The sequence below is a fragment of the Telmatherina bonti genome (assembly GCF_933228915.1).
Source record: "Telmatherina bonti genome assembly, chromosome: 7".
Lineage (NCBI taxonomy): Eukaryota > Metazoa > Chordata > Actinopteri > Atheriniformes > Telmatherinidae > Telmatherina > Telmatherina bonti.
This window is the reverse complement of record NC_136625.1, coordinates 34793980-34866068: the sequence shown is the minus strand read 5'-3', so window position 1 is coordinate 34866068 and position 72089 is coordinate 34793980. Positions and strand designations below refer to the sequence as shown.

Here is a 72089-nt window from a genome sequence, read left to right as displayed (position 1 = left end):
ACTGGTGAAGAAATCTCAGTAAATCTGCCTCTCAGAATAATGGAAAAGCCTCAGAAAGTCTGCCAGCACCCTGTAGAACTTCTGCATCTTTGAAGCTTTACTCAAATCTCACTACCCAATGAGAAAAGACTTCTCCAAAGATCCTCCAAGCTGAGTTTGGTGCCAGAGGTGCAAACAAAAAGTATATAGTGCAAACACTATCGCTGTCAGTATAACTACAAAGACAAAAGTCTTTAATAATTGAGAATATACAAAAAAAGTGATAATAAGGAATATATAATCAAACATATAAAGGATCAATTCTTTATTTAATTACATAAATATTTTATTGGCACTGTGAGTGCCAATAAAATATTGGGGGAGTTTGCTCTATGTCCTTGTGTGTGTGTGTGTGTGTGTGTGTGTGAGTGTGTGGAAAGAGCTTGTGTCTATTGTTTTAAAATGTCTTGTTATCTACTGTTTGATTTCATTCTTATGACTTGATTTTATCTTGTAAAGCACTTTGTGTTGCACATGGCATGAAAAGTGCTCATGAAATAAAGTTTGATTTGATTTAATTAGAGAAAATTAATTAAAGCATGAATTATTGAAAATATTTTATCACAAGTTTCTCTTTTAAAAGATGTTGTTCAATCTTACTCTTTATCTGGTATCAGTTTTCATTGCTATGCGGATGACACTCAGATCTACCTCTCCATGAAGCCAGATGAAACCAATCAGTTTCTTAGATTACAAAGATGTCTTATATCAAGACCTGCATGACTCTGAATTTTCTCCTTTTAAACTCAGACAAGACAGAGGTCGTTATCTTTGGGCCTAAAAAACTTAGAACAAAATTTCTGGGTTCTGCCGGAGGTTTTCTTCCTGTTAAAGGGGAGTTTTTTCCTTCCCACTGTCGCCGTGTGCAGCTCAGGATGGAGGATTGGATCCAAGTCATGACTCGATGCAGTCAGTTGGTTTCTATGATAGGATATGTATGAATTGGCTCTAAATGATGTGCATATAAAGTTCCCTGTGACAACATTGTTGTGAAGTAGTGCTGTACAAATAAAGTTGGATTTAATTGAATTACAGGTACAGAGGTGATTTCATAGTGAAGAGAAGGACAAATCCAACATCCTAGTGCACTGAATGACCATTTGATGCCCTGATGAGAAGACACGTTATTCTAACTGCATAATCCATATTTCTGCCAGCTCTGCACTGTAAAGTTGTACGTCAATAACATCAGTGAATCTGCGCACCGCAAAAGTCCTGCCAAATCAGAACATCTAAACATGTATGACATGCATCAGCAAAACTGACCACTGTGTCACAGGATCTGTGCACGTCAGCCAAAAAGCAACCTGTGCAGTGCTAAGCCTTCGCTGAACTATTGAAAAGTCAGTGTGTGTGCTTGAGCACATGCTCGTGGTGAACCTTGCTGCAGGCTGTCACACACCAAGCAGTCAGAAAAGAAAAAGGCTATTGTTCCAATTACGTCTCTCAGGCCAGATAGCAGATAGTAACAAGTTACAGCACTGGCGAGCTTCTTGCAGGCCACATATGGTCCAGATGTCACCTGTTGACTTGGACAAGTGGTCCAAATATTTCACTCATGGCTGCAAAGACAATCATGTCTTTTGCTATGAAATATGAAACTGCTGCTTCCATCTCAACAAATATCAGATGATGTCCTGCAAGAGCTGCATCACAAAGTCCCATCAGCCATTTCCATGCTTTCTGCGTGGACACTGGGCTGATAAACTGTAACATATGTGAAATAACACATTGGCTTTACATATATATATATATATATATATATATATATATATATATATATATATATATATATATAAAGCCAAGTATACAAGTAAATAAGTAAAATAGTATAAAAGTAAAATAAGTATTTGGTGCAATATAAACAATATAAAGGTAATAAATTGTTGTGCATTTTAACCCTTTCATGCATTAATAAAAACCAATGCCACATTTTTTTAAATACCTCTACAGACATAGGCAATGATAAATTTGTTTAGAAATGATATTTTGAATTTATTTGATATATTGATTTATTTTAATGTATTTTATATAAAATTTATAAAAATGAAATAAAATTATAAGCATATGATGTAAATATTCTATAAAGTATAGCTGTACCATTCTCCTATTTATCACAAAAGCAAACTTGTGTAATTACAATCTATGGATTTATGTTCAGTCCTATAATATATATTTATTTATTCTTCAGTGAGTGGCAATGTATTGGATGACTCGCTAGCATACATTGAAGTGGTTTATTAACAAATATATCATCCTCATTCATAAATATGCAAGAAAAAGATTGTAAATAGGTGTTTACAGTGTTGACCACAATGCATGAAAGGGTTAAAATGAATTGACCTGAATCCTCCAACTTCCATGTGACTGCCAGGACTTTGAACGTTGTTATTATCCTGACAGATGCAGCGATTCTGAAAGTGGCAGCAGCAGCGTGGGACGTCTGCATCGCTCCAAATGCTCTCCGCCGTCTACCGTGTCATGCAAAGCACTCTCAGACAGGGGGCTGAGGAAGCAGAGGACTCACCGACGTCACTCTGCTGCGCCGCTTTGGTTTGCAAATTCCAACTGAATTCTACAACATTTTGTGTGGGTGTGGGCATGAAAATGAAAAAAAAGCAATGTCCTTTTCATTTCCCCGTCCAAAGTCTGGAGGTGAAAATGAAATGCATTTTGGATGATTTGTCTTTAATTTTATTTATCAGTCCAATAATGCAGCTTTGACCTTGAAATGTAAAATCGTTTCTGCTAAAGCATTTTAATTTTCAGATGTGATGTTACAAATTGAGTTTTGGTACATACTTGCTGGACATGATTTGAAAATTAAATCTTAAATGTAATTTTTTTTTCATCATTTTAATTAAGCTACAAAATGAGTAGTCTTGGAGAAAAAATAAAAATGCAGTTTGGATTATTAAGATTCTTGAGTAAAAAGTTGCAGCTATCATCTGAAAATTAAAAGCATTTCTGTTAATCCCTCTTCATGTGAATTATGGAACAGAATTGCCTCCATACTGGAGCAGGGAAACACTGAATATCTGCACGACTGTGGCTCTACAGGACTGAATTGATTAGCCCTGTTTTATATGTTTCCCGTTCCAAACCCCCAGAATTCCCTGGATAGGTCATGTCAGCAGGCTCTCAGCTTCTGCAGCAGCCAGCTAATGATCCATTGATATGAGCCAGGTGTGCAGAAAGAGGCACCGAGCCCCCAGGAGCAGGACTGGGAACCACTGCTGTCAGTTTTTCATTAGTTGTTGAACGGCGTCAGGCTCTTTCAGTAACTCTGGCCATATTGTGCCCCAGCGAGTTCCTGAGATTTTCTTCTGAGCTGTTTTCCATGAAAACAGATGTTTCAAAGAGTTTCCTGGCTGGCTTGGATGGCGTGCTGCTTCAGGGATTTCTGATGGTGATTCTGGCACTTTTTGAGCATCTGTTATGAGAAACTATCCTCACAGGAAAGTTGTTTACATGTGGGAACAAATGATGTTAAATGAATGCCTGGAATAAGTCCCTGGATCCAGAAGAGTTGAAGGAGAGATGTCTGGGAAGTCAGGATCTGTCTCTTCCTTTAGTCACCATGGCAGATAAAATAGAGCTTGGAAGAACTTGAAGGAGGATAATCTGCACTATGATACATCTGCAGACTATACAGGAGGAGGATGGAGCAGCAGGAGTAAAAGAGGAGAGACTGAAAAGCTGGTTACCAGCAAATGAACTTAAACTGGATGCACCAGTGAGAGAATCGGAATGTCGGATGTTAACGTTCATTCTGCTCTGCTTCACCACCAACTTTCCAGCAGATCTTCACGTTTAGTTTCATCTGCTTTGATTTCTTTTCTCAATAATTTAAACTGTAATAATATGGTTTCCCTTCAGGGGACTGATAAATTATTAAATGAAATATCGAAGTCCCAGCAGTCGTGTAGATATGGCCGTTTCTTTCTTGGTAGTGTAGGTTTTAAGGTTCGGTTACAAAGCTTGATGGGTCAGAAAGACTTCAGTATCACTTTCATTTAGAAAGGTCAAAGTGTGACAATATGCAAACACTTCCAATTGTTTTATTATTTTTTATATTAATCTTTCTCATTCCAGCAAACTACACTATTAGTAGTAAATTCCATTGGAAGTTATACCAGTTGGACCCTTCATTTTTAGTGTCATAGATTAAACAAGGTGTTGGAAACATTTCACAGAGGATTTTTTTCCATATTGACATGAAGCTTCACACAGTTGCTGCACATCATGATGAGAGTCTCCCGTTCCACCTCATCACCATGAGAATCTCCCGTTCCACCTCATCACCATGAGAATCTCCCGTTCCAACTCATGACCATGAGAATCTCCCGTTCTGCCTCATCACCATGAGAATCTCCCGTTCCACATCATCACCATGAGAATCTCCCGTTCCACCTCATCACCATGAGAATCTCCCATTCCACCTCATCATGATGAGAATATCCCGTTCCACCTCATCATGATGAGAATATCCCGTTCCACCTCATCATGATGAGAATCTCCCGTTCCACCTCATCACCATGAGAATCTCCCATTCCCCCTCATCATGATGAGAATCTCCTGTTCCATCTCATCATGATGAGAATCTCCCGTTCCACCTCATCACCATGAGAATCTCCCGTTCCACCTCATCATGATTAGCATCTCCCGTTCCACCTCATCATGATGAGAATCTCCCGTTCCACCTCATGACCATGAGAATCTCCCGTTCCACCTCATCACCATGAGAATCTCCCGTTCCACCTCATCACCATGAGAATTTCCCATTCCACCTCATCACCATGACAATCTCCCGTTCCACCTCATCACCATGAGAATCTCCGGTTCCCCCTCATCATGATGAGAACATCCCGTTCCACCTCATCACCATGAGAATCTCCCGTTCCACCTCATCATGATGAGAATCTCCCGTTCCACCTCATCATGATGAGAACATCCCGTTCCACCTCATCACCATGAGAATCTCCCGTTCCACCTCATCATGATGAGAATCTCCCGTTCCACCTCATCACCATGAGAATCTCCCGTTCCATCTCGTCATGATGAGAATCTCCCGTTCCACCTCATCATGATGAGAATCTCCCGTTCCACCACATCATGATGAGAATCTCCCGTTCCACCTCATCACCATGAGAATCTCCCGTTCCACCTCATGACCATGAGAATCTCCCGTTCCACCTCATCACCATGAGAATCTCCCGTTCCACCTCATCACCATGAGAATCTCCCGTTCCAACTCATGACCATGAGAATCTCCCGTTCCACCTCATCACCATGAGAATCTCCCGTTCCACCTCATCACCATGAGAATCTCCCGTTCCCCCTCATCATGATGAGAACATCCCGTTCCACCTCATCACCATGAGAATCTCCCGTTCCACCTCATCATGATGAGAATCTCCCGTTCCACCTCATCATGTTGAGAATCTCCCGTTCCACCTCATCACCATGAGAATCTCCCGTTCCACCTCATCACCATGAGAATCTCCCGTTCCACCTCATGACCATGAGAATTTCCCGTTCCACCTCATCACCATGAGAATCTCCCGTTCCACCTCATCATGATGAGAATCTCTCGTTCCCCCTCATCACCATGAGAATCTCCCGTTCCACCTCATGACCATGAGAATCTCCCGTTCCACCTCATCACCATGAGAATCTCCCGTTCCACTTCATCACCATGAGAATCTCCCGTTCCACCTCATCACCATGAGAATTTCCTGTTCCACCTCATCACCATGACAATCTCCCGTTCCACCTCATCATGATGAGAATCTCCCGTTCCACCACATCATGATGAGAATCTCCCGTTCCACCTCATCACCATGAGAATCTCCCGTTCCACCTCATCATGATGAGAATCTCCCGTTCCACCACATCATGATGAGAATCTCCCGTTCCACCTCATCACCATGAGAATCTCCCGTTCCACCTCATCACCATGAGAATCTCCCGTTCCCCCTCATCATGATGAGCATCTCCCGTTCCACCTCATCATGATGAGAATCTCCCATTCCACCTCATCACCATGAGAATCTCCCGTTCCACCTCATCACCATGAGAATCTCCCGTTCCACCTCATCACCATGAGAATCTCCCGTTCCACCTCATGACCATGAGAATTTCCCGTTCCACCTCATCACCATGAGAATCTCCCGTTCCACCTCATCACCATGAGAATCTCCCGTTCCACCTCATCACCATGAGAATCTCCCGTTCCACCTCATCATGATTAGCATCTCCCGTTCCACCTCATCATGATGAGAATCTCCCGTTCCACCTCATCATGATTAGCATCTCCCGTTCCACCTCATCATGATGAGAATCTCCCGTTCCACCTCATCATCACGAGAATATCCCGTTCCACCTCATGACCATGAGAATCTCCCGTTCCACCTCATCACCATGAGAAATTCCCGTTCCACCTCATCATGATGAGAATCTCCCAAAGCTGCTCTGCTGGATGTAGATCTGGTGACTGTGGAGGCCGTTGGAGGACAGTGAACTCATCGTCATGGTGGAGATAATGTGAGCTTTGTGACATGATGCATCATCCTGCTGGAAGTTTCCATCAGAAGATGCTACACTGTGCTCAGAAAGGGATGGACATGGTCACAGCAGGACTCAGGTAGGCTGTGGAGGTTAAACCATGTCATGATGGTGCAAAATCCCCATTTTCACAAAGAGGCCTGTTTCAGGACGAGAGGGATTGGTCTGATCTCCTATGTGTTCTCTTACTTTGACTTTCTTGGACCCTTAGCAGTTTTTCCCTGTGGAAATATGCACCAACCTGTTCCATACTACCCCACACTTGTTCTCCCAGACTGTTACACCACTATTTATTTCTGATGTTATCAGACACTTGGTTTTGGCATAAGCCTTCCTCACATGTTTAGACGGTATAGTCTTCATCTCCATGGTCACTGGATGGAGTGTGACGTGTATAAATCTGCTGATTTTTCATTAAGGTGGTGTTGACCTGTCAATCTGACTCCTCTGTGACAAGCTGACACGGCCACAAGCGGAGATACACATCAGCTGATGATCATTGAGGCAGCGCCAACCCCCCCCAATGCGGCTCATCCGAACAACCAGTCGTCACTGCCTCCTGCTGCTGGAGGATGTTGCTCTAGGCGAGGGAAAGCAGGGAAGTCCCCTTGTCCCGGTTCATGGCTATGTGGACTCACTTTCCCAGTCCATGGACTGGGAAAGTGAGTCTCCCATGGACTGTCCCATGGACTGTCCGTCCGTGAGCCATGGACTGTCAGACCACCTGACATGTAACTACTGTCAAAACATGTCAGGTCGGCTGATGCTTAAACAACGTGAGGACATATCAACTAAATCAGCTGTAGGAACTATAGACACAATGAAACTTGTTGGATAAGCCTGAGGCGTTGATCCTGACGGCAGGATGGATCCATGTTGTCATGATGTTTCCAGCAGATTCTGATCCTACCATGTGAATGTGGAGCTGAACTGGAGACTCATCAGACCAGCAACGTTTCTCCATCTTCTATTGTCCAGTTCATGTGAGTCTGTGTGAATTGTAGCCTCAGTTTCCTGTTCTTACTGACAGGAGGGAACCCGCTGTGGTCTTCTGCTGCTGGAGACCATCTGCTTCCAGGCTGGACGTGTTGTGTGTTCAGACATGATGTTCTGCAGATCTTAACTGGAACCAACGTTTATCTGATGTCTTTCCATCATCTCCAACCAGTCTGTCCAGTCTCCTCTGACCTCTGACATCAACAAGACATTCTGGTCCAGACATCTGCTGCTTGCTGGATATTTTCTCGCTTTCAGACCATCCTAGAGATGGTTGTGTGTGAAGATCCCAGTAACAACTGGGACCAGCAACCACACCATGTTTAAAGCTACTTTAACCTCCATTCCTTCTTATTCTGATGCTCAGTTTGAACTTGTTGCTCTGTGATTGGCTGATTTGATATTTGTCAAAAGCAGAAGAAAAGGTGGACAATGTCTGAGCGTACTCCACCTCTGTAACATACTCTGGTCTACGGCGTCTTCACTTCTCTCTGCTTTCAGTCCAGCTCACAGCTTTGTCTTTTCTACAACTCACCTCTCAGGAGATCCACAATTTTGCTTTGATGCACACAATTTCCTCCTGCATCAGACTGCAGCTGTTTCTGCTCCACATTCCTACAATTCAAAGCGTTTTATTTTTCTCTGCTCTTCTACTCTGACTTGAATAATCATTTAAGATTTTGAAACAAAATGTGAGAAGAGGGATAATTGTTTTCTTTTTCTCGAGGCAACTCAACATTTATCATAGCATCCATCTGCGAAAATGCTGCATCAAACATTTTATGTGAGGATGTGATACCTTCTGAATCCAGTCCAAAAACATGATGAAACCTGTCCGCACTAATCCGTTGGGTAGGAGTTTAAATCCTCAAAGCAAAAAAAAAAAAAAAAAAAATCTGATTCTTTCCTTTTTGTCTTTTTTCCTGCGTCAGGTGCACCCTGAGGTAAGCTGGACCGCTTCCAGCACCACTGCACCACATTTCCCTCCCCAGATGCAGAATATCTGCTTGTTTTCCAAGAACTGAAAAACACAGCAAAGCCATTAAACCCAGAATTAACCCTTTACTGGGATGTGGCCCAGAATCGGCCTCTCTCTCACACAACCTGCCAAGATTTTTGACAGGTTAATTACACAAACTTTCTTTTAACTTTTTAAAAAGAGTAAATTACAGAGAAACAAAATGGGAGAAAGCTGAGTTGTTGCAAAGGTGATCCAACTGGCTGACATCCCTGTCGTGTCTGATTACAGTACAGCATGTCCACCCTGGAGGTGAAGCTTCGCCTTTAAACTGTCCAGTACTGAATAATCAATGCTTGAAGTCAAAGAAGCGGCGCTAAATAGTGAAATGAAATCAATTCCCCGAGTTTTTAAGCTTTGCCAATCGATTCAGCGCCACATAAACTGCTTTTAACTGCATGTATGTTGCTGCACGCGTCATACGAGGCTGGAGAGTGGTGGTAGCTGAAAGTTTGAGCAGCAGCTCATTTCGCTATCAGAAGCGCGTCTGCAGGCTCGTTCACATTCATTCTGAATGACAGCATCAGAGAAAATCGTGTCTGCCTTTAATCTCAGGAGAAACACGTCTGGTGAATCTTGATGAAGCTTCTTGTTTCGCTGCGAGCTTCGCTTCAGATGCCGGTCTAATCAAAGGAGCCCCACGCTGCCAGCCCCGGCTCCAGCGGCGTCCGCCTCTGGGGAATTCATGTTGATTTCCCTTTTGGCCAGAGTCACTCTTGAGAGGGTCCAGCTGGCTGTTGTGCTGGGTGAGAGCCCCATCCTTGTCGCTGATACTTTGCTGACTGTTGTTTGATGCTGGGCATGTCTCTGCAGCTCCCCACCTCATCTATCACAGTAACTGTGAATGGCGTACAGGGACAGCAAAGGAACAGAGGAAGGGTGCTCCCGGCCTTCCCTTCCCTCGCCGTATACTTGGCAGTCTGAGCCGATGCCGCTCCCTGAATGGAGAATGAAGACTTTGTCTCCTGAGATTCCAGATGGGCCGAAGCAACGCAGCTCACAGCGGCAGCTCTCCGGTGGGAGGGAGGATAAAAATAGAAGAAGATCATGTGGTTAATTTGTGTTTAGTCTCTGTAAAAAATGATGAAAATAATATTTGATAATGCCCAGATGAAGCATAAGAGTACATGTTAACCATTAAAACTCTCTTAGATGGCCTCCACTCCTGGGACCTACTGCTTCTATTTACCAGGATATAGTGTAGAATATAAAATGGCTTTGGTATCAATCCAGTACAGAGTAAATACAGAGCAAACAACACTGATAGCTTTGTAATAACTATGGTGGGATGCATGATCAAATCTGAATGGATTTTAAATGAATGATTAGTGAAAAACCCGGGATAGTAAAGACAAATAAGCAAAAAATAAAAGTACCAAAACCATTTTTTACACAGTAAGACAGAAAAGCATGTGCTGCCAATTGGCCACACGGGGCCCAGAGCGTCCCAGGGGCCCCCCTTCCCCAGCGCAACATTGTGAAAATTATGAATGATACACTTTGAAACGACATTTCCAACATCTCTCAGCCAGTGGTACCAGTAGCAATGTCCAACCTGCTGGTGTATGTGGGTCCCACTAAAGGCCGTATTATCCAATGGCTATCATTGACACATGCCGAGGGGCCCACACCCATTTGGGGCCCATGTAGGGCAAACACCAGCATTTTGGACATGAAATGAAATGTGCATAAAAGCCAGAAAGTTACACCACAGTGTCTCTGTATTGCTACTGGTACCACTGGCTGAGAGATACATGTAATTTCACAGTGTATCATTCCTACTTTTCACAATGTTGTGGGGGGGAAGGGGGCCCCTGAAACATTCAGGGCCCAGGGCCCTGTGCACTTTTAATCCGGCCCTGGTCCCACTCGTCCCCAAACGGGCCCCAAGTCATGCCTTTGTTTCAATTTCAGAAAAACATTCATTTGAATATTAAGTTTCAATGGGATAAATGTTTGAATTGTTTACAGGTTTATTTGAGCAGAAGATCTTTGAAAATAAAATGATTAAAATAAACAACTGAGATACGGATGACTGACGTAAATATCCTCTGCCATGGTCTCAGGCTCCTCCCCGACGCTTCAGGGTGTGGTCGTGATCCCCTCGCAAGCACGCACTTCATCCTTGTCGCATGATCACACGTGCACATTGACACGTGCACTCTCCATCTGCTTCCTACTAAATGTAGCTTATGCTTCTCTGTCATTGGCTATGACTACATGTATTTTAATTTGGAATTAATAATTAAATAATTCAGAATGAACATATTCTCCTACGAGGTTACATGGAAATAATAATTCTGAATGGATGTTTAGATAAAGCATGTCCTCACTTAATTCCTCTTTAGAGCGGCGGGTTGGGAAGGGTTCTGATTGGACAGAGGGTGCACGTGACGTATGACGTATACTGGAAATAAGCAAAGTTGGCTCCCTGCTTCTCGTCTTTTCAGTCGTAACTTGTAAAAACTACATAATAAGAACCAGTTCGCGGCTATTTTTTATTATAAATGTGAAGTAGCAGCTCAACACCAGCATACTACTTCACTTTCTGCAGCAACTGAGAAGGAGAAGAAAGATAGACCACCGAACACGGGAGGTAAAACAACGCGCGTCATCGGGATGGGATGAGGTAACGAGCATGGTTCAGACCAAACGCGTTTTGAGCGTGAAGAGCGGCAGGTTTCCATGTTAAGTCTATGGGGAAGCGCGGCAAGGGGGCATCGAGCTTTCTCGCGTTGCGTTTTGGGCGTCGGCGTTCCATGCGGAACGCGCTGAAAATTTAAGCCAGAGATGGGCAAAGCTGAACTTCGGCTGCTTGACGCGGGGCGTCAACCAATCAGAGCGATCAGCTCGCAGCTCCTGGAGGATTCCTGTGGTGAACCCAGACACAGGGCTGAGATGCGATTACTCCGTGTAATATCTAGGATAACCATTCCTTGCTAAAAAGCTGAATGTTACTGATTTGGCAACGTAGCAGGATACGTTGCCTAGCAACGCTTTGTTTGGGGGCGGCGGCGGCGGCGGCTCTCTGCTGAGTGCGGCTCTTGTTGCATTAACACTGACTATTACTGCCCTACGACAACGTTCTCTAGCTTTATTTATGAAATAAAACCATGTCATCTCTCTACTGAATCCGCCATCATTCAGACTGACCGGAAGGAAAGCGCCGCCTCCCTCCTCTCTTTTCCGCCGCGTTTGCCGCTCGCTCCAGACACACAAGCGGTAGACATGGCAGGAGCGCTGGGAGCGTTTTGGGCGTCGGACACAAAAATGACAGTTTAGTGACCAGCGTCGAGCGTTCAGCGCTTTGAGCGTTTTTGACGCTCAAAACGCGTTTGGTCTGAACACACCGTCAGAACGACCAAGATTAAAGTTTACATGACAGAACAATTAAATAGTTCAGAATTGAAATGCGAATACACCAGCCACTTACATCGGAATTAAGTTTAATTCCGAATAGAAATTTGCATTCGGAATTAAGTGTTTTTCATCAGTTCAAAGCGGAATTAACTTTTATTCTGAATTAATCAGGAATTAAAACTCCCATGTAAACATAGCAATGAAGTTTCTCTGCAGGTATGTTTAACTGTTTTGTTTTCATATTATTATTATTCTACTGTGTGTATCCTGTAGTACTGTAGTACTCGTTTATGTTGGTTTTGTGAATACTGTGATTTTAGCGGCTTAGACAACTTTTTCTTTCACACTTTCTTTCCACTCCTTTCTTTCTGACCTTTTTTTCCCATTGATTTATTTTTTCCTCTTCTCGTGCCAGGTTCAGTATTGCCATATCAGGACTGATGATCACATTAAAAATAACAATAAAAATGTTCAGAAAAATGGCAGCCACATATAAGACACGTGTTCCCTCGGCAGAGTAAATCTGTCTGGCTAAACATGACACACAGACTGCCGTTCTGAATGTTATGCTGCTGGACAAGACAGGGTTAAAAAAAAGAAAAAAACTCTCTGCTATCATCCACCCCATGCCACGTGGGAAGGCTTAATCTCAGTGAGGAAGAGCGGTTTTCTCTCAGGGATGGTTCGATTCCAGGCTTCTGCTCTGAATACGGACCTGAACTATGTTTTTGAGCAAGACTCTGAACCCCACGTTGTCCCGCTTTATCAGTGTGTGTGTGTGTGTGTGTGAAAGTGACATATACAAACCGCTTTGAGTGGTCAACATGTCTGAAAACAAAACTCATTTGTCATATTTGCTATTTACCTTTTCCTCTGCCAGGACATAAAGGAGAGAAAATGACCAGAAGTGTTGATGTTGTTGCACTGGAAAGGACCAATGTCGACCAGAGCTTCTACGTACTTCTTTATCTTTAGAAAAAGCAGGTTATGAACTAAGATGCTGATGTGTTAAACGAGATTTTCGGCAGAAAATGCTCTGATATTATAGCAAACACATCAAATTTAATTGCACACTGTGTACACACAGCACATTCTGGAACAACAAACTACACTTGACACAATATGATCCAGCTGAGCGAGGATACAGGTCTGTCTGTGGCAAGAAACGAGTAAAAACCATGAAATAGTGGCCATTAACTACACAGTTTATTGGCCTCATACTCTGTGTGGTTTGGTTGTCTGGCACTGAAAGCCTGCAGGGCAGTGAGAATCCTGCTCACGTCTGCGCTGGACAGTTTGAGCCTGTGGCGGAGCAGACAGGCGAACAGATCCGCATGCGGAGCCCCTGGAGGCGAGAGGCGGTTCACCCTGTAGCGCAGCTCCACCAGCTGCAGCAGAGCCGAGTCCTGTGATCCCTGAGTGTACGGGTAGTCTATCTGCAGAATCAGGTCCTGGATCGCCTCCGGGTCAAAGTGCACGCTGTATCCGAACAGCTGCATGCCGTTCACTTTCATGTAGCCGATGTTGCTGGACACCTCTCTGTCCTCCTGAGGCTCGTAGTGCAGCGTCGCATTCCTGCTCCCCCCCGCTGCCGCCGCCGAGTCCCGGCTGTGACTCCTCAGGTAAAAATGGACGGTCTCAAAAAAACTCTTCCACCTGTTTCCAAGCGTCAACGTCCAGTTGTAGCAGTCCAGAGGGATGTCCAGCTTGGTGCGCTCCCAGTCGGGATACCCGTGCTGACCGACTGGCATGGTCCAGCTCTCCGAATGGCTACCTCCAAAAGGATTGACGAACAGCGACAGAGTCGGCTCCACCGTGCTGTTCCCTGTCAGGCAAAACTGCACGGTGAGTCCGAGGAGAACGTGGACGCGGTTGGATTTGACCCGGTTACTCTTGAGTGTCAGCAGCATTCTTTTTCTCCAGGAGGGATCGAACCAAGTGTTTATGTGCACGTCGTTGCTGACAAACACAGCGTGCAGGGCGATGCGCGGGTCGCACCGCTGCAGCAGGTAGCGCAACTCTAGGTCTTGCAGATCTCTGTCGCTCTCGATGCCCAGGTATGGGTCTGTTGGGTCGGGCACGGCGGGGCGGCAGGCTCCCTGAGTCAGGGTGAAGCCTGGGTTGCAGCTGGAGCATCGAGTCCGGTTCTCGGCGGAACAGGAGGCACAGCGGGGGCCGTCGCCCGCTGTGCAGGGGATGAGGCCCTGGCAAGGCGGGCGGTTGTAGGGGCAGGTGCAGCTGCGGCTTTTCTCACTGTAAACGCCAACCTGCTTGTTCTCGCTGCAGTACAACATGGAGAGAGCGTAGCTCAACCAGAAAAGAAGCGGCCTGAGGGAGAGACAACAAGGGTTTCAGCACACATCAGTTCTCAGAGACAACACACTCCTGGCTTTGCTTTCAGAGAATAAAAAATGATCTTTCCAGGCTGAATCTCGGCAATGCTTTTTCTGAGTGAACAGGAAGGTTATTCATGTAATGTATTTGTTTGATGTGTGGCACTAAGAAGTTGAATAACTCAGGTGCTGCTTCCTCTGCGGGGACACACAAACACCTGGACATAAGATTCATTTCTTCTGACTGCTGTCTTTGTTGCTCAAGGCGCATGCACACCAGGATGCTGCAGCGGTTTGATTGGGCGGGTAATTCAGATTAATATCACAACTTTATTTGTTTTGTTTTGCTTTCACTTTACTGAAGAGGACCGAACCGCCTGGACAACAGCGGCTTATTACCTGAAACAACCAAGAAGAAAAAACATAAGGGAAACAGAAATCCTTCTTCTTCCTTATTCACTGCAAGTTAACACATTTATGCAGTCTTCATCTTCATCTTCAGCCGCTTATCCGGAGTCGGGTCGCGGGGGCAGCAGTCTAAGCAGGGAAGCCCAGACTTCCCTCTCCCCAGCCACATTTGCCAACTCTGCGGGGGGATCCCGAGGCATTCCCAGGCCAGCCAAGAGATATAATCCCTCCAGTGTGTCCTGGGTCTTCCCCGGGGTCTCCTCCCAGAGGGATGTGCCTGGAACACCTCACCAGGGAGGTCCAGGAGGCATCCTGACCAGATGCCTGAGCCACCTCAACTGGTTCCTCTCAATGCGGAGGAGCAGCAGCTCTACTCTGATCTCCCGGATGACCGAGCTCCTCACCCTATCTCTAAGGGAGAGCCCGGCCACCCTGCGGAGGAAACTCATGCAAGGCCCTTCTCAGATACGAAACATGAATGATATCATCAGATTGCTCCGGCTTCAGTTATTCCAACATATTTCACATTAAGGTTGTAGCTCTTCATAGCCTCGTTCGGACCTACCCAAGCGGCAACCTCCGGTGGTTAAAAGTGAAGCCTATGCGGAGGTACATAAAAGTGCAGTTCTCCCTTCATCCACTAGGGGCTGCAAAACAGAGCAAATCCCCATAGACTCCCATGTTAAAAACGGCAACTTCACGGCAGAAATAAACATGTTTACAGCCTGGTTCAAAAATCCATTTTAGGTTTATAGGTCAGGTTTACCTTCATGACAACTGTAGGGGGAGGGAATTTTTTTCTAACTCGCCCGTTTAAAAGTAATTTAATCTGGAAGTTCGGCATAATTAGGGGCGTGTCCTTTTGATTGACAGGTACCCGATCTCCAGCTTCAAGTCAGAAGAACGTAGAACAACCGCGGTTTTAAGATGGTTAGCAACGTTACTTAGCTTTAGCCCGCTTACCTCCGTTAGTTGGTTAGCTCCTGTTATCTCTGGGTTAGCTCTGTTAGCTTTTAGCTACAGAAAGCTCAGAGTTCGTTCGATGTCAGTCATCCACCATGACGCTCACAGCCCGCCTCTCAGCTCCACCTCTTTGCCCATATTTGTATTTTCTGGGCGAGATGATATGCATGCCCCTGCCAAGATGACAATGGTAGGAACCGCCCACCGAGCTTCAATTCAGCTCTTCAGAAACCTACGGGTGACGTCACGGAGACTCCGTCCATCTTTTTATATACAGTCTATGGACCTACCCTCCACGGTGACATCATCATAAATGACACCTGCCATTCATCTAATATCAGACCATACATGAAGTGGGGAATAATGCCAAAGTCCTTTTTACGTTTTCCTAAAATAACAAGTCATCTTGTCCATATCTATTGGTATATATATTATACCAATTATACATTAATCTATTCTATCAATTTCAATTGGTTCATGTTTGAGTATTGTGGAGACAAGAGACGAGGTGGAAATGTTGGACTCACAGAGACAGATTGTTTAATTAAACAGAAAACACAACGAACTGGCAATGACTGCAGGAAAACCTGGAGTTTATGTACAGAAGGGCTGTGCAAGATGGGAAGCAGGTGTGATAAATAAGCAGAAACAACAGGAAGTAAAGCAAACAGAATACACAAGGGGAAACCTTTACAAAATACAACAGGAAACCAGGACAGCAACTTAGGCAACAGAAAAACCAATAAAACCCCAAAGTAAAACCAACAGACCGCGAGAGAAGAACGCTGAATCAGCAGTGATTTATTGCTTCTTCCACTTTGTCGGTTCCACAGATTATTAACGGAAATCTAAAAGGGAAGTTCAGAAATGTAGCTGAATGAGAAACACAAGGTTCATCCGGTTCTCATCTGATTTTAAAATGAGTTGAATACAACCTCTGATCTACAACACACAACTTCACGACTACAAGTACACTGTCATCATTTGCTTAGCAAAAACTAAGCTAAACACTGAAAAAAGCCTTATATAACAAGAATTAAGAGGGTTACTAACAGGATGAAATTATTAACTGATCATCATCAGTTTGAATTTCTATGCAAGAAAAGGTTTGTCCGTTTGCTGGAAGGAAACATTCAGGAGTTTTAACTTATTTTTAACTTATTGCCAAGGAGGAAAGACATCAGAAATGATCTTAAAGAAGCAAATATTCCTATCCATTAATCTAGAAAAGTTAAGGTATTTTCAAAACTCTTGGGAAGAAGCACCGGCACTGTATTTTATTATTTGAATGTTATTTCTGTTTTTATACAATTTTAATTTAGTTTATACATGTTTTATTGTTCTTACAGGTTTTTTTTTTTTTTTTTTTTTAAATATATATTTTTGTGTTGCTTTCTTTGCATTATGATGCAACATAATTTCATTCTGCAGTGCATCTCTGGTGTAATTCATCTGTCAAGTGGAAGTTATTCAAGCTGCCAATCTTCCTAGGAGCGGACAATAAAGCACGTTCAGGTTAAATGCTCATGACAGAACAATTAGAAAAAGCCTGAACATGTATGGCTTGTTTGGAAGGGTTGCAAAGAAAAGCCTCTACTCTCTAAAAAGAACATGACAGGATGGCTTAGGTTTGCAAAGATCCCTCTGAACAAAGAGTAAAACTTATAGAACACGAACTATTCAAACAGACAAGACTTAATTATAGGCTGGATATAAATTAACAAATGGAGCCGCCATGACATCACCTGTAGCTTTCTGAATAGCTGGAGTAAAGGTCATTGGGCGGTTTCCACAGTCACCATCTTCAAAGCGTCACGTATGTCGTCAACCATCCCATTCCAGGCTGCTTGTAGCGAAGAGCTAATCAAGCTAACATGGAGCTAACAGGAGCTAACCAGCTAACAGAGGCAGGCGGGCTAAAGCTAAGTCACGCTGTTAGCCAGCTAAAAACTCTGGTTGTGCTACACTCTGCCTTTTGAAACTTGGCAATCAAAAGGACACGCCTAATTATGCAGAATTTCAAGATTAAATAACATCTAAGTGGATGAGTTATATATTAAAAAATTAAATACTGAAGTAAAAGTATCAGACAGTCTATTGTGAGTCCATCTGTCAAGCAGCTAAAACTGAGCTAACATTAGCTCATGAAACAGGAAAAATGCAGCAGAACAGAATGACTGAAAAGCAACAAGGTTGCAACAGTTCAGTCAAAGTCTTGACCTCAACCTGGCTGAAAAGCTTTGACGGGACTTAAAGCTGGTGTAGGTAATGTTGCTCAGAGACATTTAATTTTACTCTGGGTGAAGTGGTTCCTCGCCCTGATAGTACTCTATACATTTTGTAATCATGAACAATAAGAAATATAGTAAGACCCAAAGTAGTGAAGAAGAAACTCGGAAGGCAAACATGGCTGAGAAAATGCAGGAAAGATTTCCCGATCCGGATCGGTTTATTTACCTCCTCCTGCTAAACAGCCGAGAAAGAGAAAATCGTTGATGGAAAAAGCTGCAAACTAGAATAGCACTCGGAGAGAACACACCTCCGCCCTAAAAAAGTTCCTGGATCAGTTCTCCTTTTTCACATTTCCAAAAGCTCCTGAAAACGTAATTAAAATCCGTCCATAACTTTTTTAGTTATCTTGAACACAAACAAATAAACGCTGGTAAAAACATAACCTCCTTGGCGGAGGTAAGAAAAAAGCCTTGGATCCCGCAAGGAACAAACCCTAAGGAGGAGGAGCCAAGACAGGGCGCCACTTTCACATCTTGGTAGCTCCTCAACATTACGAACCCCAGCTTTAACAGAGTAGAGGATAAATATATGCTGCAAATGTCCCTGAACTAAAGTCCTTCATAATGATGTGAGAGACTCATAAAATCCAACAGAAAACTATGCTTCTAGTTATTGATGCTAAAGACGATTCCAGAACCCACTGACTCTAGATACTAGATGTGGTTTCCACACACTGCTTTTGCATTTAGTCTTAGTTGACATTAAAATGCAGCAAGTACAACCTCAGAGGGAGAACAACACATGATAGACACATGATATACTTTGTCATCACTTTTTTAAGGCCTGATGAGGATCAGATGTATTTATATCACCTGAGATGCAAAGGCTGTACTTTCACTTTAAGCTAGTTTGCATAAACCACAACTAATGTAGGATTTCTGTGGACTTTCACATTGATGGATTGTCGTATGTAGTTCATTTTTCAGCCAGAAATGGTCATTAATATAGAGTGTTGATGAGAGGTCCATCAATCAGGCTGAGGTGGAGCATCTGGGTGAAATAGCAGCTCACCACTACCAACGTTAGCTTCAACGCCTGGATGTCTTTTTAGAAAAAAAAAAAAAAATCTAAAAACACTCGGTTTGTTTAATAAATGTAAACCTACAGACGGTTAAAAGTATTTTTTGCCAAATATGATCTACCCTGTCAATCACTGGCTGGAACAAAGAGGCAGCTTTGTTCTTGTCAGCACTTTCCACCTCAATCCACAAGTATTTTTCCTCAAGAGTCTTCTAATAAGTACCGTCTCGCTCTGCTGCGTTCTCTCTCCTTCGCTGCTTGGCGCATAAATCATTCTCATGATTATAGGTTTTTTTGGGAGTACTTTGGGTTACCACACAGCAGAACAAATATTCCTTCCTCTTGTTCCCGGCTTGCGTCTTACCTCGGCCTCGGCAGGACTATTTTGGGCTGTTTGCGGCACCTCTTGCTGAGGGTGAAGATCTTGTGAGTTGTGCGGCGAGCTTTGGTGAGAAGCTGGCTGCTGCTGGTCTCCAGATGCCTGTAGCGCTGCAGCAGACTAGCATCCATCCTCCACAAGTTCTCCACGACAGATGTGTTCACAGCGTAATGGCTTGGCAGTTTCCCAACAAAGCTTTGGAACTCCTCTGGACAAAAGAAGAAGTAAACAAGTAAAGATTTCCCCATGGCTGCAAGCTGCAGGGAAACGGTGTCTAAAAAAAAAAATCAAACAGCTAAAGAGAGAAAATAACATCTGCAAAGCTTTAATAAAACATTTCCACATTCACATTTCCGTTAGATTGATATTTAATGATCATAGAAGAATATTTACAACATTTTTCCTCCTGGAAACATACAGTATACTCACATCATGTCAGCTGTGTGCCTTTTTGAAGCAGCTATAGGCTCTAATTAGACGTAAAGTGACACTGAAAGCACAACCGTTATCCCTGCCATTAAAACTGTAAAAGCAAGACAGGTTGCCTCGGTTACAGTAATTACTTGTGTCAAACTTATGCAAAAAAAAAAAGAAGAACAGAAAAAGTGACAAGTTTTCAGGAAAGTTTTAGGGTTTTTTATAATGTCAGGAAAACTTTACTAACTGTGTCACCTCTCAGAACAAATTATTTGCAGTTCGGGCTGCACATGACAGCACAGCAGCCGCTCTCCTACCGTCTGTATGTTTATCATTTAAAAAAAAACCCAAAAAAAACCGCCCTCGCAGTTTTATGCTGCTGTCATACTGTCAGCCTGCAGTTTACCTCAATGTCTCTCCAGATACCGAAGCATTAAGGACAAATAGGTGCGAATCAGTTGCTTTCAGTTGTGAAGCTGATTCAGACTCAACTTACACTGTAAAACCAACAACCAGGGCTTGAAATTAAGACCTGCCAACCAACCAAATGCTGGTTAAAATGTAGAGATGGCTGCTTCAGGTTATTTTTAAAGTCGACTGGTCAGGCCTTTCTAAATCATTTAGTTGATTAGTCATAACATTCATTATGAAATGAAAAAATGTACAATCTTAAAAGAAAAAAAAAATATGACGCCTGTGTTCCATACATAAGGGTGTGTATGTTGATTTTCTTTGAATTATTATATATCTAGGGGTCAGGGAGACATCATGATCAAACCTGGTCTGGCTGTGTTTATGCTATGCTGTGCGACTGATGCAGGTAAGAGGATTTGATAGTTTAAATGACCCCTGTATATGCCACAGCTACAACTGAAGAAAATATAACAACATAACTAAGTCCAGATGCTCAAATGCAAAGTTGAGGGTAGCGTGGATTTTTGGTCGTGTCCTCAGTTGTAAAGGTGAGTATTCATGTTGTGTTGATGCACAGAAGGAGTAGGTAGCACATCTCTATGGGTAGTAGGAAGTGTTTGGACACAAGTAGATGAAGAATGAAGCTGGTTAAAAGGTAAGACAGGAGGAAGAGAAGAATGTTGAAGAGGAGTGAAAGTTATTGATATCTGGAAAACAGATGACTTTCCTCCATGCTGGCTAGAGTTTGTGTTCAAACCAAACAAAATGTCACATTTTCTGGTTTTCAAAAAGTTCATTTCAGCCTCATTTATGCTCTATGTTAAATACATATATGTCCATTTTCTGTGGTTTTTGAATGCATGTTTGAGTCCGTATTCAGAGAGCTTTTGTATAGTCAGGCCACAGACTGTATATAAAAAGATGGATGGAGCCACCCTGACGTCACCCGTAGATTTCTGAAGAGCTGAATTGAAGCTCGGGCGGTTCCTACCGTCGCCATCTTGGCAGGGGCATGCGTGTCGTCTCACCAGGAAAATACAAATATGGGCAAAGAGGTGGAGCTGAGAGGGGGGCTGTGGGCATCATGGTGGATGATTGACATCGAACGAACTCCGAGCTGCCTGTAGCTAAGAGCTAATCGAGCTAACCCGGAGATAACAGGAGCTAACCAGCTAACGGAGGTAAGTGGACTAAAGCTAAGTAACAACCACGGCTGTTCTATGTTCTTCTTACTTTAAGCGGGAGACTGGGTTCCTGTCAATCAAAAGGACACGCCCCTAAATATGCCGAACTTCGAGATTAAATTACTTTTAAACGGGCGAGTTAGAAAAAAATTCACTCCCCCCACAGTTGTCATGAAGGTAAACCTGACCTATTAAACTGAAAATGGATTTTTGAACCAGGCTGTAAACATGTTTATTTCTGCTGTGAAGTTGGTCTTTTTAACATGAGAGTCTATGGGGATTTGCTCTGTTTTGCAGCCCCTAGTGGATGAAGGGGGAACTGCAGTTTTATGCACTTCCGCATAGGCTTCACTTTTAACCGCCGGAGGCTCCATCTAACTTTCATACACAATCTATGATTTAGACGTATGAGACAGTGCTGTTTAGTATAGCTGACATTTTACCAGCAAAATGAGCAAAAAAGAAGCTGCCATGAATTCAATGACTTCACAGATCACCGTCGTCGACTGACTTCTTTCACGTCTCCTTCCATGAATGTGCATTACCACGACCTTGTCCTCTGTTGTTACGCTTCCTAAGGTCTTAAACTGACCTCTGAACTCTGCACTGCCCTCTAGTGGACGTACTGACTAACTACCATGCTAATGAAAAGGATGCATGGTAAAAAGTTGGCAGTGATTTTTGATGATGTTTGACATGGACAAACCTTTTAGTCTACATTAAGAAGCATAAATTATGATCACCACTAAAAGCCAGCAGACAGGGGTGTTTTTTTAAACAAATTAGTACAGTTGGCTGTAATTGTTTAAATATTAATAGTATTGCTAGAAAAGCAAGTATCACGTTTGATATCAGTGTGATAAGATTGAAATTTTTCCAACAGAAAAAGCCAAGGAATGTAAATAATTGCAAGTTTAGCTTTTGTTTAGCTAATATGGATGGTTGACATTTTCTTCAAGCAACTGTTTGGGATAAAAGCGAATAGCAGTTCATTTATTATTTTGTTACATTGTGGATGTTGTTTTGTATTGTTCACAAATTAAAATGAGCTTAAATTAAATTTTTTCGGTTCTGCCTTTCAGTTTGTTTACAGAAAGAGTTTTAATTGATAATAATCTTTGTACTGTTTAATTATGATTATAATCATGATCAACAATTTTGACAACTTAAATCAATTATTTTTAACTTTTTTTTTTAAAAATTTTTTTATTGGATGTTTAAAATTGGTTTTTAAAACCCTCATGCAGGTCCAACCACTTCTCTTGGTCTCCTCTGGTTCCCAAAAAAAGCAACTTATGCCAAATTCAGGCCACCAGAAATTTTACAGCCTGTTGAGTTATATAGGTTTTATCAGTCAGGTTAGATACAGTCCAGGTACAAATGAATGTGACACCTCCTGTCCATAGACTTTAGATCAGGGTATAGGTAGCAACATCATCTTATATCTTACATATATGCTCATATTAGCATAATTAAGGTTAAAATCATGCTGTAAAAATGTATTTTGTCTAAAGGTCAAACATAAAGAAATTTAATTTGTAGTTTGACTGTTTGGTAGTGGACGTGGAAAACAAAGTAAACATATTTCCCTAATATAGTAAATACCAGTGGCTTTGTATCCATTAATATGCAGTTAACTCAACTGATTTGTACCATCTTTTATGGCACAAATTTGTGTTAACAGTTTTGTAAATGAGGACACAAATGACTTGAACGATGCTGCTGTATGTTTATGGTAATCACAGCGATGTCTCGAAAAGAAGGCCCCCACTGCATAATAAAGCAGGACTCAGGGAATGTTTTGTATAGATGCTTTTTTTTTTTTTGTTTTAATGTGCAGCACTGAAGAAAATAAATACAGGAATTAGTGAAATACAAAATGCTTTAATGCATAAGGGGGCAGTTGCACAAAGCACCTGAAGCTTCCCATTTTATTGTAATATTTAAAGATTAAAAAGTGAAAATGCAAGGACTTAGAGTTGGAAATGCTATTGTTTTAGCTTGTGGCATCTCAAAAATGCAAAATTCCTTTGAATATTTTGATCATCAGACGTATTGGTGTTCCTGATGCCAGTCCAGTTGTTCATTTCAGGCACAACTGGGAAGCTGTGGAGGTGTGTGCTTCACTATAGTCTTTCTTTCGTGTGGACAATAGAATGACCATGATGACTAGCTGATACATGGGAGTGACTCAAACTCTAAATTATGCAACACTTTGAACAATAAAATTACTGGTAATAAAATAAAGTAATTGCATGTAAAGTTATTAGAAGAACACAACTAGAAAGTGAAGAAGGATCTCTTAATATCCAGAAGAATCTGACTTTTAAATCGACAATGAAAACCATTAATGTTGTTGCCAACATGGCTGACAGTGGTAACAAAAGAGGAGTCACACATTGGAAAAGATTTATGATCATTGTACTTTGTTTAAAGGACTTAACCAAAATAAAACTAAAGCGGGGTATGGACATTTTACATGTCAGTGGAATGGATGTTTAACAGTGTGTGCAATGTTGCAGAAAGTTGCAAACCCAAAACCCATAGTTACCATGGTAACGGCGGACCAAGAGCTTTTGACTGAGTCTGGCCAAAGCAGGCTTTAATTTGTTTAGCCACTCCCACCTCTGCAGGTGCAGCACATTCTCCACTAATCTCAAACACCCCAACAAACAAAGCCAAGATGGCGCGCCATCACAAATAACAACGTTGACTCTCCTGTGTATCAGTCATATTACACTGAAATGCCAAAGGAATATTTAAAAGGAACATTACAAGCATAACATTTTAACTTCCAGGTGTTAAAACTTAGCACTATTAATTTGTTTTGATAGCAGAGTGACATTTACTATGTACATTCCTGGAGCCATATCCTGCATTGCCAGGGTCGAGAAACGGCACTTCACATCTTTGGGAATTTGAACAAGAGGAGGTTATAAAGTACCCATTGGGTACGGTTACATTAATAATTTGGAATGAAATAATTTTGAGTTAACAGTATTCTTCTATGAGTTTACATGGAAACAAGAATTCTGAATGGAGGTTTACATGGAAACATTTCCTTGCTAAATTCAGCTTTATATCGGCGGGTTGGGAAGGGTTCTGTATGGAAAGGTAGCGGATGTGACGTACTTAGATCTACTGGAAATAAACAAAGTTTGCTTCCTGCTTGTTGCCTTTTTGGTCGTAACTTGGAAAACTGAATAATAAATTCCCTTTTCACCGTTATTTTGATTATAATTTTGAAGCACGAGCTCAACACAAACATCCTACTTCACCTTTTTTCAACAGCTGAAGAGGAGAAGGAAGATAGATTAAAGACGGAAGACAAAACAACGCGCAGAATACGAGTGGTCTGGGGACGAGACAAGGTAAGGAGCATGTGCAGAACAATCGGAATTAACTTAAAGTGGAATTAAGGTTTACATGACAGAAGAATTAATCAGTTCAAATTTAAAATGTGAATAAACCAGTCATTTACTTTGGAATTAGGTTTAATACTGAATCAACTTCATTCAGAATGAGGTATTTACATGGTCGTTTTTCACCAGTTTAAAGCGGATTTAACTTTTATTCAGAATTAAAGAGGAATTATAACTCTTATGTAAACGTGGCCAATGAGAGTATAAAAATACTTTTAAAATGAGACAAAAGCGCTTTACCTTAAAATGACTCATTGTTTTAAAGGGTGAAATAAAAATTATGCCTTTCTCAAATCAACATTACTGGGTTTGATTTTTACAGCAAGTTGATATTTTCGCTGTATTTGGAAGCAATGAAGAACAATGTGAACACGATTTGTCTAAATAGTTTCTTGTGTTTTAATAATGTGCACTTATGTAAATGTAGAGGTTACTTGAAAGGTTGTTTTATTCATATGATCATCTTCTGTGATGATGCAAAACTTTAATATTTGTTTTTCCCTCTTTTAACTTTTCTTCTTCTGCTACTCTTCAAAAAACCTTCCTCAGACTGAATGGAGCCTCTGTAACTCTCTGATACCCTCCCAAAAATAGATATATAAAAAATCAACGAGCATCTGAACTGGGGAGTCCAGCAGCAGCCAATGTTCGAAGTCATTAATACTATTATGGGGAAAAAGAATCTTCCTGCTCTTAAAGTCAGCTTTAAACTCATTTGTTACTCAGAGGAAAAGTGACCTGTGTCCCGAAATCTAGATTGGAGGAAGAATTTTTAAAAGCCAATGTTCCACTTGTATGGTTTCTCTGAAAGCACAATTGAAGCTGACATTTTCAAATTCCATTCAGAAAGGGTCCCAATTAATGTCTGACTCACCGGACTCCTCAAACTCCTGGTTGGTCAGCCTCCAGGCGTCTCGGATGTGCAGCAGGCTGCTTTCCAACGTGTCCAGATCAGAGTGAGGACAGTTACACTGCGGGAAGTCCACGCTGCACTCACACCAGCAGTCATTGTCCTGGCAAACAAACTGGCCTTCAGATTTACAGCCAATGTAGTCGAGCGCTGCCTGAATGAAGCGGCTTTTCAGATAGCCAGGTAAGACGGCTTGCAGCCCTGTGGAGCAATAAAGACAGGATATATGGAGAAAACATGTTACTTATTAAATATAACGTTTATCCAGAGCAACTATTGTTCAGACAGTGTTGTGCTATTAATCTCACACACACAAAACCAACTTGTTCGCAAGAATATATATCTTTTAAAGTATCTCCACAGAAAAAGGGATTTTGACTTTCTGAGTCCGCCGCTCTCCACATCATGTTTTTTTCTCCCAAGAAATGGAAAAGGTAAGAAAAGATGAAAGATTTATGTCTTCAGTGTGAATGCAGTCAGAGTGCCTACAAGGCAGGGGGGAAGTTGGAATTTAAAGCCGTACATGAGGTCCAGCTTGGTCAAAAAGAAAAAAATCAGACTGAGTGTCAGCTGAAGCAATACTTTTGACATTTTCAAGAGATCAGAGTTCAGAATAACTACAACAGATCTTACATGCTGTCGGCTGGTTCACAGCCAAGCTGTCAGGTACAGTAACTTTCCAACACATTCAGCTACCCTGTGTCTTCCATGTTTTTGTATTTAAATTCAGCTAAAAGCCACCGACATCATGCCAGATATGGCATAGGTTACTGATTTTGATGGGCTTTTTTACTATTTTATCAACCTCATGCAGAGCTGGAGTGAAACTGATTTCTGAGTCCGAGACTGTCCCCATCAAGACCAGCTCACTTCATGTCCATGTGGAGGAAAAAACAGGCACCCATCACATCACATCTTGTGCAAACTGTTCATCCCTTTTTCTATACATCTTATTCCAGTTTAGGGCTGCAGGGGAGTTTGAGCCAATCGAGAGGCAGGAGACTCCTGAGCAGGTTGCCAGTCTTGCTTGTGCATGCATTCTTTATTTGACATTGAAGTGATGAGTGAAATTCCAACCTGAAGCCCAGAGGTGAATGGTAGGGTGGTTGAGGGCATGAAAAAGTAGTCAGCGTATTGTGTAGAGAGCGATAGTGGAAGCAGCAGCAGTAATTATGAGGCACAGAACAAGACAGAAACTTGCAGATATGATGGGTGTCTTTGATGTGTGGCAAAGTAGGGTGTGAAGCAGATCACAAGGGAAGCAGCAGAACAGCTTGAGTTGCATGCCTGAACCAGTTTGCAGGAATCACTACATTCCTTACCACCCTGCCATTTTAATTAAAAGGCTTTATTTAGGTTTACATTAGGTCAATCATTTCACCAGCTTTGTTTGTCGCTGTCTTATTGTTACTGGACATGATGATTTCTCTCTCAGTACACATCAGCATGAAAGCTTTGACGTTCTTCTGAGCCAGTCAAATATTCGGTGAAGCTCGTACAGTACATATGTTCAGTTATTGTTCTTTCAAACTGTTGTGGTTCTTACTTAATGTCAGAAACTTTCTTTTAATTTTAAGATTTTAGAGGCCAGTTAATGTATTTTAAATATTAACGTGGACATTTTCTTGAGTGATGTTTTGGATGAAATTTAGAGTAACCTAAAACTTAAAGTGGAACTATTATGTGCATTCCAGGATAATTTATTTTTATTTCTGAGACCAGAAGGGCTGGGATTGATGGAGTTATTGTCACAAATAGCTTTATTTACTTCAGACCGACCCTCTCCATAGGCTGTCAGATCAGCCTGTGGGCAAAACGAGTGGATTGAGACTCTTCCGCATTAAGCCCCGCCTCCCGCCACTGCACTACGTCGGGAGCGCGCACCGCACCTGCTTTCGCCGTCATTGTAACATCTCATAAACAGAAGGATTAGGCTAATATGAACTCAATAAAAAAACAAAATACCATGTCAACACATAGCATCCAGCCCTACATGTTGGAACCTGAATCAGAGCCTGGAAACGAAGTGGAAAACAGCAACCCACAGCAACGAATGCAGCAGGATGTCTCTCTTTGGTAAACTCACCAGCCATCGTTGGAAATAACTTTATCCCACGTTTTCCACCCGCCTGATGTATTTGTACATGCCCTTGTTAACCAGTAGAAGGTAACCAATCACCGAACCTTATCCCCCGGGACGTCACAAGGATTTCCAAGTAGAAAAAAACTCTCTAAAATGACTCTTTCTTTGTCGCCATGGAAACCAGACAGAGAGAGTGCTGGAACTCAAACTCAAACATTGTTTAGGTGATAAAAAAAACAGTGCCGTTCACATGTCTGATGAGGATTCAACACTGTAACACTGTAGAAAGCTCAGAAAACTCCAAATACCATCATAGCACCCCTTTAAAAAAAATCCACATCAAAGTGACTACCCTCCCAGACACTAAAACAGAAAATAGGCTACTGGTTTGCTCTTGCTTTTCTACTTTAGGCTATTAACAATGAAGAAGGAAGAAGGCAGCATATGGTGAAGTGAAGTATTGGTATTTGTTGTGGCTGAAACTGCTGGAACAACCAAATCAACACCAGGTGGCCACAGTCCACGATACAATCTGCTACTTAACATAAAAGAGAATGAATTAGCTTGGCAAGTTATTCAATTAGCTTTGGTATGCTAATCGCAAAAGTAGTAGGCGATTTAATTAGTTGTTTAATTCTGTATGATTCCTAGCCTCTCAATGCAAAAGCCTAGCCTACCCATACTAAAACTGAGGCAGTGTCTAATCCAGCAGGTCACCAGCCTAGAAAAGCTAGTCATTACCTTTTTCAATGCAGCTTCTCCTTGCTAATTTATAGCAGTGGGAATGTTAGCTAGCACGTCAATCTTGCTAATGGAGACCAGAGGGAGTATCTAATCCAACAGGTCACCAATTTAGCTACAATGTAAGGTAACACTTCAATCTCGCTAATGGACAGTATGGGGACAATATAATCCAGTAGGTCACAAGCCAAGAGGAGCAAGTCATTAGCTTGTCCCGTGCTAACACTCATCTGGAATGATAAATAAAAACCGACAGCTGCATTAGAATTACTGCCCAGTTAGATTGAGATGTGAACTTTTCATTCCCCTCAGCTGGTAACACAGTTATCAGTGCAGCCTCATTGTCAATCAGCTCAGTAGTTCTTTCCAGAACAGTTATACCTGTAACATCCTAGCACAAGTATTTAGCTGCTGAAGCTGCTGCTCAGTAGTCATATTTCAGGCCCTTTTACTTTTAAGGTTTTCAGTCCTTCACTACATATTCATCCTTCATTTTTCCATCTCCAAACATTACAGGCTATTACCTGCATCATGATTGTGTCATGAAAGACAGTTTTAGTTGGCTTTTATTTTGTCATGTTTCTTTCTTTTGTTCCCTTAGTGGCCCAGACGTCCTGCTGGGTGTGGTGGCATTGGTTCTACTGGGAAATCCAACTCACCTGCTGCTGTTCGGTCTGCGGTTCACTCATCACCAGATCATTGCCCTTTTCTAGTGGGATATTTATGACCACTCATACATTTTTGTTCTTTGGTACTGGTTTCGAAGATCAATGTTTCTATTTTTGTGAACTTCCAGAAGAATTCCATTTCCAAGCCTGTTTTTGCCCCGCTGTACCACCTCTGTCACCTCTGCCTCAGCTATTTTGTTGTTACCCCCCAGGATTCTTGGTTCTCTAAATAAACATGGTTATTTTATCACTGATCCGCTGTCTGCTCCTTCCTGGGTCCGGCCTGTCTTCCTGATAGCCCTGACAGAATGTGGATTAGAAAATAACTTGTGAAGTTGAACTTCCATCACTTTTGACACTTTTAGAAAAGGGGCTCTGCTTCAAGTGGTGCCATCTATCAATTCCAATGCAATGCTGACAGCTCACAGTAATAAACTAAAATATGAACACGTTCTACACATTCATCATTACAAAAGCAGCCCTTTTTTCCCAACCAGAACATTGGCCCAACTGCTAAACAGCCAATCAGGGATGTCCCAGAACTATGCATTAGTTGCTCTGGTTATGACCTCAAGGACCATTTAAACACAACATCACCTCAAGTCACATATTCGTTGGGACAAACTTAAAGGCTGCATTAGTTTAATTTGTTTGTGATGAATGACTTGTGCAGGGGGAGTGGGTAATTCAATGAAAAGATTGATAACAGTCATATATTTGGATGTGAAATCTTAGAATACTGCCAGCAGCTGTTCATCTTAGCTGAGTCAAATTGAAACAATAAGGCACCTTCCAGCATTTCATATTCTCAAAAACACATACAATAAGTCATGGATTGCATTTACCTTGTAGTTGAACCTTATTTTCTGGACTGTGGACCAACACTGAGCTGACTGTGTCCAGGTTGTCATAGTTACTGCACCCGAGAGGCCCAGTTCTGGTTTCAGTCACCTAAAAGCATAGACACAAATAATAATAATCCTTGCGGCATTAACTTTTATGAGACAAAGCTATTTCATGTTAAGTGTTATCAATTTCATTTTATTGTTCAGTCAACGTTTATTGTTGTATTTCAGGTAAGCAACTGTTACAACACAGCAGCAACACATTTGAAATAAAAGCTGATACAGCAAAACTTTTACCTCTGTCACACTGCCATTTGTTCTCACAACATTTTAACCCTTAAAAACTTGACCCAAGAAAAAAAATGTGAAGAAAATTATCCGTTTTTAAGATCTGAAAGTCAAACAAAATGTTTATGTAAAATAACAAAAATATTTTTGTATATTTAATATTATTACTGTGTGATATGTTAAAATTATTGTGCATTATTGTATTATCATCATATTGCATAGAGGGAAGAAAACAAGTATCAGATTGTGAACAACAGAGTTTTGAGCAAAGTTTTACTATGAATTGATGCAAAAGGTCTCAGAAATTATAAAAAAAAAAAAAAAAAAGACACAATCATTAACGATCCATATCATGCAAAATTAATTTTATAAAGGTTTATCTAACAGTAACATGTGTCTCCATAGCCTGTGTATGAGGCCCCAAAAATGAGAAAACTATGTCACCTCTCACTTTCTTGCTTCACTTTTTAACAAATGTGTGGTCAAAAGGGAAAGTCTGAGATATTTCCCTTTGTGACCCAATGAAGGGAAATAACCACTCCCCTTGGTAGTGGATACTGCCATTGACCCGCCCCCCCAGAAACCTGAGCTGGCCCCCTACTAGGTGCCATTGAAAGCTTCCGCCTGTCCTAGTGAGGAGTGTGGAGTGGGCATGGACAGGCAGCACTCATGAACATTAAAGGTTCACACAAACAGCCTGTTCTCAGTAGAACTGTAGAACAGTAGAATAGAGCCACTTATGGAATGGCTGAAATTAAGGACCAAGCGTAAAACACTTTGAAAACCATATGGTTGGACCTCTGACACCCATTTAAATTGTTGAAATAATGTAGAATATGGGACCTTTAAAGGTAGAGTATGTAAGATTTTCGATATTTTCAAAATAAATTAACTAAAAAAATAACGACAATCATAATTAGATAGGTTTTTAAACATGTAGGTTCCAGTTTGTCCATATTTGATGCGTTATCAAATTACAAGTTTAATTAATGACAAAGACCCTTCTTGAATTTTTTCCGACCAGTAAAAAAAAAAAAAAAAAGTACTTTTTTTCCACCAGTAGGGGGAGTATAAGCCCATTTATTGCAGAGCGGCTCTGAGCTACAGCTCACAAGCGATTCCTGCCCTCATTGGAGCTGGCAAGGAGGAGGGGTGAGGGGTGAGTTTTGCTCATTACTGCCAACCTGTGGTTGTTTGTGGAGGTAGCAGTTCTGTGGTTTTGCTTTAAGTTGGTGGCTTTTGAACTTTGAGTTGAAAACAATCCACAAAGTTCTTCTCCTCTTTGACCTGGAGAAAACGACGTCCATGATTTCCAAAAACAATCTGAAATGTGGAATCCTCAGACCACTTTTCCACATTGCAGCAGTCCATCTGAGATGAGCTCAGGTCCAGAGAAGCCAGCGGGTGTTGGGTGTTATCTGGCTTTGACTTTGCAAAAAGAGTTTTAATTTGGACCTGTAGCTTTTGCTACATACTGTGTTAATGGTTTTCTGACATGGTAATATCCTTTACACAATGATGTTGGTTGATGATGATGATGATGATGGACTGTAGATGAAGAAATCCCTAAGATTTCTGCAACTGTACATAAAGAAATGTCGCTCTTAAACTGTTGAACTGTTTGCACATGCAGTTGTTAAAAAAAAGATAAATCTTACCCCATATTTGCCCGTGAACAACTAAAATTTTCACGGATGCTTCTTTTATACCTAATCATGACACCTACCAGTTAACCTAGCCACCTATGAAAGGCTCCAAACAGGTGTTTTTTTTTAGTGTTCCTTAACTTTTGCTGTCTTTTTGCCTCTGTAACAGGTGTTTGTAATGTGTTGCAGGCATCACATGTAAAATAAGTGAATATTAACCAAAAAATCAGTGTGAACATTGAATATCTTGTTTTTGGAGTGTATTTAATTGACTAGAGTTTGAAAAAAGCATCTCTAGTGTCTGCAATAAAACATTAGTAAATGTAAAATGCCTTGTGTTCTCTTGTTAAATTAGCATATTCTATACAATGACAACTTTGTCTGATCCAGGGTTGTGCTGCTACATTATTTAAATCAGCGTGAAAGAACATAAACCCTCATTAAAAGCATCTTATGCCTCCAAGAAATAAAAAATCTTCAGTTAGAAACACTTTTCCTCTTCAGAGTGGAATATTTTTTCTGATGGGAGATAACAAATTAACTTCCTGCCAAACTGATTCTCTTGTCTGAATAAATCATTTCAAACATGGACATATTTTAAAAGTTAGAAACACAGAAACACATAAACACATACATCACCCTTTATTAGCATAGTTTTCGCTAGAATCCTATTTCTCACTACATCCTGAGTAGCTACCATATGTGATTTTAATGAATGGTTACGAATTGTAGGTTCTGCTTTACATCCCTCATAAAATGTAGCGTTTATCTCGCTCTCGGCCTCTCATTCCCACAGATCTTCAATCTGCCTGAGCTCCACAGCCGCTGCAAAGTGGCAAATGAATGGAAGCCGGTCTGGCTGGAAATTAATGGGATGATATCTTTAATCCATCAAGCTGATGCATAACCAGACTAACGTGTTCTCATTTTAGGGAGGCACTTGTCTTCATCAGTGGCCACTCACTTTAGCATCTACGTTTGCCCCTCGAGCTGATTAATACGTACACTCTAACAGCCACTTCAGATGATAAAATGGATGATTGCTGTTATATACCACAGGACACACAACTGCTGCTCCCTTCTGCCTTTTTACGCTCCTGCTGAAGACCAGGTGATGTCTTAGAGTTCTGGTTTCCTGTTCAGCTCATTAATAATGTGCTATACATCCAGAAGATTGTGCAAAAAAAAAACAAAAAAAAAAAAAAAAACTCAAAGCCTTCCTCTTTGCAGATTTTCATTCCAATCTGTAGTTTGTGTGAGAATCAACTACACCAAAAAGAAAAATGGGAAAACCAGATTTGACAGGGCTGCTTCTTGCCTGCGGCCACATGAGGTGAATTTCCAACTGTCTGGCCAATTTTGCAAATAAGCATTTGCTCTTAATCTACCTGATTAAATAAGCTATGGGTAGAAAGTCCCAGAGCTGGTATTAAGGGATTTGCTAGTCGGAGTTGTCCCCAAGTAAAGTTACCAAACTTTCTTAAATTAAAACTTTGCTTCATATGAATGTCAGCAGAAGAAGGTACCCTTTAAAATTATTTTCTATATCATTTCCATATGCCAGTATGAAGTAGTTTCTCTCCATACCAGCATTTTACATCATTACATTTCCTCAAACCCCAGACAGGATGTTTCTCCTCATTTTAAAACCTGGCCTGAGAAAATATGGGGAGAAAATTTCTCAATTTTTTTTGGGCCCCTTTAACAAAAAATGTGTCAATATTATTGTGTCCACCAGAGGGCAGAAGACAAGAATCAGATTGTTTTCATCATGGTTTCGATCCAAGGTTTTACCATAAAGTGATGCAAAATGTCTCATAAACTCTATGTATAAAATATGTTACATATGGCATTAAGGGTATAATGTCCTCTTCACGTCAGGAATAAGGAGGAGTTAAAGTATCTCAAGGTCTTGTTGACAATTGAGAGACAGACAGAGCTGGAGCGGTGAAACATCATTTGTGTTAAATGAGGAACTGAACCAAAAGGCAAAGCTCTCGATCAACCAGTAAATCTATGATACTTCCATCACTTTAAATTACAAGCAACATCAAGTGCCACTCCTGACAGCTAAAAGCAGAAAACTTCCTGGTTTGATGAGTATCCATGTCAAAGGCCAAGGCTACAATTTACAAAGACTCACTAAAACGGGGAAATAGAAGATGGAAAAACATTGCTGGTCCATTGCAGTCCAGAGGAATGCTTCCTACAACATGTTGAATCCATGGCATGAAGAAATAAAGCAAGTCTGAAAGTAAAGGGACTGCAACCCAGTTGCAAGGGAGATGTTCATACCTTCCTAGAATAACATTAACTGGGAGTTTGCATGAGTTAATATATTTTACTTGAGATACATCCTTGAGATACATACGAATTGTACGAATTGAGTTGATTCAGATGTGTTGATTTCAGGAACTGATCAGAGACTCAATGCTCAGCTGAGGAGCTGTTTTTCTCTGTCTCTTTGTTGGAGGGTTAACACCTGACTGACACACACTTAGAAAACCAACAGCGGGTTCTGGGTCTGTTCATTACACTGGAAGGCATGAATATGTTTATTTAGCCCTACAGTCTGATGGAAATATGAGACTGGTATTACACAAGCCAGATATCTTCAGATCTCTATTTCCTGTGGGAAACTGATTAGTTTGCGTCTCAGCAAGAAACTCTCAAGACATCTGCTAACACAAATAGCTCTTTGCAAAGCTAGATATGTGGCCCCATTATGAACTAGATTCGAGCTGGCCTCAGTCCAGAGCGCCATCTTTAACAGGTATAGAATAATTCTTCATGTTTCTTATTGTTATTTTACACAGTTTTTGTGATTTGTATGAATTTATGCCTGTTTTACAATCCCTCCAACTACATAGAACACAGTTAGAGTACACAGCAGAAGTGGATATACTCTCAGTTTTTCACCATTTTAAAAAAAAACTGAAGTAGCCCAGAAAACATTGTTCTAGAAAAGTAACATGTAAGACTACTCTGTTTAGTTTACTGCAAAAATCCATCAGTATATCTGCTTATTGTCACAAAATTTCTGCTCTTCAGTTTCATGGAGGAAGAGTAATGAAAGGACTAAATAGATAATGGCACACAGACTGGTGAGAGACATGCTCATAGACATATATACATATAGCTTTATTATGTCTATGTTCAGACTGAAGTTATTGCAGCTGATGGCTAACTGCACCAGTGTAGCATAGCTAACCTTAGCCGGGCTGATGGCAACACAGCTACAAGTGTAGGGACGTTTGTAATTGTCAAAACAGCATCATAGGGGTATACACAGAAGTGTGTATACTCAATGCTGACTGAAAAAGAAGTACGTATACTAGGTCTGGGCGATTTATCGGATTTTTATCTCAATTATGATCTAATCGAGCGTCTCTGGCGTTGCAGCGCTGTGCTGTAAACTCCTCCCACAGCCGCTTTGCTTTCATTCAGACACTGTTGCCAACTTGGAGACTTTCTCGCTAAATCTGGCAACTTTTTTGGTTTAAAGCAAAAAATCTTGCAATTTTTCCTTTATTATTAGAGTTATTAGAGACTTTTCTGGTGTTTTGGCGAATGACTTGAAGACACATATTGTTCTGCAGTTACTGTAAGGAAGGAGCAGCGGGAGCCTCTCCCGTCCTAAAGCACTCCCAGGCGGCCAGTCTCAGTCGGCTCCGGCTGCAGGTCCATGTAGAATAACTGCAGTAGGTTGTGGAAGTTCACCTAAACATAGTTTATACCATTGTCAGTGACAACTGGCTGCATTAATTTAGTGTGAACGCAACACTGTAATATCCCTCCATTACGGAGCGTTACCATAGCAACTGGTTCAGATCAGCTGTCTTTTAACAGGTGAATGAGAAAAACGCGCAGCAGCCTGACAGCGGTTGTTTGGCATAAAAACCACATCCAGACCAACATGAAATAGTTCCTGGACTTCAGCAAATGTTGTAGACAAAAAATACAAATTTGTTATAAAATGTTTACTGTGTGGGACCATGGTATAAGCGGATTAAACAACTCGGAAGCGTGTGTTAGAGGGTTATAACGCCCGATGCCGAGTCAGGAACACCACGACGGGCAGCGTTGTTTAATCCTTACTTATATTTATCTATTCAGTTTACATCAGTATTTGCACTTTGTCAAGACAAAGCTTCGTGTAACTTGTTTGTTTTCTAAAATATGTGGAATCCTAAAGACATTTGTTTTTAAAAAATCACGGTTTAATGTAAAAAAAAAAAATCATGTTAAAGATAAAAGGATAATCATGGTAAATAATCAAGATCTCAATTTCAGTCAAAATAATCGTGATTATAATTTTTGCTAAAATCAAGCAGCCCTAGCGTGTACTCTGTATATCTGCGTATACCCTGCACTACACCACTGGTACACAGGATTCAGTGTGTGCTATGGTTCTGGTTTCCATATAGTATACAACTTTATCAACAGTTCATTTGTAACATCTTATGGCATTTTTAGACAGTTTAAATATTAGAAAAGTGGAAATAAACATCGGCACTTTTGGATTTAGCATGTTTAATGTGCAGGCATTCTCTTAAAATGAACTGTTATGATACTGTTGCAGCAGATTTTGCAATAGTTTCCATTCTAAACAAGTATGTATTGCTAGCAAAGTACATGGTTTTGAAAACAGCCCAAATCTTTTGATCCTTGCTGCTAGCTTCTGCAAAAATTACTGCAAAGCCTGACCCCTTAAAGCTGGGGTAGGTAATGTTGGGGAGCTAGCAAGATATGAAAGCGGCGCCCTGTCTTGGCTCCTCCCCCTCTGGTTCTGCTCCTTACGTGATCCAAGGTTTTTTTTATTCGCAGCTTTTTCCACCAACGATTTTCTCTTTCTCGGCTGTTTAGCAGGAGGAGGCAAATAAACCGAGCCGGGTCGGGAAATCCTTCCTGCATTTTCTCAGCCACGTTGTCCTTCCGAGTTTCTTCTTCACTACTTTGTATTTTCATCCTAACACGCTGTTTATATGCAGGGTGTGGCTATCAGGTTTGCAATGCTGGAGGGGGAGGAGGGGAGCCAGGAGAAGAAGCTTACAAAATATAAGAAATGAACAACTTCATTTCTGTCCGAACGTTTTGATTGGTCAGAGTTTTTACAGATTTACAGTAAACTGAGAGGTCTAACTATATTTCTTATTGTTTGTGATGACAACATGTACAGACTACTATCAGTCGGCTCTCTATTGGGTTTCCCAAGTGACTGCAAAGTGACTGACAACATGGGGTGAAGTATCATTAATATGTGGAATAATCTGAGCTGTAGGGTGCTCTGTGTTGTCTTCATGCTGTTGCTTGTTCTTTAGCTTTGTCCTGGTGTTAAATGGACAAAATTCAAACTATGTAAAGTGTTGTGGCCTACTGCTATGCGACGGATGAAATGAGGTGTACATAATGCTGTCCAGCTGACTGCCCTGTGTAGCTCTTGTTCATGCTTACTGCCCATGGTTTTAAGCTAACATACAAACGAACCAAAATGCTAACATTGTGTTATGAAGACCATTGTCCAAGAATTCAGTTGATATGTGAGTTCACACACTACCTACCATAAAAAACTTTTTCTATGTAATGACATAAATCCTTTTACATTGTCAACAAATATCTGAGCAGGATTTGAACCAGAGAAATATCAGCTCAGCGCCACATCATCACCAACCATCTGCTGCTACAGACAATCTTCTTTGTGGTCAAACAAATGAAAAATGGCTGAAGCGGTTGGGACCTTTTAATAACAAATCCTTTCTTTCTGCTCCTCACACCATTTGATTTTTTTTTTTTTTTTTTTTTTTTGTTGTTGTTATCACGTCAGCCTTTACAGAAAAGACAAGTGGATGACATGTTACACCACATGCCCAAATGTATGGAATATTTGCATGTGATCTGTATATGAAGAACTTGTGAACCACATGGACATTACATGAGGTTCACATGTGAATGACATACGACAGCCCATATTCCCACATGTGCATGACATGTCTCAAACATAAACATTCACACGTGATCTACATGTGGTTTCCATGTTCTTCATATGTGAATTACATGTAAATCACATGTAAACTACATATAGTTTGTGTGAATCAGATGTGTGAAACCTATGTGAACCCCATGTCATTTACATGTGGTTTACATGTTTGTCACATGTGACAGACATAGCAGTTTAATGTGAATCGTGTACATCAAACATGTGATTCACAAATGATTTACAAGTGATTCGCATGTGGATCGCATGAGACTGTTCCAAAAGCACATCTGGTTCGTATGTGCATGTGAATATGGAGCACATGTGGGTTGTCTGTCATGGATTCCTATGTGTGTTGTGTGTAAACCAATCAGCTCGTGTTGTTTTATCTGTGGTGACCTGCAGGAGAAGTCCAATCCATGTCATCTTCATCAAGAGGAAAAAAGAGCTCTGCGAAAAAGTGATTTATGAACCTTCAACTTTTTATCATGACTGCAAAATTCTTGACTTGCTTTATCCTTTGTGGCTTTACGAAGAACCAAAAGCTTTTCATTAATCAGGAAGCAGCAAACAATCTGTGCTGCAGGCAGAGAGGTTGACCAAGACACACATGACGATAGAAGAAACCCTGCTATAACGGCCAGTGCGTTCCACCCTGGTTGTATACTTTTCAGCCCTCTCCCACCGACCAGCAGCTTGTTGTCCATCAGGACCAAAACGTCACGCCACGGAAACAGTTTGCTGTTTGAGTAATCAATAAAGCTCTTCATAACTTATGCCTCTGCACAATAAAAACTCACATAATAACTCATCACACTGCTGTTTAACTTCATATTCTCATCTTGCTTTATATTTTATGCACGAGCTTCCCTTTGCACTACAAATAAACCTACCATCCTTTTACAATTCATGCCATGTCCATGCTGTTTATTTTCTGTCTTCGCTTTTTTTTGTTTTGTTCTCTTTTTTTCTTGTTTTTGCACCACTGCTCCAACAAACTTTGCTTGCAGGTGCAGGTTTACTTGGCAGTCATCCCATTCTGATTTTGGTTCTATTCAAACGTGAGTGGAAGGAGTGGGCTTCTGCTTGCATCATTTAATACTACTCCATCAAGGATGCACAATTTTAACTTCTTCATCACAAGAGCCCCATGGCCTGTATGAGTGTTGGGATACATCTGTGAAGTATAATTAGTTATCCAGTCTGGTATCTGAAAAAGGTCAAATGATATGAGATGCCAAATGAGCCCAAACAACACATTTGGACTTTCTTCCTGGGCACACCGGTGTTTTATCATCTACATGTCTTGTTACTAATCAGACATTGCTTTACTTATTCCTGTAGGTGAATTCTACTACTTTTCTGTTAGTCATAGATAACTTTCACTCAATGAGTGTACTTTTAATTTTTCTGATGCAAAATTTTTTACAGTGTTTAAAGGTTATTTACTCTTATCTTTACACATCATATAGATACAAACTCACGTGTCTTTACTTTATTCTGAATCCAAGATAAAGTACATGAGTACAGGTGAGTAGTTTTGGACAGAAACAAAACAGTTCATGTGATGACGAGTTTAAAAAACAATGAAACAGTCTTAATTCCACAGTCCTCTGTTTCTGGTTATGTTACACAAGTATAACTTCTTTCTATGAACATATCTGAATGTGCCTATAGAGGATCAGTAGTCTCTTCTCGTGATGCGTCATCTCAGGTTCATGGATAACACAACCTTAGGGGAAATGATCTCAACTCCAAAATGAACCTTTCCTTTCCTGTAAGAATAAACTTATTGCTAAAATAAGCAGCAACTATTACTCAGTAGGAAGGGAGGTGTTAGCATTCTCCAGGCTGGCTCGGGGGAATGATTATGGAGAGGAAGCGGCAGAGACTTTTGGAAATGAGGACAGTTAGTTGCAGGACTAATCTTTGCCTCAGTTTATAGGATTAAAAACTTGTTCTACTGTTTGACTTGAGCAAGTGAAGACTCTCCATGTTAATGTGACGACTGAACTCGGTCCCTGTACAGGAGCTGTGGGGAACAATTATTTTTCTTCTGGTGCGGTGCTTTTACGCTTCCCTCAGGCAAGCTGCTACAGCCAACGGGCCAAATCTTTCAGTCAAACAATATTATTTATATTTAGACAAAAGCTATTCTTTATTTCACTAAGTTTTAGCTTTTGGAAATGTTACGGTCATATTAGCAGATTCATTGTTTTCTGTAATAACACGAAGTCATTTTACAACCTTTCAAACAAAATAAAATATGTTCATTGCATAAAGTCAAATCTTTTCCAACACTAACATAAATGTGCACAACTGTAAAGGAAAAGAAACAATTACTTTTACAATTTTTACAGGAATAAACGATTGTTTGAATGAGACTGTGAATGAAATGAGAATCAGCTGCCTGTGCACTGTAAAAACAAGTTGAGTGAAGTTAAAAAAGTAAAGAATCCAGCCGCAAAGCTTTTATTTCAGCTCAGGTTCAGGTGCTGTGTGTAAATTAAGAAAAAAGACATTAGTTGAGCAATTTTAATGAATTGCAGCAATTGGCAAGAAAGAAATGAATGAAGTTCATCCAACTTAACTTTTTTAAGCAGGAATTTGTTCAACCTAATAATTTTATTGGAATACACTTAATTCAGTTGCTTGTTCCCAATTGAAGAAATTCATTTACATCAGATAAACTATTCTGTCTAATTTCTATACAGACTAACTCAGATAGTAGTTTTAATTTGATTAAGTTACAATAAATATTTAGGTATGAAATATCTTTAGTGAAAATATCTTTAAAAACTTGTTTTAACAGTCTGCTTCCGCTTAAAATCAGGAGTAAATCTAAACAGTTGTCTCCACTTTGTTCAGGTTATTACTTTGTGGCTGTAGCTTATAAGTGATCCTGTACCATAATTTCTATTAAAATGGATTGACAGTGGTTTTTTTTTATTTTTAGATATAGCTGCCTTTCTGAGTTTCCACTTTCAGGATAATATGTACATGTCCACTTAGCATTTTAAAAAAGAGGACAAATTGTCCTGTTGATGTTACAGGTCAGTGGAAAATGGGCATTTCAATTCAATTCAATTCAACTTAATTTATATAGCGTCAAATCACAGCAATGCCATCTCAAGACGCTTTCCAGACAGGAAAAAAAAACATAATGAAAGCCAATTCATAATAGCCTATATAAGGAAACCAACAGACTGGTTGGAGATGATAGAAAGATGACAGGAAGCCAAACAAGCACTGGCTCCAACCAAGATATGCATTACATCATCTCTAAACACACAACGAGTCCAATCTTGAAACAGATGGTCTCCAGCAGCAGAAGACCACACTGGGCACCACTCCTCTCAGCTAAGAACAGGAAACTGAGGCTCCAACGCAAAACATGAAAGCATGAATCCATCCTGCCTTGTGTCAATAGTTCAGGCTACTTCTGATGGAAACTTCCAGCAGGATGATGCACCATGTCACAAAGCTCACATCATCTCCACCATGATGATGGGTTCACTGTCCTCCAACGGCCTCCACAGTCACCAGATCTACATCCAGCAGAGCAGCTTCGGGACGTGGTGGAACGGGGGATTCTCATCATGATGAGGTGGAACGGGAGATTCTCATCATGATGAGGTGGAACGGGAGATTCTCATCATGATGTGGTGGAACGGGAGATTCTCATGGTGACGAGGTGGAACGGGAGATTCTCATCATGATGTGGTGGAACGGGGGATTCTCATCATGATGAGGTGGAACGGGAGATTCTCATCATGATGAGGTGGAACGGGGGATTCTCATCATGATGAGGTGGAACGGGGGATTCTCATCATGATGAGGTGGAACGGGAGATTCTCATCATGATGTGGTGGAACGGGAGATTCTCATCATGATGAGGTGGAACGGGAGATTCTCATCATGATGTGGTGGAACGGGAGATTCTCATGGTGACGAGGTGGAACGGGAGATTCTCATCATGATGTGGTGGAACGGGGGATTCTCATCATGATGAGGTGGAACGGGAGATTCTCATCATGATGAGGTGGAACGGGGGATTCTCATCATGATGAGGTGGAACGGGAGATTCTCATCATGATGTGGTGGAACGGGAGATTCTCATCATGATGTGGTGGAACGGGAGATTCTCATCATGATGAGGTGGAACGGGGGATTCTCATCATGATGAGGTGGAACGGGAGATTCTCATCATGATGAGGTGGAACGGGGGATTCTCATCATGATGAGGTGGAACGGGAGATTCTCATCATGATGAGGTGGAACGGGAGATTCTCATCGTGATGAGGTGGAACGGGAGATTCTCATCGTGATGAGGTGGAACGGGAGATTCTCATCATGATGAGGTGGAACGGGAGATTCTCATCATGATGAGGTGGAACGGGAAATTCTCATCATGATGAGGTGGAACGGGAGATTCTCATGGTGATGAGGTGGAACGGGAGATTCTCATGGTGATGAGGTGGAACGGGAGATTCTCATCATGATGAGGTGGAACGGGAGATTCTCATGGTGATGAGGTGGAACGGGAGATTCTCATCATGATGAGGTGGAACGGGAGATTCTCATCATGATGAGGTAGAACGGGAAATTCTCATCATGATGAGGTGGAACGGGAGATTCTCATGGTGATGAGGTGGAACGGGAGATTCTCATGGTGATGAGGTGGAACGGGAGATTCTCATCATGATGAGGTGGAACGGGAGATTCTCATGGTGATGAGGTGGAACGGGAGATTCTCATCATGATGAGGTGGAACGGGAGATTCTCATCATGATGAGGTGGAACGGGAGGTTCTCATGGTGATGAGGTGGAACGGGAGATTCTCATCATGATGTGGTGGAACGGGAGATTCTCATCATGATGAGGTGGAACGGGAAATTCTCATCATGATGAGGTGGAACGGGAGATTCTCATGGTGATGAGGTGGAACGGGAGATTCTCATCATGATGAGGTGGAACGGGAGATTCTCATCATGATGAGGTGGAACGGGAAATTCTCATCATGATGAGGTGGAACGGGAGATTCTCATGGTGATGAGGTGGAACGGGAGATTCTCATCATGATGAGGTGGAACGGGAGATGATGAGGTGGAACGGGAGATTCTCATGGTGATGAGGTGGAACGGGAGATTCTCATCATGATGAGGTGGAACGGGAGATTCTCATCATGATGAGGTGGAACAGGAGATTCTCAAGGTGATAAGGTGGAACGGGAGATTCTCATCATGATGAGGTGGAACGAGAGATTCTCATGGTGATTAGGTGGAATGGGAGATTCTCATCATGATGAGGTGGAACGGGAGATTCTCATGGTGATGAGGTGGAATGGGAAATTCTCATCATGATGAGGTGGAACAGGAGATTCTCATCATGATGAGGTGGAACGAGAGATTCTCATGGTGATTAGGTGGAATGGGAGATTCTCATCATGATGAGGTGGAACGGGAGATTCTCATGGTGATGAGGTGGAATGGGAAATTCTCATCATGATGAGGTGGAACGTGAGATTCTCATGGTGATGAGGTGGAATGGGAAATTCTCATCATGATGAGGTGGAACGGGAGATTCTCATCATGATGAGGTGGAACAGGAGATTCTCATCATGATGAGGTGGAACGGGAGATTCTCATGGTGATGAGGTGAAACGGGAGATTCTCATGGTGATGAGGTGGAACGGGAGATTCTCATGGTGATGAGGTGGAACGGGAGATTCTCATGGTGATGAGGTGGAACGGGAGATTCTCATGGTGATGAGGTGGAACGGGAGATTCTCATCATGATGAGGTGGAACGGGAGATTCTCATCATGATGAGGTGGAACAGGAGATTCTCATCATGATGAGGTGGAACGGGAGATTCTCATGGTGATGAGGTGAAACGGGAGATTCTCATCATGATGAGGTGGAACGGGAGATTCTCATGGTGACGAGGTGGAACGGGAGATTCTCATGGTGACGAGGTGGAACGGGAGATTCTCATCATGATGAGGTGGAACAGGAGATTCTCATCATGATGAGGTGGAACGGGAGATTCTCATGGTGATAAGGTGGAACGGGAGATTCTCATGGTGATGAGGTGGAACGGGAGATTCTCATCATGATGAGGTGGAACAGGAGATTCTCATCATGATGAGGTGGAACGGGAGATTCTCATGGTGATAAGGTGGAACGGGAGATTCTCATGGTGATGAGGTGGAACGGGAGATTCTCATGGTGATGAGGTGGAACGGGAGATTCTCATGGTGATGAGGTGAAACGGGAGATTCTCATGGTGATGAGGTGGAACGCGAGATTCTCATGGTGATGAGGTGGAACGGGAGATTCTCATCATGATGTGCAGCAAGTGGGTGATGCTTCATGTCAACATGGAGCAAAATCTCTGAGGAATGTTTCCAACAGCTTGTTGAATCTATGACACCCAGACTTAAAGCAGTTCTGAAGGTAAAAAATGGGTCCAACCGAGTACTAGCAAGGTGGACTTGATGAAGTGGCCGATCACTGAAGGTGCCTGTTTTGATATGAAATATTGGAGTAATCCACACTTTTAAAAATGTACCATAAATGGTTTTGAGGGACATACATGTGGAGTACTGATGGAAAATGTGTATTGAGCCTTAGAGATAGGCGTTAAAAGTATATCATGAAGTCTGATGAGTGTCCATGATTAGGTCCAAATTTCCCAGTTTGTGTACTTTACTAATTCCTGTCATGTCATGTGGATGTTGGCCTTCAGGAGGAAAAGCACAAGGGTTTTTTATCATCTCAGTTTCCAACCATGTCCCACGATAGTTTTTTATGGCAAGTGGAAAAGGGTGCCTATTTTTTCTGGTGATACTGGGCTGCGTATGAAAACAAAATGGACAAATGTCAAAACCTAAAAATCTCTCATATAGCATATCAACGCATGGTGGCATAGTGGTTAGCTAGAAGGTCCCTGGTTCAATCCTTGACTAGGGCGAGGTTTGGACAGTGGCCTCTGTGTGGAGTTTGCATGTTCTCCCCGTGTATGTGTGGGTTCTCTCCACGGACTCCGGCTTCCTCCCACCGTCCAAAGACATGCATGTTAGGTTAATAGGTTTCTCTAAATTGCCCCTAGGAGTGAGTGTGAGCAAGAGTGGTTGTTTGTCTCTGTGTGGCTCTGCGATCGATTGGCGAGCTGTCCAGGGTGTACCCTGCCTTTTGCCCAAAGACTGCCGGGATAGGCTCCAGCTTCCCCGCGACCCTTCATTGGACTAAGTGGTTCGGGTAATGAATGAATGAATGAATAACATATTAACATCTGAGTCAAAATAGCATTTATGTTATTATGCTGGTTCAGCTTATGAGGTCTAAAGTCAGATAAGCCGATGTCAGTGGAGCAACACAACTGCCTTTAAAGCAATGACTCTGCAGTGTTTCACTCAACGCTTTCACATACCCGAATGGCAGTGGATGCAATCTGGAGGTGGTGAAGCCTGCGCAGGGTGCCCTCTCTGTCCGTAAAATAAGAAGCAGCCAGCTGGTGGAGGGCTTCCAGAGTCACTGCGCCTGTAGCGTTCGACTTCCTGCTGCCACCATCGGCCCCCGCGGGCGAAGACTCCAGGCTCAGCTTCCTTTTGTCCACAAATATTGTCAGAGATTCCTCCCCTGGTGACAGTCAGGCAGAGAGGTTCATTAGCTCTGACGGAGGCGCACTAATCACCTTTCATTAGGATCTTTTCAGACAGAAAAGCGCAGCAGTGATGAAGTGCTTTGGGGGAACTGATGGTTTGGCTGATTGGAGGAAAAGGCACAAACAAGGTCTCTGCATCTATTAAACTCCTCATGAATAAAGAGAGGCTATTCAAGACAACTGATTAAGTTGTCTTAAGTATTTTAATTATCTTAATGAAAATGGGCAAAACCTGCATTAAAAACGAAGCGGCGCTCAGTGTGGCTTCTCTTAAAGTCACAGGACATTCAGCAGAGCAAAGAAAGATCTTCAGGTTTATTGTCATGGTTTTCAACATGATGGTTGAAATATACAAATAAATAACGGCTAAACTAAATGCTCCCCCCCCATCATCCCATTTTAACACCTGAGAGAAAGTGTGCAGCCCACCACAGTCACCACAGCGGGAGCTTTTTATTTTTATTGAGAGGTTTATTTGATTTTTCAGGTTTCAGTCAGAGTGAACTCAAATCCTCCCTTTTCTCAGCAAGTCAGTCTTTTGTCCAAACACATTTATCCAGTTTAATTAGCTCGAGTCTCAAACTGCTCCCTCGCTGCTAGCGATATAGCGCCGTTGCATGCAGGCTGGCATTTATTTCTGCGCCAAAACATCTGTTATGCACTGAGAGGAAAAAGTAAAGGTGTTGCATAAACACACCCATCCACAGACATGCCCATGTGGTCTGAGGATCATTTATCACCACAGGTGGCCATTTTGTTTGCCTCAGTGGGGCAAAGTTAAGCCCTGGTTGCACCATGACGTATTCGTTAGCGTGTTTGAAAATGCATTTACACAACAGCTGAATGGAAACTTCGTCAGTGCAGACGTGTGGAATAAGTACTGAAGAGGTCTTTTCCAACATTTTTTGTCTTTGATCCGTGGATCCTACTTCATTCATTTCTTTCAAATAGCTGCATGAACAAGTTGTTTTGAGCCTTCTGACCATTAAAACACTCAGTAATCCTCTGATTATTTCAAACAGAAACCTTGTGTGTGCCACAGTCCAAATGTGCTTCACTTCCCTGAAACTAACATTATGTAACCCCAACGGGGTTCAAACATGTGCAGAGAAGTTTGGAATGAGTGTCTCCATGGTAAAATTTCATTTTTAAACTTTTTCAGTCTGACCTTAAACCAGTGTTCATGGTGAAAAAATCCCTTTGCCTTTAACTGAGACCATTTGTTTGAATAACTAAAGCAGTAGCGGAGCAATTTTTTTTTTTTTTACAAATATGGAGCCAAAAAGGGTTTTATTTGTTTAAATCCTGGGTCAGTTTGACCCAAAATGAGATTTTGCTTTAAAATAAGCAACTACGGTGTTGTGTTTGTTGTCAAACAGTGGAAAAGGATAAATGTAAGCATTCCACTTCCCAACATGTCGATTCCAACCAGAATTTCCACAAGCCAAATATTCATTCAGGTTAAATCATCCGGATTATAATAACTACTGAATACATTTAATCACACCTGTTTCTTTAAATTATTTATAGTCTTTTGTTTTATTTCTAAAGCTGAACAACAACATCATTCTCTGCATATTTTCTTTTCCAGCAAGTAACTGGCTGACCAGTTACAAACCAGTCTAGTTTAACCAACCAATCCCACTTTTTTATTCGTTCTAAACTTCTGGATTTAAACCTCTCCTCTCGTTTAGCTGCACCGGACGTAGTTTGTCAACCACACAGGATAAATTCACCATGCACGCAGTGGATCTATGACCCATCATGGTAATATCAGGAACTGATTTGCTTTATTTATGACAGTGATGGGAGCTCCCCAATAGAGCCGGCTCTTCTGGATCCCAAATGGTTCCGTCACTCTGAGCTTCTGTTTAAGCATAATTTATCAATCCTGGATGGTTTGTGTGTTGGTAAAATTCTTATTCATTGTCTAGATAAACAACTTATTTTTATGCTTTTTTGATTGTTTTCATTTCAACCCTTGAAATGCAAAACTGAACACAGCTGAAATGTAAAGTCTGAACAGTGCATCACGGTGGTGACAGATGTCATTTAACCATTTCTGTATTCAGTTTTTCAGACTCAAAAAACATTTAAATTCAGCCAAATACTGTTTATTTTTCCCTTTTAGTTCTTTTCTTCCCTTATTATTATTTGCATTCAGGTCCAGCACCATTTCTCTGCTGTGAATCTGGACTGTCCAGCTCAACTGTCCTCTGACTGTCTGCCCCCTTTTCATCTTTTACTTCAGTGGCTCTTAAAAGATTTTGAGCCATAATTCCCAAGGTGCAGAAAGATTTTCATGACTTCCACCCCCACGCTACAAATGAGTGATTAATTGCGTGATATATCAAGCGGGTCGTCTTGCAGACAACCTCTGAATGTACAGCTGGAAAACTGTCAGAATCTTAAGCAGAATAACGTGCTTGTTGGTTGATTTGGTTCATCATTAAGACAAAACACCTACATATCCCAAATCAGCTTCTCTTGCAGAGGTAATGTTACATTCAGCTTTTTATTATAGCATGTGGTGTTATTATTACATGCACATAAAGGAATTGAGGTGGTAATTTTACAGATTTATCTCTGCATTAATGGTTTAATTTGGGCAGCCCAGCTAAAAGGCCCAAATGTATTAATTCTTGGCTTTATGTTATTTACAATTTACAATTATCTGGCAACCCCATGAATTCATGTGATGACCCCCGTGGGGATCCTGACCCCCAGTTTGCATAATGGTATGATCCTAGTATACGATTTGCTTCATGGTGTGCGCATCAACCTAATGTCCCGCCTCCTGAAGGACCGACCCTCCCCAATGGGAGTAGGCTCCTCTTGTTAGCTTGAAGGATGCGTCACTTACTTACATCATCTTCCAAAGTTTTACAGTTTTACTGGCAGTGAGCAGGTTGGTGGGTTTTAATTTAGAGCCTCAAATGTAAGTTTTTCTCTTTTTTTGGCATAAAATAGCCCGAACATTTCTCTGCTAGGTTGTTGTGCGGTAATCTGAGCGCTGTCTATTGTAGCTGCGGGATGTGTTCACCGTTTAAAGCCTGAACCAAGAAAACAGGCAGAAATAACCTGAATTAGGCTGTCTGACTAAATGTAAAAATAGCAATAAACAAGTTTTTATATATACCATGTGATATTTCTAAATTATTGTACTGCATTATTATATTACTATTATTGAACCCACCACCATGGGACTGTTCATAAAAACGTCTCAGAAACTGCATCAAAATGTTACACATTATAAGATTAATTACATGTTTTAAAGGTTATTAAGTGCAATTTGTCTCCAAACATACTTTGTGTTCGGATAAAAACACTGCTTCGATTAGGAAGAAGAGAGAGGATTGGAGACAAACACATGGCTATGTTTACATGACGTTTGTTATTTTAGAATGAAATAATTCTGAATGACAGTAGTCAGTCTTTCCGAATTGAGGTTTACATGTTAAACATGTTTATTTGCCTGTACTTAATTACGCATTAGATCGGTGGGCTGGAAAGCGTTCTGATTGGACGGAGAGCGGACGTGACGTACTTTCAGATCCCAGAAATAAACAAACCCTGCTTCCTGCTTCTCTTCTTTTTGGCTAGAGCAGTAAAAACATACAATAAGAATAATTTCACTTTGATTTTCATTATAATTTTGAAGCAGCAGCTCGACAGGAGCAAACTGCTTCACTTTTTCAGGAGCTGAGGAGGCGATACCGTACCGGAGACAGGAGGAGGAACACGTAATACGTGACAGGACACGATGATGACCGCGCGCAGAACGAACAACATAAACTTTGAATGGAACAAACGTTTACATGACAAAAGAATAATTTCAAATTTCCCTTTACAATCAGAATTAGGTGATTACACAGCCATTTTTTTTAATCTGTTTAAAGCGGATTTAACTTTTATTCGGGATAAATACTCTCATATAAACGTGTTAATGTGCCCTCAAAACAGTTGCAAAGATAATGGCTGTCAGCTCATGTTGTAACGTGGGACAGTTATATATCAAAGATTTTCCCAAGACAAAAAAGTGACTTTAAGGTGTAATGTCCACAAACAACATGCTGTTTGGTCCTTTTACTGACCTGACTGTTATAATCCAGCATCCCGACAACTGGCTGACGTTGTTCTGTCAGCGCTTTCTGTAATGCATACTGGTGGGAGCAGAAATGAAAACATGGACTTTCTGGGAGTGAACTGGGAGGTAAATGTAATGCTGTGTGGCCGAAGGTACACGGCCTGTTCTGGGATCTGTCTGCTTTGATTTCTGCCTTTATTTCTGTCAAGTCCTGCAACAACTCCAGACTTTTGTCAAAGTGAAGCTCAGGACAGAAGACGCAAATGGGACTCGGCTTAAAACACACACCAGTTCAGCTTTGTTGCCTCAACAGTTTTCTTCCAGAGGAGAGGTTTCACACTTTTTACTGTTCCTTTTGGTTTTTATATTTGTGCTAATAAGATGTGGGTATAGTCTCCTCCTGCTTTTACACCAAATCTCTTCCATTTGTCTCTTACAGGTTTTTTTCTTTTCAAAACACGTTTTAATTAAGAGGAATTGTGATAAAAGTTTCTAATGTAAAGAAATATAAGACATACATATATTGTTAAACGGTGACGAAACATTTATTTTCACTCCAGATTTTTTGTTGTTTGCTAAACTCGAGTGATTTGATGTGTTTTGTGAAGCGATCTAAACTCATCCAGAAAGAGGAATTATGTGCTTTGTTGCTCGGGAAGCAACAGACGGTAAAATCAGTGCCCCATATGCTGGAGAAATAGAACAAAATCACATTAGAAGCAGTGCAAATCGAGCTTGCTTTGATGCTCGCGTGCTCTCTGTACCTCCCAGAGTGGCAGACAGAAGAAGGTGGGTGCCGTATTTCTTGATTAGACTCTCTGTAATCATCTGGAGGGTTGGCCGCCTCCCCAGCTGGCGGATAGTGTGCATGAAGTCAGGGTCCAGGGGCAGAGCCAAACCGCCACTGCCACCAAAATTGTCTCGCTTCTCCACCGCCAGGCTGTTGACCTTCCATCGACCAAACTCCCTGGAAAGGCAACAAAGCACAAGAAGACAGACATTTGCTCATTTCCATGTCTCCTGCAGTTCTCTGAACAACATTTTCAGGCCTTCTTTGTCTTATTCGTTGTTTTTATTTTCAGCTCTTTTGGAATAAAATGTTGATTCCTATTTTACCTTTGTAATAGAATTGACTTGTTCAGCACTTCTCGAAGCACCGAACGAGCTTTCCAACGAATCCAGCGTTCATTCAGGCTTAGCGAGCTACATGTAGCCTCTGACTGACGGCAGCCAATCCACAACCATCATCTACCATGCATGCAGCAGTGAGGCTGACACTGGAGGTAAGCAGGGTGAAGTGCTGCCTGAGGCCATAACAACAGATGAACTGGGGAATTCAGACCACCAAGCAGAGGAGCTGCTCTTCCATCTGGGAGGTTTTGCAACATTTTTACTGAACAAGTTCATTCTGGTCATGGCTGGTGACAGAAAATGGGGGCGGCTTAATGATTAGGGGCGCTATTTATTGTTTGCGTGTGTGATTTGTGGGAGGGGTTATGATTTAGTCTTCATTTTTATTTATTTTTTCTTAAAAAAAACAACTTTTTTTTTTTTTTTAATCTAGGATCTCATCTGTATTACCTCCATCTCTTGAAGTGAGAAGTCACTAGTTTCGGCTTCGGCTGTGTGTGTGTGTGCATATGTGTGTGTGTGTGTGTGTGTGCGTGCGTGTGTGTGTGTAGGGGGTGTGTTCAAACAGTGGCCTTTCTGTGTGGAGTTTGCATGTTCTCTCTGTGTATGCATGGTTTCCTTCCAGGTATTCCTCCCACCGTCCAAACACATGCATGTTAGGTTAATTGGTCACTCCAAATTGTCCCTAGTGTGTGACTAAGTGTGTGTGTGTATGTGTTTGTGTGTTTTGTTGTTTTGGCCCTGCAACAGACTGGCAACCTGTCCAGGCTGTACTCTGCTTTGTACATGCTAATTGCTGGGACAGACTCCAGCTTCCCTGAAGTGGAATAAGCGAAACAGAAAGTGGATGGCTGTATCATCCCCATGCGAAGCACCTGAGGTCAGATGTGCCATTCACAGTGACAGTAAAAGTTATCCTGATTCTTATTTTTATCATAAAACTATTGATTAAGAACTCCATCCTCGCTCACTTAGCTGCTGTGGGATTTTTATAAAGAACAAATTGCAGGTTAAAGTTTTTACAAATGCTATGTGGAAACTTAGCTGAGGGTTTACGAGGCACCAGTTTAACTGGAAAAGTTACTTTTTTTTTTTTTTTTTTTTACTAGAAATGCTCCCAACACCCCCAACATTGCATCATATGACATAAGATTAAACACAAAGAACGAAGAAGGTGAAGAGAAGGAGAAGACAAAAACAGCTAAAAGCAGATAATACCGAAGTCTAGCAAGTAGAAATGGGAAAAATGAGTGAAACATGTTAATAACAAAAGCAGATTTAATCCTCCAATAGTTGGGATAATAAAGAAATAATAAAGTGGTGGAAGACTTGTATCATCTGATACTGTCTCAACAACATAAATGGTTGAGGTTTTTTTGTGCCGCAGTCATCCATTTAGGCTTGGTGCTTTGTCACTAAACTTTCCTGTTTTATCACTCAGAAATCAGATGTTTGAGAAACGTTCTATTCAGTGGATAAATTTCACCTCTGTTCACCTCTTGTTGTTTCATACTCCCTGTAGCAGCCAATTATTTCCATAGCAACCTGAAATATGAATTCATGGCCTCATCCTCGGCAGCTGCTTCGCTTAAAAGTCTCTCAGCATTTCTCTCTTCCTCTTATTTCATAAATAAAAATGTGTTCAGCATATTTGTGGCCTTCGAACAGAATGGAGCTTGTTGTTTTTCTTTATTGGCAGTTTTTACTCCAGTGTCATGATTTGGGTTTTTCTGTGCTTTGTTTTTGGGCTTCCTGTTTTATTTTGTAGTTTTTCCTGTCTTGGTTCTTGGTTAGCTTCTTAGATTTCCTGTTCATTGATTTGGTTCACCTGGGTTCATTTAGTTCATTTGTTTCACCTGTTTCTCGTTCGGTTTTTCCTGTGTATTTATACCACTCATGTTCACTCATTGTTTGCTGGATCATTTTGTACCTCAGTTTAGTTTGTCTGTTCTGAATTCCCTGGGTTCCTCTGAGGAAAATAAATCTGTCTGAGTTCTGCATACCGGCTTCCCTCATCTCTGCAGTTGGGTCCACACCACATCTCCACTGCTTTTGTGACATCCAGCCTGTGTTCAGGCTGAGGCAGTGGCTTCATGTTTGGCCAAAACATGGCAGGACTACTGGTGGTAAACTTCATGCTTATTAAAAGACTGTGTAAGATGGGTGTGTGACACATTATGATGTCAGTGAGATTCAAGTCTTCAGGCTGCTTTAAATTGTTCATAACACCACATTTTAATCCAGTTCTTGCTGATCATCGAAAGCCAAGAACTGGTATTCTTTTTTTTTTTTTTTTTATTGTTATATCGAGAAACAAGTTTATTTTCTTATTATCTGGAGGCTCGTTTTTTGATGATGATGGGATAATTAATCTTGTTTTCTTAAGGTAACAAACTGTTTTCAGAGCTGATTAAGATCAGAAAGTAGTGACTGTGTTACACCTGATTTTATTGATAGAACTGAATGAGTGATTGTTAAAACATCATAGCGAGACACGTGATTATTTCCGCCTTTGTCCAACCTGAATTAAAATCCGATCAGCTGATCGGTTCTGTCTGACCGTCATGCTGACTGTAGCTCAGGAGGAAGAGCAGTCGGCTTGCAACTGGAAAGTTGGGAGACTGATTCCAGGCATCCTCTGACTATGTGCTGAAGTGTCCTAGAGCAAGACGCTGAAGCTCAAGTTGCCCCCTGATGTTCCTATCAGGCACATCAGGGGGCAACTTGAGCTGAGTCTCAGGTGAGTGTGAGTCTGATTTAATGTTTGTCTCTCGCCTTCTGTTGCTTGTGATGGGGTAGGAACAGCTCTAGCCCCCTCCTGACCTTCGTTTGCATGAGCTGTGATGTCGAGAAAATACAGTTTGTTTTCTATTAATTATGTTGAGATGACAAAGTTATCACGGGATAACTTGTAATAATGACACAACTAACTTTGTTTTCTAGAGATCATAAGATAATGATGTCATGTTGGTTATTCCGTAGCGAGATCATTTCACCGTGAGCTGAACAAAACAAACCATGCGACCGCTCTCGGCTTCCGTAATCATCCAAATAGTTTAAGCAAACATTTGTGATTATAGATTTTCCCATTTTTTACTCATCTCTTGATAATTATAAACTTTCCTCTACAGGATGGGAGTCCAAAGTCGGTCCTGAAGGGCTGCAGTTCTGCAGGTTTTTGATATATGCCTGCTCCAACACACCTGGCTTCCATTAAACAGATCCAGCAGCCAATGAAGTGAAAGCAAGAATAAATGGAAAAGCTGCAGAATTGTGGCCCCCGAGGACCGGAGGACACCCCTGCTCTACAGAGTACCACTCCCCCGGGATAAGATCCTGCTACAGGGTCTACTGTGGTTTGTACAAAAACTTTTTTTTAAAGAAAAGCTGCAACAAAACTTATCGGCATGCAAAACTCCAGTTACAGGAAAAAATAAAACCAAAATAAAGCCACACATCATCAGCTGCCACCATTTGGCATTTCCTGCCCGCTGGACACGAGTCTGCACAGCATCGCCTGCTGCTCTGTGTACGTCGGCCTCCTTCAGGGAGGCCATCAAATTGCTGCCATGAGAAAAACCACCAGCAGAGAAATAATTGGGGTACTGGGACGGTGTGGAGTGTGTCATTACAGGCAATCATTGTAACGAGAGGACAGGCTGAGTGTCCATCTCTGCTGGACAGATGGGCATTTAGCCTGCAGCGATTCCATCAGAATACATATGTGGAAAACAAGAGGCGCAGGAAGGGGCAGCTTTTGTAAACATGAGCGCTTGCTGTAGGTAAAGAAGGCAATCAGCAGTGATGGAAGGAATTTTGAGGAATGAAGGGGACATTTTAAAAAGAGGCGTTTAAGGGGAGCAAACGGAGCTGAATCTCAGTTTGCAGCATGATTGACAGTCATGTGATGTTAATGACTGCTGTTCCAGTTGTTACAGCGGTCAGAGGGAGTAAGAAGCATACTAATGCCTTTGGCTATTTAAAAAGACATACATGAAGAACAAACCGTGTCAAGTATTGCTGGCGTGTCTCATGTAACTCCTCATTTCTTTATGTTTCACTTCCATAGAGTTAGCGCGTGATATTTCATATAAAACTCTGCCTGCTGTCACAACGGCCTTTTGGAAGGATACAATTATACCTGAACATTTTCACCAAAGTATATAAATAGATAAAAGAAAAGTGGATAACACGGAAGCAGTCTGCTGTTTACCCCAGAGCCCCGCCCCCTTCATATGTAAACAAAGGGGGCGGGGCTCCAACAACGAAACCACTACGGAAAGCATGAAAGTTTTTTTTCCTACGCCGTTTAAGTTGTTTAAAGTGTGAAAGGAGGGCTTTGTCATATTTATATTTTCTGAAAAATGTTCTCTTTTTAACGAAAACAAAAACTGTAAAGTAAATAAAATGTAAAATCATTGAAGAGTTTTTACTTTTAACGCAGACTTTATCTGAAAACCATTGTAACATGTCATAGCCGTGAAACTAATCACATTTCTTACATTACTTCACATTTTACAGCATACATCCAATTTAATTTGTACTTTTAAAAGAAAACATTGAAATGTGAATGAAATCAATAATAAGTGAATTATCTTTGTTTTGTTTTTTTTTCTTGAAGCATCCCTCCCTCCCTTACAATATGTGTGTGCAGATACTGACCATCAACAAGTCTCTAATTACCTTTAATTATGCCATATTTCTATTCATTTAAGAATCTTTTATAGGACAATTTACTGCAGGTAGTTCTTTTTAAACATATCTTTAGTCATTAAACATGTTCCTGTTTCCACCAAAGTGCAGTTGTTTCTGTGCTGTACCGGAAAAGAACCGAACCGTGACTTAAAAACCAACGCGCGTACCAAACTGTGATTTTGTCGGACGGTTACACCCCGAGCAGCTCATCACAGAAACTCACATTTGTTCCTTTTATGTTTTTCTATAGAAAATACTAAACACAACACATTAAATAATCATTTTGTTTGGGAAAATTTGAAGAAACTTGAAAGTTCAGGTCTTTAAGGAAGCATCCAGAGCAGATGAGCCGTACCTGAAAGTGAGGTTTATTAAGGAAAATGATTCCTTCAGTCGAACCGTCTACCGTTCACTGAAGCCTAAAGTGGCTGTCAGGAGGTCATTCTTACTTAGACTTAGACTTAGACTTAGACAGACTTTATTCATCCACAAGGGAAATTCTGTTGTCACAGTAGCTCAGAACAGCAATAGAGAAAGAAATAGAAACAGCAATAGTAGGTAAGAGAAAAAAAAAGTAAATAATAATAAAATAGAATAGGTACTATCCATAAAGCAATCTGGAATATGTACACTTTTACAAAGATAAAAGATAAATAAAACTATCAAGTAAAATTGGCAATATAGAATATGGAAATTTAGAAATTTACAATATATACAACATGTGACTAAAACCGGAAGGGAAACAGGGAGAAAAAGCTGAATTATGGCAACAGGTCTGATGGAGGGATGACTCCTCCATCGGGGATGACTCCCCCCCCCCCTTAGCCCTCCTCCCCTATAAAAAGGCTGCAGCAAGCAAACAATGGCAGTGTGTATTGTCAACGTGAAATGGGAGCAATGGAATGAAAGGTTCACCTGAAGGCAACCAGGATCCAAATAAGCTTTAGAAAGTCCTTCAGGTCTGCAGAACTCTTTATTAGGACTACTGAGAGTCTCTCCAAGCTGCTTCAGATTGTTTTGAAGAATAAAACTTATCAGGCTAAATATAGACTTTCAAGACCATTAGAGTTGGTAAACCCGTCTTTATGTAGTGTCTATATGAGGGGTGTCGGTCTTAAAGGGCTGTTATCCTGCATGTTTTCAATGTATCCCTTTTCCAACACGCCTGGTTCATATTAATCGAATCCAAAAGCCAATAAAGTTCTGCAAATTGACTGATTGATTTGAGTCAGGTGCACTGGAACAGGAATACATGGAAAACCTGTTGGGTTGTGGCCCTTAAGGACCAGAGCTGGACACCCCTGTTCATGCAGGCAGTGTGCATCTATATGTACACAGCATACATATAGATGCAGACCGCCTGGCCCAAATGCAAAGTTCACTTGGATTAGGGCTGCGTGATATGACCAAAATCTCATATCCCGTTATAGCTCATTTATATTATAGCTTAACATAGCTCATTATACAAAGTTGTATATCGTGGTTTCTCAGTTTTGGGACGCTGCTGGGCAGCAGCAGCTTCACAAATGCTCATGATAGATGTCACTGTGTCATCGAACAAGTCCAGGACGCAGTTTCAAGGTAAAAAAGTTCCATAACGTGTCTTTAAAAGACACATCCTGTAGTCGTGGAGAAGATGTTGGTCTGTTTATAAAGGTTCAGATCAGTAGTATGAAGCAGAGAATACATCTAGCAGATGCAGAAACTACTTAAACTGCATTTAGAATTGTTCGAGACATTAAAAACTGGAAGGATAGTGGGGAACCATCATCTTCCAGGAGGAAAAAATCCTGATTAGGGAGGATTTACTTGCTCCTGTTAGGCTCCTTAATTAGAAAATATGACATTTCATTCCCATATACATGCAGAGGACACTCATTCCTTTTCACTAAAACCACAATTTTATTGCCTCGCAGAAATGAAAACTGGATGTCTTCCAACTTCTTCAACTGAGGACAAACTGAGTTGCCATCTTCAGCTCCAGCAGTGAAACTTTTTACATCTATATAACATGGAGCCCCACTAAAACTCAGATGTAAAAACCTGAGTGTAATATTTAACTCAAACTATAATTTTGAGAAGCAGATCTGTTCAGTGGTAAAAAGATCATTTTATAAAAGCTGAAGTCTTTTGTAGCTTTTGAAAGGTTGATTCATCCTTTTATTACACCCCAGCTGGATTACTGTGATTCCTTAACTACTGGTGTTAGTCAGGTTTGTATCTATCGGCTGAAATTAGTTCCCAAAGCTGCACCTCACCTTTTAACAGAATCAAAAAGGCAGGAACTTCTCTTCACTGGCTCGCTGTTCGTTTTAAGGTAGATGTTGACCTTTGAGGCTCTTAATGGGCAGGTTGCTGTTTATCTATCTGAGCTATTGGAGCCTTGTGTGCCCTCTGAAACCCCCTCAGATCAACTGCTTTTAAGGTCAAAGTAAACAGAGGTGGTCGTTTCAGTGCAGGCTCCTAAACTGTGGAACCAGCTGGCTCTAAGTATTCTGTCTGTATTCACTGGCTTTCACATCAGTCTGAGACCTTTGTTTTTATCTTGATTTTTGTTTTTTTTAAAAGTTCTGTTTTTATTGATTTTTTACCAACAATAGTCTTGTTCTTGTTATGGAGCTGTTGTACAGCACTTTGGCCAACAGTAGTTCTTAAATGTACACTACCAATAAATTCAATTTAATAAGTGAACATTTCCACATGAACAAAGCAAAGGAAACTTATGGTGTCTATATTATGCACATTTCAGTCTAATTCATTTTAATATGCAAGTCCAGGAGGGCAAGAAACAACTGAGCGTTTTTTCACAAACCCCTTCATTCATTTTGTATTGATCCTCTCAGATCAGTCTCTGCCAGAAACAAGCAAACAAAGAAAGCTCCGCCCTACGTCCTGCCTGCAGCCTGCGTCTGATTCCAGCGGCAACCTCTGCAAGTTAAAAGTGAAGCCGATACGGAAGTGTATAAAACTGCAGTTCCTCCTTCATCCGCTAGGGGCTCCAAAACAGAGAGAATCCCCATAGACTCCCATGTTAACAAGACTAACTTCAAAGCACAAATAAAAATGTTTACAGCCTGGTACAAACAAACATTTCCGGTTTAATAGGTCAGGTTTACCTTCATGACAACTGTGGGGGGGAGTGATTTTTTTTTTTTTTTTTTAAAACTCGCCCATTTAAAAGTAATTCAATCTCAAAATTTGACATATTTAGAAGCGTGTCCTTTTGATTGACAGGTACTCGATCTCCCGCTTCAAGTCAGAAGAACGTAGAACAACCGCGGTTTTCAGCCGGTAACCAACGTGACTTTAGCCCGCTTACCTCCGTTAGCTGGTTAGCTCCTGTTATCTCCTGGTTAGCTTGGTTAGCTCTTTGCTACAGGCAGCTCAGAGTTCGCTCAATGTCAATCATCCACCATGACGCTCACAGCCCCCCTCTCAGCTCCACCTCTTTGTCCATATTTGTATTTTCCTGGGGAGACGACACGCATGACCCTGCCAAGATGGCGATGGTAGGAACCGCCCACCGAGCTTCAATTCAGCTCTTCAGAAACCTACGGGTGACGTCACGGAGGCTCCGTCCATCTTTCTATATACAGTCTATGGTCTGATTGACCATAGATTGGCCAACAGCAGCTTCTGCCTTTGCAGAAGCTGACTGAAACAACAGTTGTGTTTCCATTACCCAGTGATTTGTGAAAAACCGAAATGTCGCATAAAAACAGCTAATGGAAAGAAATTCATTTTAAAAAGCCTCTCAAACATCAGTAAACATTTCTTACGCTCTCATGAGGCATTTAGATATACAAGCATATCTCCAAAGTCTAATGGAAACCCATTGTTTTATATTTACTCATCACCATATGTGACGTAGGGGGTCCAGTTAATTTAAAGTGGATGGAGGAGACAGAAATCATTTAACAAACAATTAAAAGAGAAAACTATAACCGCCATTTGTGACACCAAACAACAGTGAAATACAAATACAAATAGAAAAAAATTGTTTTTATTTTGTGAAATACTGTCGTGGAAGAGCAGCTAAGGCCACAGCCAAGGCTGCTGGAATAAAAGCTAAAATGTTAGAGTGACCTTTTTTGGGACCAAGCAGCCATGTTCTTTTGGCCTGTGATTTCAGGCACATTAAATTAGGCCCACCAGAGATACAATAATGGTTTATAAATGAGGTACAAGACTTTGTATTCCTAAGGCTGCAATCATGAGCTCTTTCTTTGACAGTGTATTGTATTTTACAAAGAACTGCTTATTCCTTTCCTGATCTCATATGTAAGACATTGGATATCAGGTCACATCAGGCAGAGAAAATATCGTGTCACGTCTTGTTACAGCAGGTTTCTGTCACAGTTGGATTTCTTTCCAGTGTCATCCTTAAATCGTAATCCTCAAACCAAACCTTGGCGTGAACATGTGAGCTTAGCGGAAACAGGGCTGATTGCTGAAGGATGAAAGACCTTCAAGAGGAGAGGAGTCACACAGCGGAAGATGAAGCTGGTCAACTTCAGCTGCCCAGCTGTCCGAGTCCATTTCTATTGGGTCGGATTTTATACAGTCATTGGAAAAAAAAGCTTCAAGTCAGGAGAGTCTTCAGATGATTGATGCTGAATGTTCACTGGACAAAAATAAATAAACACAGTGCAGATGTCACCGAGAGAAAAACACCACGGCCTAAAAGATTCATGAGCGCGGATAATGGAGCGGCTGATTTATTCGCCCATAGATGCACACTAAGTATTTTTTCCACATGGTTAAACACTTGGCAGTGGCCTGCGCAAAAGAGAAACTCTTTAACCAAATCCCACAAGCCTGCAAGAACAATGACAAAATATCTGAACACATTAGACGTTTGACTGCTTTACGCACTGAAAGAAGGTGGCTTTGAACTGCGCGGACCAATCTACTCCATTCCAGCTGCTCCGGGGAAGGAGTATTTACACAAAAGGCAGAAAATTCAGCCTCTTTTATGAGAGTGAGTCTGGCTGCAGGGGTCATTTGGAAAATTTAACAAACAGAACATGAAATAAAGAGTAAATCCAAAAAAAAAAAAAAATCTGAATTATAATCCAGTAAAGAATAAATGTTTGCGGATATCTGATGAGCGATCTGTTTGCTGGCATGGTACCCGACGACATTTCTGCATTCTTCCACCAGTTTTTCAGATTTGCTGATTAGCTTGCAGCTAATTTGGTGCAGGTGTAATACCTGCGAGGGTAATCCTGCGAGTGCTGGCTCGCAATACAAACACGACAGCAGCTGGTTTGACTGATAAGTTGCTTCCTGGCTCAGCTGTCATGTCGTATGCAAAACTCTGCAAAGGTATGAGGTTTAAGTTATCAGACCTCTGAACGTTATGTGGAGTGTATGCTAATGAGAGCAGTGAGGTAAGTGGGTGCTTGACGTAGGGCTCTGTGATGATGAGCAGTTTAAAGACATGATCCTGTAAGTCACAGGAAGCCAGTGAGTGGAGTGGGGTGGCGTGAGAATGTCGGCTGGTAGCTAGCAGCAGCTTTCTGAATGGACCTGAAATGATGATGTGAAGTGCCTTTTAATCACATCCCTTTCTGATCATGTCCACCTGCTTCTGTTAAGCCTGAAACTTCTGGTTTTGTCTCCAGTCGTCTCATTTCAGCATGTTTTTAAAGCCATACTGGACATCATGCTGAGATATGACGAATATTTAACATTTCTCTCAAATTAAACGGAGTAAAGCCAAACGGAAGCAGCTCAAAGTGGACTTTAAGCCTGAGTTACAAATCATTCTTTTGTGCTTGATCAATATTTTCAGTCGGATCACTGATCATTAAATCAATGTAGGATGGAAGCAAAATGCAAAATGACACAATTGGACAAAATTAATCTTAGAAATTCTCTGATTCCAACACAATGTTCATCTCCCAACAACCCAAAAAAAAAACCCACTGAAAGATAAAACATGAAGAAATGAGCGGCGGCTCGAGACTTGTGCGCAATGATCTGCAGTTTTATGACGATGCATCCCAAACATGAAACACACACACACACACACACACATCACACACACCAGGTCTCACCTATAGATCTTGTACCGGGTGCTGAAGCCCTGCTGGTACCTCTCCAGAGCCTCCGTAAACTCCAGGGACTGGTGGAAGGGCCCTTTGTCCGACAGCAGCCACTCCAGGGACGCGGGGGCGCCGTCGCCGTGTCCGGCTCCTGCGGCCCCAACCCCGGGGGTCCAGCAGAGCCAGAGGGTCAGAGCCACCCCCTCCCATAGCAGAGACAGCCGCTTATGACTGATCCTCTGGCAGCTCATGCTTCACCCAGCGACACCTCATTCTCTCCGGACTGGGAGGAGGACAAACACCAGTTACAGGCGGGACAAGTCGCGCAGATGTGTCGGATTGTCCAAGGAGATCATTTAAACTCCATCAGGAAGTGATGAAGAAAATAAGTTCTGTTCTGATGCTTGTCTGAAAGGATTCATCTGGTTTAGTTCCAACAACCAAATGGCGCGTTTTGGGGAGGAAACAGAACGCAGCTGATGTTGCAGGGAAACAGAAGCTGCAAAGTCAAATCACTGGCTTCTTTCCAACTTGTTTTGACTCACTTTAAATTTGCCAGCTGATCCTCCAGCACGCGCGCGTGCAGCCGCTCCCCGGTGACAAGTCGCAGCAGCGGAGTTCACGCCGAGGACGTCCGCGCGCTCCCGCATCTTTCCACTGGGAGAGCAGGAGAGGAAGATTTCATCTCCCCCAGTGAGATCCCTCTGTTGCACCGTTTGCTCCTGAAAGTGGCAGCTTTGGAGGGAAACGTGGTGAAAGTGGACGTGCGCGCTCTCCTGGTTGCTGCGCGAGCTGCTGGAGGAATGAGCGCCCGCTGCAACAAAGACAGCTCTTCTTCCCCACTTTTACCCCTTCCCAGTGAGATAGCAAGAGGGCGAGCAAGTGCATCCTGATGAGGGGGGGGAGACACAGTGGATGTGATCACCGCGAGCGCTAAAGTTTTCAGGAGAGAGAGAGAGAGAGAGAGAGAGAGCAGCGATGATGATGATGATGACGCTGATGCATCAAGACTTCATCATTCATCACTTAATCCTCAGTTTCCTTCAGCAGCTGTGAGAGAAAATGTTGCACATGCAAAGAGTTAAATGGATTCTGATGATGGAATAATTATCTTTTATTTTCTTCTGGTTTATTTCAGCTTCACAGCCTGCAGCTGGCATGGCTAAACAGTCCAACACGCACGTTTCTGTATCTGCCAGCATGGTGGTGGTGGTGGTGGTGGGGGGGTAAAGACATACAGGCCATAATGAAGAAACAAGTTCTCTGGTTTATGTGACTCAAGTTCTGGAGCGCGTTGAGTCTGCTCTCCATAACGCGTCATGATTTGCACAAAAATGCGATTTCTGTTTCTTAAAAAGGAACTAAAAGTAAAAATTATGCAAATAATCTTTGATCTCTAACTTGTAAAATGTTTTAACCTTTAAAATGTTTTTTATGGGGGAAAAAGAATTGTCAGGATGGCATCTCTTTCAGGGTGCTGATGTGGATTTGTGTCCCTCCAGCCTTTCCTGAGGAAACATCTCAGGTTGGACTATCAGAGGCAGTAAGAGAATATCCACAAGATTTAAAATGACAAAAGACAAAACAAAGGTTTGAGGTTGTGTAAATTATAAACAATAATATAATGCAATGTTTGCAGATCTCATGTTTTATTCCCAGTAGAAGACAAACAAAATGTTCAAACTGAGACATTTTATCATTCATGGACAAAATGAGCTGAATTTTTATTTGTTTGGTTGCAAATTATGTAAAAAGTAGTTCCAGGATGATGTTTAGCATCGTTAGCATCTCCTCTGATGTCTATCTAAACATCTGGGAAGTGAGGAGAGCAGCTGCTGGAGTTTTAGGAGAGGAATGTTGTCCCGTTCTGGTCCTGATGCAGGATTCCAGCTGCTCTACAGTCCAGGACCATCATGATGCTCCAGATGTTTCGTGCTGGTGAAACTGGACTGCAGCAGACCAGTTCTCCTGTTCCACCATCAGGATGTGGTCCAGCATGGTGGAACCTGCAAGGTCTTCCCTGAAAGAGACGTTGTCTGGATGGGAGCAGATGTTTCAGCATTGATGGAGCTTCCCAGATGTGGAAGCTGCCCACGCCATCGGCACTAATGCAACCCCATCCCATCAGAGATGCAGGCTGATAACAAGCTGGATGCTCCCTCTCCTCTTTGCATGATGGAGCTTTAATATGTGGATTTCAGACAGACAGGGATTTCTGGAATCTTCCCGAGTCCATGCACTGGTTTCCAGTAGAGAATCAAGTCTGGTTTTAATGCAGTGCTGCATGAGGATCCCAACATCCCCAGCATCCGGTTTGACCTTCATCTGGGTCCCCAGCCCACAGAGATTCCTCCTGATTCTCTGAATCTTTGGATGGTCTGCGTTACGTGCAGATGGTGAGATATTGTTCAACAACTTTTAGACATTTAGTCTCAGATTGGCGACTCTCTGTCCATCTTTACACCGGAAATGCTCCTTTTATACCCATATTTATTCAATACAAATGAACCTAACCAGGCCAAAAATGCTCCTCCAGTTGTTTCTGATTTGTACCAGTAAAGTTTCCAGTCTTTCATTGTTCCTGTTCCAACCTTTTACTGATGTGTTGCTGCCATTAAATCCAAAACCAGCTGATATTTTCTATAGTGAAACATCTCAGTTTCAACATCTGACACGTTTATTTGCTTTACTTTACATGTTTAATTGGGAAAAAATGAAGGTTTATGAGCTTTACAGTTAACTAAATTCTGGCTTTCTAAACATTTAACTCAACTGGAAAAAGCAGGAACATATAGCGTGAGGGTGTTTGAGGGCAGCAGAGGAATCTTGATGTAAAAAGCTGCTGTTGTTTAATGTTTGTGCTGTGAAACATAAAGTTTGTCAGGAGAGACCTTTGTCCTACCTCGTCATTATGTTTCACATTCCAGCTGAAAACCCCGATTGCCAAAGACCTGCGTGTGTTAAATGGGCTGCATGGAGAGCATCTGTTTTCCAGGGAGGAGCTGAATCAATAGTCTGTTTCTATCGATTCCCTTTTTGCTTTATTATTTGGCAAAAGGCCCCCACAGAATACTGGCCTTTTTTAGCTCAACTCACAACAATAAATTGTCAATCCAGTAATGAGGAGGTCACATCTTCAAAGTGTAAATATCAGCCGTCACTGTCGTTTCTGCTGACAGACGTCTGGATTGTCTCTGTAAACTAAAGCTCTTTGAAATTTAAAGCAGAATTGCAGCTCGCTTGTTATCAGCCGGGATGGAGGCTTTACCTCCCCAGGTAGCTGATGGTGACATCGGGGACATGTAGGAATGATAGGGTAGCCTGCATTTACTGGCGCAACAAAAGAAACGCATTCAGTATTCCAACGGGTAATTTGTGTGGATAAGGAACAGAAGAAGGAAGCTAAATGAGCCTTTCCCTCCGGGCTGCAGACTGTAGTCTCTTGAAATCTGGGTCTTTGTTGTCTGTGTGTGCTGTACTTTCTCTCTCTTCCTTCCACTCCGTTACTTTTGTCTTTCTATCCTAGTTTTGCAGTCCGACATATCCAACTTCCTTTCAACCAGCAGTCTCACTGGTTGCGTCTTTGCTCCGGATCCTCTCTTATCTCTTGTTTGACAGATTCTCTTTACCCCACTCGGCCTCATGCTGAGCTTTAGGATGAATGTAGGCGATTTTTGATCATTTACGCCCCGACCTTCCACTGAATCAGCCTCTTCCAGCAGATGAGAAAGGGGCGGAGATCCTCCCAGTAAGTCCAGGAAGATGATGTGAATAGGGCTGACGTGGCAGCGGTGTTAATGTGCCTGAAAACAACTGCCTGCAAGCTGATAACACGCGATGTGCCAAAGTAATGATGAGTCAAGAATGACACTGTGATTTCCTCCCACAGGAAGTGTGGAGAAAGGGGTTCGAACGTACCTTTCGTGACTGGAAGAATCGGGCATAAAGCAGGAGTGTTACTCCGTGCACGTCAAGCTTGGCATCGTCTCTGTTAAAATCACTGCATAATAATTTTGTCGTTGGGAGTTCTGGCATGTTCCAAAGAGTTCTGCACATTTCTTTCTGTTTTAGCAGATAACATGCTGTAGCCTCCCACTTGACAAGAAAAAGATTTCAGCGCAGTAATTACTTCTTCTGAAGCTCTTTTTCTTTATGAAAAACTGAATTTTACATGATGGGCACAGCGTAAAGCAGATCATGGCCGCACTGTGGGCTCATTGTTCTTTGAAAGTCTCTTAAAAATGGAAATGCAATGGAACTTGGCAGGAGGCGAATGCGAGCGTGCAAACAAAATGGAAGAGATGATTATAAGGTCTTGGCTCTGCTAATTCCATTTAACTCTGGAATGAAGACAGCGACTGCACAGAAACCTCTCTAGGTGGGCTTAATTGGACCGGCTTTGCAGGAAAGATGTGTTTGGAAACGACACGGCAAAATACTCCCACGCTTTCAGGAGAGTGTGAGTGGGGGCTAACGCACATCAAATATGAACTCAACACTGAGATTTTATTAATGGAAATAAATTAAGGTTTAATTAAACCTCCTGTGCAGCCTTTTAATTTTCCGTTAACTAGTCTGTCAGGTATGATATTTATCTTTCCCTGACAGCTGAAGCAGTAGAAAGTTCAGGATGATGTGACAGAAAAACGGTGTCATTTTAGCGGCTTTTCCCGGGTCCACCCGGTTGAGCACGCCGCAGCTCTCTTGGTTATTCAGGTCAGGGAACATACATGTCCACAAGAAGCTTTGGCTTCTTGTGGCCCAGCTGCTATTTTTGCCTCCTCCCCGAACATGCCCTTTCATTCTTGAGTCACGCTGGAGCATTGGAGGGCTGACCTAGAATACCGAATGCCTGTCACACTACAGGACGTGAACATCTGCCCAAAGAAAAGGTAACGTACAGCACAGGAAGTAACACAGCACACTGTGTGATCCAAACATGTAACTTCACTGCCACACATGACAGAAATAGCTGCTGCTTGGGGGGGGATTTGAAGAAAATGGTTGTGCGTTAAAGAAACCTGATATTTTCAGCATGTTTATCATAGAAACCAGTGTTTCTCAAAGTGGGGGAGGGGTAAATGTACCCCCAGGGCTATTTGAAGATGTGGAAAGGAAAGAAGGGGACATAACTTGTTATATCCTTTCTTATCTTTCCTAACAGATGAGACTTCAGCTTGTACTACAGTGAGTCAGGTAAGGTGGTCAGGGTAACTGCACACATGTGGAAATCTAAAATAACTCCTGATCTGAGAAAATAACTGTATATCCCTTTAAGGTCCAACCCAAGAAAAATGGGAAGAAAAGTCGAATTTATTTAGTAATAGGTCTTCATTTGGCTTTTACAAAAACTGTTTTTGAGGCATATTTACCATTTATTACCATGTAATATGTCAAAATAATTATAATCTGCTTCATGTGGCCAAAAGGCAAGAATCACATTGTGTTTAACAGGATTTTAAGCAAAATTTTTAACAGAAAGTGATGAAAATGTTTCCATTTAAGTCATGTTGGGCTTTATTAGGTTACAGTGTGAGATGCTGCATTTTTTTACTTCCAGATCGTCCAAACCCTGGATATAATTTTATAGGTCCATTGTCATCTGGAATCTGTAAATATATATTTATACATATATATAAACATATATATGTGTGTGTGTGTGTGTGTGTGTAATAAGGTGAAGAAGCACCATTAAGGCAAGTAATCCCACCATTTTCCTTCACACTCTACACCTCAGATTCCCAATACGACTCTGGGTCCTGTCATTTACTGCAGGGATCCCCAATCCTGGTCCTCGAGGACCGGTATCCTGCAGCTTTTCCGAGTGTCCCTGCTGCAACACACCTGATTCAATTCAATATGTATTTAGCAGACATGTGCAGAGCTTGTCTGAGTGGGAGTCAGGTGTGTTCCAGCAGGAACACTTGGGAACCCTGCAGGACACCGGCCCTCGAGGATCCCTGATCTACGGAAATACTCATTACTCTACAGTTGTGGGGAGTATCAGTGATGGAGAAGACACTGAGGACACAGATTGATGTCTCAGAAGGAACAGGCACAACTAAAGAAAATCCAAGTTAAATCATTGATGACGAGGTGGAGCTGGTGGAGGACAATTATAATAGACTGGAAATGCAACACAGAAGCATCTACAAGAAAGGACAGATTGGGCTCTCAGAAGTGTCTTTTCTGTTTGGCCAGGAGCATAGCGACTTATAGGAACTGAACAAACTTATCAAGAAGCCGGGTTCTATTTTATTCTATTCTAGAATAGACACTTTTTAGCAGACTCTTTTATCCAAAGCGACTTACATCTCAGAGTGAGAACAACACAATAAAGAAATGAAACAATAGGGGACATTATGGATTAGTGCTAGACAGAGTGCTGTGAGTCACAGAGTGCTGCCGTTGCAAACACCTGTTTTGGAGGCAGTGCAAAGGTTTTTTAGTTTTTTGTTCTTTGTGCTGGTAATAACTCTGGAGCCAATTGTCCAGCAAAGAATGCTGCACAAGCTGCTGGATATTTTCCACATTCTATACACAACACAGTGAAGAAACAACATGGTGTTCAGTGAGAGACTTCTTCATGTCCAATGCAAGACAGAAAGGTATCAGGGCTTATTTATGGCAGCAACCATCACCCTCCCTCCAGAATGAGCATTAAAATAAAACATTTTTCATTTCATAACTTTACAAATCAGGGAGTGATCAGACTTTGTTTGCATGTAAACAGGCTCAGAGAGCTTACAGTGTTGCCACATGTCATTTTTACAATTGTGTGTCTGGATCAGTTTGTAGTTAAGCTGCTTTGAAAGGTTTACTACACAACTGCCACAGTCCTTTCTGTAATAACTGCATTACAAAGAGAGGGATGTTGTCAAGGAAGATGCTTCCATAACTGCTGTGTTTATGAGTCTATGCACTGACTGACACATCTATAGAAACTGCAGAACAGTATAAAGCTACACTGACAATGGGTACGGTACATGATATTTTTTAATTTGGAATTAATATTTTGTTATGTAATTATTTAGAATTAACAGTATTCTCCTACGAATTTACATGGAAATAATAATTTCAAATGGGGGTTTACATGGAAACACATCCTGACTTAATTTTGCTTTGTATTGGCGGGTTGGGAAGGCTTCTGATTGGACATGGGGCAAACATGACATCCACTAAGAATAAACAATGTCCACTTCCTGCTTTTTGTCTTTTTGGTTGTAACATGAAAAACTACATAATAAGTACCAGTTTCGCCGCTATTTTGGTTATAATTTTGAAGGAGCATGTGCAGAATGATCCTAATGAACTTAGAGCAAAATGAAGGTTTACATGACAGAGAAATGAACCAGTCCTGATTTAGAATGTGATAAAACCAACCACTCACTTCGGAATTAAGTTTAATTCCAAATTGACTTTTGCATTCGGAGTTAGGTATTCACATGGTCATTTTTATTTGGTCAGTTTAAAGCGGAATTAACTTTTATTTATAATGAAGAGAAATTAAAACTCCCATGTAAACATGGCTAGTATCCAAGTTAGCAAAGAAGTTAGCAAAGTGTTAGCAAAGAAGGCTGACTCATCATGCTAATGTAGTAGCATAAAGAGTTAGTATTTATGTTTGCATACAGAGCTAATGCTTTTTTGTAAACATTAGCAAAAAGGCTTGCTAGCCATTAGAACTGTTAGCATCAAGCTCTGTTGAAAACCTCCAGCAGGGGTCGGCAACTCTGGCCCTCGAATGCCTGTTCACAGTTCTTTTTGCCTTTGCCTTGATGTGTACATTTCCAATAACCACTGGCTGCAGCCTGGAGAATGGGGCGGACCTGGATATTGGATGTCAAATGGGCGTTGATAGATGGGTAATGGTGTTAGGGGTAAGGGTTAGGGTTGACTTAGCAATGGCCACCAATCAAAATGTTCAAGTTGAACATCCAGCCCCGTCCAATATCTAGCCCCACCTCATTGCACAGACCCTCTATACATTTTCAGTTCAATTCAATTCAACTTTATTTATATAGCATCAAATCACGGCAATGCCATCTCAAGACGCTTTACAGACAGGAAAAAAAAAACATAATGAAAGCCAATTCATAACAGCCTATATAAGAAAACCAACAGATTGAGTTGGAGGATCCAACTCAATCTTCCATCCTGAGCAAGCACACTGGCGATAGTGGGAAGGAAAAAACTCCCTTTCAACAGGAAGGAAACCTCCGGCAGAACCCGGCTCAAGGACAGGCAGCCATCTGCCTCTGCTGTTTGGGGGGAATGAGACAACATTTCTGGGGAATGAGAAGTTTACATGCACACCATGTGAGGTAACTCTTGTGTAAACCTCTGTCTGGTTTGTAGACTGGTAGTCAAAACTTTGTCTGGCTTAACCTTTGTGACGGATTTTAACATTTTAGTTTCAGTCCAGTTTCTACAGTTCTCATGGATTGTCTTTCCTTCAAACCTTGTATCAGTTTATCCAAAAAAACACACTTTCTAATGTCATTTTTAAGACTTCAAAATGAGTCTAAAATTGTAACTGAAAAGCAGTAGATTGTATGTTAACTTGCTATCACTACTTAAAAAATGTTGAGCTATAGCTTCTGACCTTATAAAATCCTTCATAATACAGAAAGGCATCAGCATTGCCTGCTGACTGCCAAACAAAGGACATCTTTGTAGATATGATTTTACATGTACATGTATGATGATTTTCCAGAATCAAAAAAGCTTAAAAGAATAAAACTCCATGAATGCACCATGTCAGCACTGCACATGTTAACGCAGTTCACAGACACAAAGGAGACGCTCCTGCTGCATGGTTGCAGAGGAAAAGACTGGCAGGGCAGGAAAGTGCCAAGTTGGCAACACTGGTGAGTGACCTCCTTTCTGCTGTGACACCAGTGTGTGAAACGGATGAGTGATGTGAGAGAGTGTGAAATTTGTGAACTATGCAAGGCTCACGCCCAATGAGCAACTTTCCATGAAAACTAAGAGAAGGAAATGTGTGACTCTGAGTAAATATAGACTTTTAAAAATGGATGCTAACCTATAAGAGCAACAAAAATGGTACCAAATTAAAGCTTTAAGAAATGGTAACATTCCCAGATAATGAGCACTTACTCTTGCTGGCGTAGGTCCACTCTGCATCTTTTGAATGTTATTGTAAAAACAGCATAATAAAATGTGCATATTAACAAATCCCAACTCCCAATAAGGCTGCTCTCAGTGACTTGTTGGGAAAACCTGTTCAGGGGGCCAAATTGGGGTGCAGAATTGGAAACGGGTGGCACCTGTAGATGCCCCAAAACCTTTAAACAACACTTTGTTTTTACTAAATTAAAAGTGGCTACTATAACCCAAAATATAATTAAAATCGGTCAAATCATAATGTCAAATGTAGTTGTTTTTAATTAATAATTATTTATGATTAATGTGGAAAGGTTTGAGACACTGAGGTACAACGAGTTTGAGTCCAATCAGCTGACTCAGTGTTTGTTCAGCATAAAGAATCCATTCAGTCAGATGTGTTGAAGCAGGAAAACATGTCAAACCTGAATGTTAGGGACCCTAAGGACCAGAACTCGGCTTCCCTGCTATGAGTATGAACTTTGTCATTTCATGAGGTGATATTGACATTATATGAATGGAACTGGTAAAGTTATATGAGGAATTAGCAGGACCACGGTGTTGTACGCGCTGTCTTAGAGTCAACTTGAGTAATATGGAAGAAAGAAAAACGCAGTTGGGCTGGTATGGTGTCACTGACATTAAGTGTTCAACTACAACCAAAAAAATGTCATTTGAGCAAATCAAGGCTTGGATTTTCTGTTCTTATTAGCTGCCTCCAAAACCCAGAACTATTTCAGGGTTACTTGTGTCAGGACATTCTAATTTCACCAAAACTTACTTTACTTAAACTTAATATTACATATATATTACATACATTGTCTTCACATCATATTTTACCACAGAACCAATTTCTGCTGACTTTCCTTCCTTTGCTAACCCACCTGACTGAAGCATGTAGTGCAGGTACAATCAGACCTCTGAGCTTTACTGTGAAGATGTAATCTTTTGTTTAATGTTTGTTTAAATTTGATTGTCTCAGTCTCATTGACAACGATATATTTTATATATATATATATATTTTATATATATATATATATATATATATATATATATATATATATATATATATATGTATATGTATATATGTATATATAAAATATATCGTTGGTGGTTTGGTAAGTTGTCTTCAATATATAGTTGTCTTTATATATATATGTATATATATGTATATATATATATATATATATATATATATATATATATATATATATGTATATATATGTATATATATATATATATATATATATATATATATATATATATATATATGTGTGTGTGTGTGTGTGTGTGTGTGTGTGTGTGTGTGTGTGTATGTGTGTGTGTGTGTGTATATATACATATATATATATGTACACCAATAGAC

At 41.3% G+C, this 72089-nt stretch overlaps 1 protein-coding gene across 1 annotated transcript; it reads right to left on the bottom strand.

Moving 5' to 3' along the window:
* Nucleotides 1-13173: 13173 nt before the first annotated feature.
* Nucleotides 13174-61848, bottom strand: LOC306758219 (BMP/retinoic acid-inducible neural-specific protein 3-like; the record flags this gene model as incomplete). Its single annotated transcript, XM_079243461.1, has 7 exons — nt 13174-14308; nt 19361-19583; nt 25687-25923; nt 30060-30165; nt 45401-45609; nt 50486-50688; nt 61610-61848. The coding sequence occupies 7 exons, from the start codon at nt 61846-61848 to the stop codon at nt 13174-13176; spliced, it is 2352 nt and encodes a 783-aa protein (XP_079099587.1).
* Nucleotides 61849-72089: the final 10241 nt, after the last annotated feature.